The sequence below is a fragment of the Antechinus flavipes genome, chromosome 3 (assembly GCF_016432865.1).
Source record: "Antechinus flavipes isolate AdamAnt ecotype Samford, QLD, Australia chromosome 3, AdamAnt_v2, whole genome shotgun sequence".
Lineage (NCBI taxonomy): Eukaryota > Metazoa > Chordata > Mammalia > Dasyuromorphia > Dasyuridae > Antechinus > Antechinus flavipes.
Window position 1 is genome coordinate 342768562 of NC_067400.1, and position 72089 is coordinate 342840650.

Consider the following 72089-nt stretch of genomic DNA (forward strand, 5'->3'; position numbering starts at 1 on the left):
GCCCTTAAATTCAGTTACAAGACCCCCATATGGGGTCATGAACCATATTTTAAGAAGCTGTGATCTAGACCAGTTTGAGAATAACCAATAGACTTCAAACCTGTAATTGAGTTAGGGGATGCTTACCTCAAATATGCAAAGACATCCTCCTATGAAATAGAAGGATGAGAAGAATTTGTTAGAATGATGATGAGGATAGCTGAAGCAGGAAATGTGGAGAACTTAGAATTTAGTTAGACATTAAAATCATCCAATGCATTCTGGGCCATCACCAGTCATCTTTACTTTTGTCTTGCCAGGGGACTTTTATGACTCTGAAAGAAAAACAAGGCTGATGATTTTGATCACCTCTCCCTCACCTAATCCAATTTATCTTTCTAGGATATCATTTTGGTCCTCTTTGAAAATGAAGAATGAACAACAACAACAGCTATGTAACTCTAAGCAAACGAGTTGGCTTTCCTATGCCTCATTTTCCTCCCCTCTAACTTGACAGTGATTTCTCAAATCCTTTCCAACTCAAATTCTATTATCCTTAAAGGCTAAATGGTTCTTCCTTCTTGACTTCTCTGTTGTACAACATTCTTCCACTCAATATACTTTTTCTAACTAGTTAGTATACCTTGTGATTTTTTTTTCCTTTTGTGGGCTTTTATACAATTATATAGAGGAGTCTTTTTAAAAATTGAAAAGACTAAAGGTTAAGAAAAAGTAAAATATTCATTTTGCACATCCTAGCTGTCATTTGGCATGGAAAAAGAGAAACAAAATTATTGAAATATTTGTATGAATGTGTTAAATCATTGTGAATTACCTTCCAAGTTATTTGCATTTTCTATGAAATGAAAACTACTTATGAAAAGAATTTCAGAAGCTAATCAGAGGATTATGTGGTCACATCCTCTCCACAAAGGATGGTTCTGTATCCCTACAATCATAAAGATGAATAGTTCATCTATATTGCTTTTGAATGTGTACCTACAGAATTCCAGGAGCCAAAATATGCATTGTTTTCTAAAAGAGGGAAAATTGTATTAACCAATTGTGCATATGTGTCTCAGGGTAATGATTTACTCATATGTTACATTTCAGAAGCCCAATCCAAAAAAAAGTATAAAAATCCATTTAAAGATAGAATTATTCTTTAAAATAGCACTACAATCCCATATGGATAAAAAAACATTAATAAAGAAATGGTAGCATATAAATCCCAATCATAGGATTTTAGAGCTTGAAGGAATTTTAAAACTAGAAGGTACCTTAGAGAACAGGTAACACATTTGTCTGATTTTATAAATGACAAGAATAAGTCTGAGAAAGGAAATCACTTTTCGATAGTCATTCTGTCAGCATGTAATAGAGCCAAGATTAAAACACTACTTTTGATTTTTTCTTCTATTATTAGTTTCTTTTTTTTTAAACTATTTTTTCTGGGAAGAGAATAAGTTGTCCTTCACTTTTTTGTTATTTTAATTATTTCAATTAATACATATGTTTTCTTTCTTTCTGCAAACTCGGCCCTCTCCCCCACCCCCAATTTAAAATCTGTTTCAGTTTCTTCAATTGTAAAATGAAAATAATAGCATCTACCTGCCATGGTTGTTGTGAATTATAAATGAATTAATATTCATAAAGCAATTTGGGAATTATAAAGTTTTATATAAATGCTATTATTGTAAATATTATTATTACTATTGCTATTATATTAAATTTCTTTGTTATGCCTTACAACAAAAATGTATTCTATTTAAATCATATAGGATACTTTGTTTAACCATTCCCCAACTGACTCTACCATATCCCCCACTTAATTTCCAATTCTTTGTCACTACAAAAGGTGTTTCACTAAATATCTTGCACAGGAAATTCCTTGTTCCTTTTTTCTTTGAGTTCTTTAGGGTGTAGGCCTCTACTTATTTCTAATGTCCTGGCTGCAGTAAACAAGAACTTTCTCTCACCCTATATCCTGGTGTAGGAAAGCACCTCTAGAACACATTTTCTTTCTTCTTTAGAGTCTGTTAGATATAGCTAGCACACAGGTGGCAGTAGAGGACTAAGCTGAGAACACAGATGACTAAGCCAGTTCAATGTTAGTTTGTATTGGCCCTGTGTTCACTTGAAGCTCCTCCAGTCAGCAAGACTAGACATAGAGGACAAGGTAGCTGCTAGGATTCCAGAAAGAGAGCTGACTTTTTTATTGATCACTAGATTTCCAATCAGTTCACAAATTGATTCACTCAGAAGCATGTCTATTGCTATGAAAATCATGCAAACATTGGAAGGAAGTTTTTAAAAGACATATTTAACAGATTTGAATAATTTAGGAAGCCAAATTGAATAGGAAATTATTTGTACAAAATTTATTCTTACTGAGATGTACTTTTAGTATTGATCAATCAGTTTAATCAATTATTAATTAATTAATCAATTAATATAAATCAATGATTAAACAATTATTTTCTAAGCACCATTTATATTTATATACACTTCTTAAACATCTATTTCAGGCCAGACATGATTTTGGGATCTGGAGGTGAAAGATAAAGAAATGCCAATTATCTGCCCTAGAAAACTTACAGTCCACTTGGGAGAATAAAACATACATACAGCTAAGTGTAATAAATGATGGAGTTTGAGGATACAAAGAAGAAGTCCAGACAAATGTTTCATGAAATTATGAAGAGTAAAACATCACTAGCCTAAGAGAAAGGGGAAGTGAACCTTAAACCTTGGAGAAAGAGAAGGCAGAGATGAAAAGGGAAAGTATTACAAGTATGAAAACAGCCTGAGAAAATTCATGAAAGTGGCAGACAGTAGATTATGGCTACCAAACAGTTCATAACCCAATTTGTATAAAGCAGAGTTAATGAAAGAATAATCTGAAATGTAATAGGGATTGTATAATATAAGTTCCTTAAGAATAGGGGCTATTGTCTGTGTGTGTGTGTGTGTGTGTGTGTGTGTGTGTAGATTGGATCTAACCCTGTACTATAAATTGTAGGAAGTACAAGAGAAGAATACTTCCCATATTCCTTATCCACAGGAAACACAATCTAATTGAAAGCCATAAAATATACAGAGAAAACATTTTAAGTACAAGTAGGAACTAATCTTTTTGAAAATAGGGTGAATTAGAATTTTGAGAAAAAATAGTTTGGAATCATAAGAGACTTTGTGAAGGAACTAAAACTCAATTTGAAAGTGACTTTGTCCTTGAAAGTCCTGTGGGATGTAGTAAGTAGAGAGGAATAAAAATGAGGGTATCCAAACCAAAAAAATATATTTTAAACAAAAGAAAATAATTTTGGGTATAAGAAGAACAAAACTTTGTCAAGTTCCTACTTTCCTTAGAATCTGTGCCATACAAATTTTATCTTAATTATTCAGAGAATTATACTGTTTCTTTATTAATTCATATCATATTGTTCCCTTCTCATTAGAAATGCCATATAGTAGAAATACCATTAAACTGAAATAATGAAACCAAAGTTGCTTTCTTTTCTAGTTCCATTATTTTTTTTGAGACAACTGCTGAGAATCTCCATTAATTCATCTCAAAAATAAAAACTAGTATTTATATGGCACTTTAAAATTTATAAGGCACTTTGCATAAAAGATATGTAAATAGGTATACTACTACTTATATAACCTATCTACTCCATAAGATTTTGTTGGAAGATCAAATTAGATAATGTATGAAATTTATTTTGTGGTCATAAAGTTCTATATACACATGAAAAGCTAGTACTATCTTACATCCTCTACTTTCTCTAATAATACTTCCCTGACAGCTATAAATCAAGGAGAGTCTTCCTTCCACTACTGATTTCTCCCTCCTTCATATTTCTTTAGCATTTATTACCAATATCCCTTCAACACAGTTGGAGAACACATAATCTTTATACCCTTACTTGACTTTTCATGTGCAATTTTCTTGTATTCCAACTTCCTAACAGTTCCCTAAAAGCAATGTCCTAAATTACTTTTTATCTCCTACAATGATTAGCTCTTTATAGGTACTCACTAAATACATGCCTATTGACTAAAAACTCCAGACAACTAAAAGGTATCACATACATTGCCCACTGTTAGTAGTTTTTTTTTTTTTCCTTTTAAGAATATATTGTTTGAGGGCAGAGCAAAGATGGCAGAGACAACATATGTTTCTCTCTGATCTTCTCTACAACCTTCACACTAATTTTGAAATCCAGCCTCTGAATTAGCTGTGCTTGGGCAGAACCCACAAATATTAGGAGTGTAACAAATTATTGGCAGAAGATAATTTCAAAGACTGCCAGAAAAGGTCTGTTTCAATTGGAAACGAGAGGTTAGGCAGCTAGGACAAGCAGCTGAGTACAAATGCCAGTACAGACAGTGCAGAGTCCAAGGGTGGTGCAGTCTCCATGTGACAGAGACTCTATGGGAAGGTCTGTTTCAATCAGATATGGGAGAAGGCAACCTAGCACAAACAGCTAACCACAAACACCAGTGCAGACAGCTCAGAGCCCTGGTGTGGTGTGGACTTCTCAGGGTATTGCAGACTCTGAATGGCAGAGAATCTAGGGAGAGGAATCTACAGATTCCTCTGTAGTGTTGGCCACTTTGCCCTGGTTGCAAGCCAGTAGATCAGCAGAGAAGTTATGTAACATTCAGCACAAACACAAAAAAACAGTGGTGAACCCCAAAATGCCAGAATCTCATAGGACCTGGTCATGCCCATCCAGCATCTAGAGTGAATTAGCACTGACCCAGTGCAGCTGCAGCTGCTTGGAAAAACCTCACCCACCCTAAAGGCAGATCTTAACTTTTTTTTTTTTTAAAATGAGTAAAAAAGTAAAGAGGACTGTAATGATAGACAGCTTTTATGGTGAAGAGAAGAAAAGATTTCAAACCCTGAGGAAACTAAAGGCAGATTGTCTCGAGATGAAGCCCCAAAAGGCAATATAACCTGGTCCCCATCACACAAGACTCTCCTAGAAGAATTAAAAAGGAAATTAAAAGAGATCTAGAAGAAAAATGGGAAAAGGAAATGAACATTTTTTCAAAAGGATTTGGAAAAGGCAACAGAGAAATTATCTGAAGAAAATTCAATACAAAATAGACTTAGTGAAATGGAAAAAAGCATATAACTCATTAAAAGATAGATTTGATAAAATGGGGGAGTCTGTTTATATCCTTTAACCATTTATCAATTGGAGAATATCAGCCTCTATTTTGGAAATTAGAAAATGTGCTTTCAAAGAACATCCCCTTAATTTATCTCAAATGTAAGGAAGTTTTTTTTACTACTTCTATCAAACAGCTGAAATTTCTTATCAGGTTTTTTCCCCCACTTAAGTATAGCCTAATACTTTGTCCACGTCCTGTTGGTTACATTTCTAAAATCACCTTTACAGCCTCTTTACCAAAAACCTTCTTTATGACCACAATAATGTAATAAGAACATAGCAATGTAAATGAGGACATTTACATGAAGGCAAACAGAAAAGTTATAATTTTAAATGTTAGACTTCAAAGGGATAAGGCAGTCCCTCTTTGCTTAGAGTAGTAAGGATATAACCTAATGATATGAAAAGTTGAAAACATATATAAACAGTATATAGTTTGGCTTGCTTAAGTGATTTTTATTAAAATGGAGGCTTATTGAATAGACTAATAGTGGGGTAGAAGATGGAAGGGGTAGATAGCTGGTAATGACTGTTTGAAAAGTTAAATGCATTAATAAAATTTATCTTAAGACATATGGAGTGCAATTGATAGAGTTCTTGCCCAAGAGTCAGGAAGACTCCTCTTCCTGAGTTCAAATCCAATTTCAGATACTTACAAGCTATGTGACACTGGGCATGTCACTTCACCACATTTTCCTTAGTTTCCTCATCTAAAAAATAAGCTGGGAGAAGAATGGCAAACCACTCTAGTATTCTTGCCAAGAAAACCCCAAAGAGGTCACAAAAAGTGGAACACAATTTTAAAATAATGAAATGATAATAGCTTAAAGAAAAGCAAAAAATCTTTTCCTAATATTGGAAGTTTCTCCCGCAATGTAAGATCTATCACAGGAAGTTAAACAATGGGAATTCTTCAGGAGCAAATATAAATAAAGAAATTTACAGATAAGGGCAATATTCCATTTTGAGATAGTGCAAAGAAAAGGGATTATACAGAGCAGCATCGTCAGAGAAAACTACTTATCTGATATATTGAAAGTTTAGAATAGGACAACTCTTGCACATGGGGCAGGTTGACTAGATAAAAGAGAACTAATAGTGCTTTCTAACACTTTTGCCAAAACCAATAAACCAATGGTGATGCATTTAGTTGTAAACTGCAATGTTCTTTCTCACAACTCAGGCAAAATCACCCATCTGCTTCTGCTTTGTATGTTGGCTTCATTTCAGATCTCCTACAGAAGTGCTAAATTGCTGGGAGTTTCCTGTCATGGTTGGCTTTAAATATTAACCTCCGGGCCATTGGATTTCTTAAATTAAGTGTAATAAAATAAAAACACAAAGTCAAAACAGGACTGGACACAGTGAAGGAGATGCAAAGCCTTACCCTAATTATCCTGTGTATCATCAACTCTGAAAAACATATTTTATTTGATGCCTTACTTTCATTTTCTTATCTTTGTACCTACTTCTACTGACCAGGGGAGAAAATGCTAAAAAGTCTCCTGGCCCTGCTCTCTGACCTTAAGTCCAGCTATATAATTAGTTGACCATTAACTTTCTATTATATAGAAGAGTATATGTGATATCAATTAAGCTTCCTGGCATTACCTCTTAATGTGAACATCTCTTTCAATGACAAAGTGAAGAGAATTCCAGCAAATCCATTTTTATGTTTCTGTGTAGATTTTGAAAGTACCATAAAGTGAAAGCAAGGATGGGGGTGGGGTGGGAATTGCTTGTTACCACATGTCTGCCTCTGCTTTCTGAGCATACCAAGCTCTGTCACTTAGTGTTAATTTTTAAAAGCAAAAAATTGAGAACAGAATGATTTTTACTAAAATGAAAGAACAATCAGAGATGGGGGCCATGGAATCCAGGAAAACAACATGAATCTACTTTAGCTCAGGTGCCAGAAGTTTTAGTCTTTCTTCTTATACATTATGTTTATAATGACCCAACCAGCGTAGAGATTCTTACCAACCAGAGTACAGATTTTTTAAAATTTTTGTTGTGTGTGTTTTGTGTGTTCATTATTGACACTCTAGTGAAATTATATATCCCTTATCTTCGACAAAGAGAAGATCTAATTCAGTTCTAATTGATCAATGATGGACAGAATCAACTACACCCAGAGAAGGAACACTGGGAAATGAATGTGGACTACTTGCATTTTTGTTTTTCTTCCCAGGTTATTTTTACCTTCTGAATCCAACTCTTCTTGTGCAACAAGAGAACTGTACAGTTCTGCTCACATATATTGTATCTAGGATATACTATAACATATTTAACATGTATAAAACTGCCTGCCATCTAGTGGAGGGGGTAGAGGGAGGGAAGGGACAAGTCAGAACAGAATTGAGTTCAAGGGATAATGTTGTAAAAAATTACCTATACATATGTTCTGTCAAAAAGTTATTAAAAAAAAGAAATTATATATATATATATATATATATATATATATATATATATATATCCCTTCTTAAAATAATGTTTATAAATGTATAAACTAAAATGCACAGTGTATTGAAATATAGTTACTAAAATAGTAAAATAAACAAAGAAAAAATTCACAAACTTCAGGTTAAGAAACCCTAATTAAAGAACTTTTATGAGAGGATGAATGGTTAATGGAAGACATAGATCCCATCCCATATAAAAAAAAAAAAAAAAAGAGAGAGAGATACCTTGAGGCACTGAAAAGATGACTAAATAAAGACACAATATTTGCACCTCCCAATCACTCATTTTCAAGTTTATCTGGGATAATCCTGAAGATTGGTATGTAAGACCCTGGCAGAGTGTGCCCAGACAGTTTGGCACAGCACAATATATAGTTAGCACATGCACAGTGTACTATAGTTATGTAAGGATATTAGGGCATATAAGACTGAGAGAATTTGGAATAAATGACTCCATGTTTGACCATCCATGTGAGTCTAGTCTCTTCACTCCTCTTCTAAGATCAAAAACTCAAGTTGATATCAAGGTCCTACAGTGAACTAGTCCAGACATTACACTTCCTGACTCTAGGCCCACCATCCTCTTCATTGCAACACTTGGCTGCCTTCAATAAATTCTAGTGACTCTATTCCTCTCAGGATCAAATACAAAATACCTTGTTTGGCATTCAATGCCCTTCATAATCTAGCTCTGTTCCACCTTCCCAGACTTCTTACAGCTTGTTCCTCCACAAATATTCTTTGATCTAATAACACTGGCCTCCTGACTCAATACAATTCATAATTTTCTCTGGGTATTCTCCCTTCCTGTCTCTCATGCTTGAAATTCTCTACTCTCACTACTTTCCCACTTCTTGCCTCTTTGTTTATATTCCAACTAAAATCCACATTCCACAGGAAGCTTTCCCCACTCTCTCCTATTTCCAGTGTCTTTCTTCTTATTTATTATTTCTATTAATCTTGTATATAGCTTGCTTTATATACAATTGTTTGCATATTGTCTCTTGTATTAAATTGTAAATTTCCTAAGAGCAGAAATTATTTTTTGCAACTTATTATATCTCCAACTCTTAGCACAGTGCCTAGTACATGACAATCCCAAAGGATTCATAATGAAAATTGCTATCCAACCAACCCCAAAGAAAAAAAATTTATATTGTCTGAATTCAGACTGAAGTATACTATTTCCTTCCTTCATTCCTTCCCTCCTTCCTTTCTTCCCTCTCTTCTTCCTTCTCTTCCTTTTTCCTCCTTCCTTCCATCCTTCCTTTCTTTTTTTCTTTCTTCCTGCCCTCCTTCCCTCCCTCCATTCTTTCTTTCTTCTTTCCTTCTTTCCTATCTTCCCTCCCTTCCTTTCTTCTTTTCTTCCTTCCTTCTTTCCCTCCCTCTCTCCCAAACTTTTTCCTTCCTTCCTTCCTTTCTTCCCTCCCTTCTTTGTTTTCTTCCTTAGTTCCTCCCTCCTTTCCTCCTTTATCTCCTCCCTCCCTCTCCCTTTCCTTCCTTCCTTCTTTCCTCCCTTCCTTCTTTCCTATCTTCCTTTCTTTTTTCCTATGTCCTTTCTTCTCCCTTCCCTCTTTCTTTCCATTGTTCCTTCTTTCTTCCATTCTTTCTTTTATTTTTTGTTCATGTCTTCTGCTACAAAATGACTAATATGGAAATGTATTATATTATTGCATATATATAATCCATATCATATTGCATTTCAAGGAGAGGAAAAGGGAGGAATAGAGGTATAGAATTTGAAACTCAAAACTTATTTTTTAAAAATGTTAAGAATTGTCATATGTAATTAGGGGAAAATAAAGCATTAAAACTATATAGTCTTGTTAAAACTATTTGAATAAATTATTTAACACTTGAAAAATAAATAAAATGGTGGAAATAACTTAAAAATAAATGGTTATTGATTGATTCACATAGAAAGATAAAGACAGATACAGATATAGACAGAGAGACAAAACAATGACAATAAAGATGGCTACTTATATTGTGAGGTGGCAAATCTTGTAATTGTATCTTACAATGACAATAAAGATGGCTACTTATATTGTGAGGTGGCAAGTCTTGTAATTGTATCTTGCTACTCTGTTAAAATCACAATATATATTTTAGGAAGGAAAAATAGTGTAAAAAATGAGAAAGGTAAGGAAGGAAGGAAGGAAGACAAATACAAGGCAGGGGGAACTAATGAGAATTTTCTTTTAAATTTTCCAAAAAAAACTTAGTCATCACTCCCTTCTTGGATCTTGTCTTCCTTTCTCTTGCTTTTGAATTCTTCCACATAAATTAACAAAGGCATTATAATGAAGGAAGCCAAGGGGGTGGTACTAACATTTTAATTATTCCAGGAGTATTTCAAATAAAAAAATTAATTAGTAGTATTTTGTCTTCCCATCATCTACCACTATCAGATTTTGAAACTAGTACAAATCAGTCCATGGAGTCTCAGGCAATGATTGAGCTAATTACAATTTTTAATTATTATTTCAAGTTGTGATTGAAATTGGAGTCACTTTGTGGGAATATATTTTCCAATTAGCTATTTTTGTAATCCTGTCATTGCTTGTAGCTGTTGCCCAAATACTCTGCACTAGTGCAGTAGGCCTATTAATATGGATACACATAGTAAGTACTTTCAGCTATCAAAGTTTCCTCTGGTTTGAACTGTTAAGCACTATTGTTTGGTATGTTGGCATTCCCTTGATTATAACTTGAATAACTTAATAATATCAAAAATTCCTACTCTCCTTTGGTATTTATCATCTGTAGCACTCATATTAACAATCAAAGTAGGTATTTTTACCTACTTCATGTATTTAAGTATTTTTCCCAAGCAGGATTATAAAGTTTTTATAAAGAGAACTAATGACTACAACAATATCAACATATCTCAAATTAATTACATAACCTTCTCTTCAAAGTTATTTTCCATTTCAAACCATCTTCATTTCCTTTGGTCACAACACCATTCTCCCAATCACTGAGGCTGAAAATTTTAAAATCCTCTTTGAATCTTTCCTTCCTTTCATCTTTTTAATTTATTCTCTCACAAAAATTATTTGCTTCCTTCTTCAAATTTTCTCATCCCACACTCAATTAAGTCAAGACAAAGTCCTCATGAACGAGATTAATTTGCTGCTATACTACTTGATTTCTCTACCTCCATCCTTTCTCTTTTCCAATCCAGCCTACATAACTGCCAAAATAATATCCCTAAATACCACTTCCAACCTCCTAAAGAACCCCTAATCATTTCCTTTTTCTTATAACATAAAGTCCAAACTTATCTAGTTAGATTTCAAAATCCTCCATAATTAAACTGCACATTTCCAGCCAAAGTTATTTCTTGTGACTCCAAAACATATATCTCCCTATTCTAGTCAAATCACTTCAAATCACAGAGAGAGATCTCTCCTCTTTCTAATTCCTATTGCTATTGCTAATAATAATAGTCACCATTGTTATAATTCACATTTATCTAATCCTTTACACCTTCCAAAGTTGTAACCTGTTGGTAATGAAATTGGTATAATGTCTTTTTGAGGAAATTGATACTTACAGCAACAAAATTACTGGTTTACATTCACATGGCTAGTAAATGCCACAATCGGTTTTGACTTAGTTCTCCTACTTCCAAATGAAGATCTATTTTCTTGATACCACATCTTCCATTTAGTTTTTTATCACAACTAAACTACAAACTCCTTAAACTCCTAGATCTAGTATTAAAATTCTCCTGTGCTAAAAACTCTTTCCTCAAGTGATACTGCATGTAAGGATGTTTTGAGCCTTAAATTTGATAATGAATGTGAAGTGCTTTACATGCTATAACCACTATGCATACACAAGCTATTTTTCAAATATTGTTATTAGCTTCTAGTTATCTGTCATCCAGTCTGTTGAATACTTAATTTTCTGAGTTTTCTAACATCCTCCTACTGAGCTCAATCAAAGTTTAGAGAACAATACAGGAATGTTCTTGTAAATGTCTATCTGCAACATTGGTGAAGAGTCATTGAGGATGTGGGGGCATATGATGTATATACACATTTAATTTTAATTTTAATCTGCATCATTAACACCTTCTTCACTTTAGATAAGCTGGGGGGGGGGAGAGAAGTTGTGATTTGTAGTGAGTCAATTTCAAAAGTATAAGTGCTCACCCAATATCGCCTGGTCTAAATTTTTCTCAGCCCATCCCTTCCTTCCACTTCCACCCACTTCCAAATATTATATATATTACACATATTATCTGTGTTTCATAAACAAGATTGGGGTGGTTAAGTGATTAGCTGAAGGTTTTACAAGTTAATTTCAATATCATGATTTAAACCCAAATATTCTAAGGTCAGAGCTAATTTTTTTTTTCAGTTTGCTATTTCTTCTCTATGTAATACTATCAACAAATGCTTATCTATTAATCTACATGTTCTTTTCTTCCACAGTGCAGGAGACAAGTTAGAAGCAGGACTCAAAAATTGAAGATAATACAGATCATCAATAAGTATTTCTTTGGTTTCATTTTCCTTTATTAGTAGGAGAAGTAAAATAATGGAATCTATCTTTTACTGCATTTGCTGGGTTTCCCTAATGGGATCACCTGAATTATCAAAAATTGGAACTTGAGTGGCCAAAGATCTGTGTTAGTAACACTATTGGTCAGGGCATGTGATTTCTGGTATGAATGGCGGTTTCTCTGTGTGAAATTAATTAGACTACTTGGGCATTACACCTGAACACTGGCCTCTCTAACATTGTATTGACTTTCAAAGACCTATGAATAACATAAATACAGGTTATATCTACATGATGACAAATACTGCCTACATTGGCATTAAATCACTGTATAATTAGGTGCTTTTTAGAATTATTTTGCTCAATCATTTCACTCATGCCTTAGTATGAGACAAGTTCTATCCAGCTGTAATTTTCTAGACTCTACCTTTTCACTAAATTATAGGATCAAATAAAGTTTCAGGTTGGAAGTATCCAGATTTGCAGTCCACACTATTCATATCACTGCATAGTAATAGCTGACATAAATATAGCTGTTTAAAATTTGTAAATTTTTGTTGTAAATTTGTAAAAGTTACCTTCTTTACAATTACAACAACCTTTCATGAAACATGGGAGGATAGGTAGTATAGTTTTTTTGTTTGTTTTGTTTTCCCTTTATTTTTAAGATAAGACTCAGAGAGATTTTTTAAAAGGATACTTATGGTTACAAGGCTAGCAATTATGGAAAGGAAATTTGAATATAGATTTTTCCTGGTATTCTAGGTCCACAGCTTTTTGCACTGGACCAGCTATACTATATTTTAGTTAAACTAGTTCTCCCTTTCTATTTGGAAACATAGATCTAGACTGAAGATCCTAAAGATATCCTTCTTGGAATTCATTAAGTGAATCAACCAGTATTTATTAGGCATCTACTATTAGTACTCTTCTAGAGACTGAGAATAATAATAATAATAATAATAAGCTAAATAAACAAACAAAATCTCCATGCTTATTATCAAGGATCTCAGTTTCATGAGGGAGACAATATACAAGCTGTAAAATAATCCAAAGGAGGAAGGAATTAAGATTAAAGAGGAGGACTTCTGGGGGTGGAGCCAAGATGGCAGAGAAGGTACACACAACTTTCTAAGCTTCTCTCATTCCCCTCATAACCAACTATTTAATTCAGCCTCAAAAATAGCTCTTCACTGCTTAAATTCATGAAGATTAGAAGCACTACAATTTACCAGTTGAAGTCAATCTGGAAGATCACCAGCAAAGGTTTGTCCTGAGGGGCCAGGAATAGACTAGCACAGGCAGTGAGAGACTAGCATCCTGAGCCCACCAGGGGTAGGGGTGATCTCTGTGGCTAGAGAAATTATAGAGACGACTCTGCTATAGGCTAACTGCTCTGCCTTGACTACAAAGCAGTAAACTGGCACAGAAATTAAAGCCTAAAACAGAGGGTACTCTAAAAAACACCAGAACCTGACAAGATCTGGCTGTAACCACTCAAACCTTAATGCAGCCCTGCAGCCACATCCTGCAGTTCGGGGCTTTTGTGGGGGAAGTTACAAATCTGCATGGCAGGGGGCACAGCCTGGACAGCCTCTAATCAGCACAGTGCGGGGCTCAGCCTGGGGCGATAGAACTTCCTCAGCAGACTGTGTTCCCTGGGCAGACACTTCCAGTCCCTGCAAATCCATTCACTGCTCAACTGTTAATACCCACAGCCCCAGGGCAGGCATTGGCTTGGGGTAGTGAAATTCTCAATGCTCAGTATCTAGCCCCAGGGCAGTTGTTATCTCACACAGCTGTGGTTCTTTGCAGGGCACTTTCCCAGCTTGGCCCTGCAGGCCTGAGTTACTCCCGGGTGGGGAACTCTCTCCCAGAGCACCCCAGTACCTCACTGCTCTTTGTAGCTGGCTGGCAGGACAGCTACCCGTCCATACACATTTCACTGCTCTGCAGAGGAAGCTGGTAATCTCCTGGCTCTGAAGGCAGACCCTACAGGCTTTAACAAAATGAGTAAAAAAAAATCAAAAGGATGATTGATAGTTTCTATACAGAAAAAGAACAGCTTTTCAACCCTGAAGAAACTAATAGCAGACAGTCACCAGACTATTGTTGGTCCCCAATACAAAAGGCTCTCCTAGAAGAGACTATTAAAAACCTTAAAAGAGAACTAGAAGAAAAATGGGGAAAGGAAAGAGAAGCTATGCAAGAGAGTACAGAAAAGGCATATAACTCACTAAAAGAAAAATTTGATAAAGGGGAAAAAGAAAACAACTTCCTGAAATGTGAATTGGAAAAGGTAAAAAAATTCCCAAGAAGGGCAGGGATACAGAATTTGTGAATTGGAAAAAGAAAATAACTCCCCCCCCAAAAAAAAAAAAAAATTAGTGAAATGGAAAAAAAAATTCCATAGAGCAAAACAACTCAATTGGACATATTCAAAATGAAGTAAAAAAAGCTAATGAAGAAAATAACTCACTAAAAATCAGAACTGAACAAATAGAAATGATTGATTCATTGAGACATCAAGAATCAGTCAAACAAAACCAAAAAAATGAAAGATTGGAAAAAAATATCAAATATTTACTTGGAAAAACAACAGACCTGGAAAGTAGATCTAGAGAGATAACCTGAGGATCATTGGGCTACCCGAAAATTATGATGAAAAAAAGACCCTAGATACTATTTTACAGGAAATCATCAAAGAGAACTGCCCAGAAGTAATAGAACCAGAAGGTAAAATAGGTGTTGGAAGAATTCATTGAACACCTGAAAAAGACCCTAAAATAAAGACTCTGAAAGAATATTGTGGCCAAACTTTAGAATTTTCAGACTAAAGAAAAATTTTTACGAGCAGCCAGGAAAAAAACAGTTCAACAGGTACCACAATAAGGGTCATGCAAGATCTGACTGCCTCAACCTTAAAGGATTGAAGGGCCTGGAATCAGATATTCCAAAAGGCAAAAGAGATTGGAATGCAGCCAAGAATAAACCCAGCTAAGCTGAGTATTTTTTTCCATGGAAGAAGATGGACATTTAATGAAACAGAGGAATTCCATTTGTTCCTAAGGAAAAAACCAGCCCTAAACAAAAATTTTAATCTCCAACAACAGGACTCAAGAGAAGTAGAAAAAGGCAAAAGGAACTTTTGAGAACTGTATTTCTGTTGTAGATATACATAAAAACCATATGTATAATTTGATTTTACTGATATAACATAAAAAAAGCAAGTAAAAATGGAACGGGGATAGTGTCAGAAAAAGGGAAAAGGGGAGATAAAAAGAGGGAAACTACATGCGACGATGAGGCAAAGGAAACTTATCATATCTGAGGGAACTTAGAGAGGGAGAGGTACATTTTGTGAATCCTACTCTCCTCAGAGTTGGCTCAAAGAGGAAATAATTGACATATTTGTTTTACAGAGAATCTTCTCTCACCTCATTAAAAAGTGGGAGAGGAAAAGGGAAAAGGAACAAGAGTAATAAGGGAAAGGTACAAAAAAGGGGAAGGGATTCAAAGAGAGGAGAGAGGGATACTAAAGAGGGAGAGCTGCATGGCCCAAGTGGGACCAAGGAGTTTAATACTAGGGAAGAAGGGAAGGAGGGCAAGAAAAAGAAAAATATAATCTGGGGATATTAGGATAGTAGGAAATACAGAATTAGTAATTTTAACCATAAATGTGAATGGGATGAACTCTCCCATAAAGAGCTGGCAGATAGCAGACTGGATCAAAAGTCAGAACCCTACAATATGTTGTTTACAGGAAACACATTTAAAACAGGGAGATACATACAGAGTAAAGGTAAAAGGCTGGAGCAGAATCTATTATGCTTCAGGTGAAGTCAAAAAAGCAGGGGTAGCCATCCTTAACTCAGATCAAGGAAAAGCAAAAATTGATCTAATTAAAAGAGATAAGGAAGGAAACTATATCTTGCTAAAGGGTACTATAGACAGTGAAGAAATATCAGTATTAAATATATATGCACCAAGTGGTATAGCTTCTAACTTCCTAAAGGAGAAATTAAGAGAGTTGCAAGAAGCAATAGATAGCAAAACTATAATAGTGGGAGATCTCAATCTTGCACTCTCAAGTTTAGATAAATCAAATCACAAAACAAATAAGAAAGAAATTAAAGAGGTAAATACAATATTAGACAAATTAGGTATGATAGATCTCTGGAGAAAACTGAATGGTGACAGAAAGGAGTATACTTTCATCTCAGCAGTTCATGGAACCTACACAAAAATTGACCATATATTAGGACATAAAAACCTCAAAATTAAATGCAGGAAGGCAGAAATAGTAAATGCTTTCTTTTCAGATCACAATGGAATAAAAACTACATTCAAGAAAAAGTTAGGTGTAAATAGACCAAAAAGTAATTGGAAACTAAATAATCTCATCTTAAAGAATGATTGGGTGAAACAGCAAATTATAGACACAATTAATAATTTCACACAAGATAATGACAATGGTGAGACATCATACCAAAATTTATGGGATGCAGCCAAAGAGGTAATAAGGGGAAATTGTATATCCTTAGAGGCTTACTTGAATAAAATAGAGAAAGAGAAGATCAATGAATTGGGCCTACAACTTAATAAGCTAGAAAAAGACCAAATTAAAAACCCCCAATCAATTACTAAAGTTGAAATTCTAAAATTAAAAGGAGAAATTAATAATATAGAAAGTAAAAAAAAAAAAACTATTGAACTAATAAATAAAACTAAGAGTTGGTTTTATGAAAAAAACAATAAAATTTATAAATCTTTGGTAAATCTGATTAGAAAAAGGAGAGAGGAAAATCAAATTAGTAGTCTTAAAAATGAAAATTGAGAACTTTCCACCAATGAAGAGGAAATTAAAGAAATAATAAGGGGTTACTTTGCCCAACTTTATGCCAAAAAATTTGATAACCTAAGTGAAATGGATGACTACCTCCAAAAATATAGGCTTCCCAGATAATCAGAGGAGGAAGTAAATTGCTTAAATAGTCCCATTTCAGAAAAAGAAATAGAGCAAGCTATTAATCAATTCTCTAAAAAAACATCCCTGAGACAGATGGATTTACATGTGAATTCTACCAAACATTCAAAGAACAATTAGCCCTAATGCTTTATAAACTATTTGGAAAAAAAGAGAATGAAGGAGTCCTACCAAATTCCTTTTATGACACAGATATGTTACTGATACCTAAATCAGGTAGGTTGAAAACAGAGAAAGAAAAGTATAGACTAATCTCCCTAAAGAATATTGATGCTAAAATCTTAAATAAGATATTAGCAAAAAGACTACAGAAAATCATCCCCAGGATAATACACCACAATCAAGTAGGATTTATACCAGGAATGCAGGGCTGGTTCAATATTAGGAAAACTATTGGTATAATTGGCCATACTAATAATCAAATTAACAAAAACCATATGATTATCTCAATAGATGCAGAAAAAGCATTTGATAAAATCCAACATCCATTCCTATTAAAAACACTTGAGAGTGTAGGAATAAATGGACTTTTCCCTAAAATAATCAGTAGCATCTATTTAAAACCAGCAGTAAGCATCATATGTAATGGGGACAAACTGCAACCATTCCCAATACGATCAGGAGTGAAACAAGGTTGCCCACTATCACCATTACTATTTAATATTGTATTAGAAATGCTAGCTTTGGCAATAAGAGTTGAGAAAGAGATTAAAGGAATATGAATAGGCAATGAGGAAATCAAATTATCACTCTTTGCTGATGATATGATGGTATACTTAGAGAACCCCAGAGATTCTACTAAAAAATTATTAGAAACAATCCACAACTTTAGCAAAGTTGCAGGATACAAAATAAACCCACCTAAGTCATCAGCATTCTTATATATCGCTAACAAAACCCAATAGTTAGAGTTACAAAGAGAAATTCCATTTAAAGTAACCACTGATTGTATAAAATATTTAGGAATCTATCTGCCAAGGGAAAATCAGCAACTTTATGAGGAAAAAATACAAAACACTTTCCACACAAATTAAGTCTGATCTAACCAACTGGAAAAATATTAAATGCTCTTGGATTGGGCGAACAAATATAATAAAAATGAAAATACTACCTAAACTAAACTATTTATTTAGCACTATGCCAATCAGACTCCCAAAAAACTATTTTGATGACTTAGAAAAAATAACAACAAAGTTCATATGGAAAAACAAAAGGTCAAGAATTTCAAGGGAATTAATGAAAAAAAAAAATCAAATGAAGGTGGCCTAGCTGTACCAGATATAAAATTATATTATAAAGCAGCAGTTACTAAAATCATCTGGTATTGGCTAAGAAAGAGACTAGTTGATCAATGAAATAGGTTAGGTTCAAAGGAAAAAACAGCCAATAACTTTAATAATCTAGTGTTTGACAAACCCAGAGGCCCCAGTTTTTGGGATAAGAATGCATTATTTGACAATAATTGCTGGGAAAACTGGAAATTAGTATGGCAGAAACTAGGCATTGACCCACACTTAACACCATAAACCAAGATAAGGTCAAAATGGGTTCATGATCTAAGCATAAAAAATGAGATTATAAATAAATTGGAAGATCATAGGATAGTTTACCTCTCATACCTGTGGAGGAGGAAGAAATTTATGACCAAAGAAGAACTAGAGATCACTATTGACTACAAAATAGAAAATTTTGATTAGATCAAATTGAAAAGTTTTTGTACAAACAAAACTAATGCAGACAAGATTAGAAGGGAAACAATAAACTGGGAAACATTTTTACCATCAAAGGTTCTAATAAAGGCCTCATTTCCAAAATATGTAGAGAATTGACTCTAATTTATAAGAAATCAAGCTATTCTACAATTGATAAATGGTCAAAGGATATGAACAGACAATTCTCAGACAAAGAAATTAAAACTATATATAGTCATATGAAAATATGCTCCAAATCATTATTAATCAGAGAAATGCAAATTAAGACAACTCTGAGAAACCACTACACACCTGTCAGATTGGTTAGAATGACAGGGAAAGATAATGTGAAATGTTGGAGGGGATGTGGGAAAACAGGGACACTGATACATTGTTGGTGGAATTGTGAACACATCCAGCCATTCTGGAGAGCAATTTGGAACTATGCTCAAAAAGTTATCAAACTGTGCATACCCTTTGATCCAGCAGTGTTTCTACGGGGTTATACACCAATGAGATACTAAAGAAGAGAAAGGGACCTGCCAAAATGTATGTGGCAGCCCTGTTTGTAGAGGCTAGAAACTGGAAAATGAATGGATGCCCATCAATTGAAGAATGGTTGAGTAAATTGTCGTATATGAATGTTATGGAATATTATTGTTCATTAAGAAATGACCAGCAGGATGAATACAGAGAGGACTGGCAAGACTTACATGAACTGATGCTAAGTGAAATGAGCAGACCCAGGAGATCGTTATATACCTCAACAATTATACTGTTTGAGGATGTATTCTGAGGGAAGTGGATCTCTTCGATAAAGAGAGCTAATTCAGTTTCATTTGATCAAGGATGGACAGAAGCAGCTACATCCAAAGAAAGAACACTGGGAAATGAATATAAACTGCTTGCATTTTTGTTCTTCTTCCCGAGTTATTTATACCTTCTGAATCCAATTCTCCCTGTGCAACAAGAGAACTCTTCGGTTTTGCACACATATATTGTATCTAGGAAATACTGTAACCTATTTAACATGTATAAGACTGCTTGCCATCTGGGGGAGGGAGTGGAGTGAGGGAAGGGAAAAATTGAAACAGAAGAGAGTGCAAGGGATAATGTGTAAAAAATTACCCTGGCATGGGTTCTGTCAATAAAAAGTTATTTAAAAAAAAAAAAAGATTAAAGAGGATTAGAAAAGGTATATAACAGAAAGTGGGACTTTATCTGAGACTTATAGGAAACCAGGAGGCAGAGATGAGGCAGAAGAGTTCTATACAGAGGAAAATAGTCAGTAAAAATGCCAGAAGTCAGGAGATGGAATGTGTTATCTAGCAAACACCTTTCCTGTCTTCCCTAACTTGAGTCTCTCCCAGCTGTGAAACCAGATATTTTCCCATTGAAAATGAAAATATGCAGATTTATAGGAATTTCAGGCAACACAATTGTTAAGGTTCATGATTCTCAGATTTTACATATAATATGTATGTATGTATGTATGTATCCATATCCATACACACACACACACACACATACACACACACACACACACACACACACTTCTCCCAGTACTTATTTCTATAGAAAATTTATTCTGTTTGTGGTGACATTTATGCTGATTAGATGGAAGCCTTTCACTGGAAGCACCTTTTATTACTGCTGTATGTCTTCTTTCTGCCTGCTGTTCTTCCCCTCATAGAAATAAATATTTTACTCACTTGGCCATCTGAGCAAATATTTTCTTCCTGACATAGTATTTATTTATTTTTTTCAAATGCTATTAGAAGTGTGAATTCCATGTATGTTGATATATTGAGTGAGCATTATGCTATCTTTCAAGGGTGAAGCAGTTTTCTATTTAAAGATGAGGGAAAGGGAATCCTTATAGCCTTTTTCTGATTAACTTAATTTGGTAGGGTAAGTAGTAACAAACATAGCTTAGCCAATAGGAATGCTATGATTAAATATATATATATATATAGGCATACCTGAAGGAGAAGATAACATTATTGAATTAAATTGCAGAACTTCTTGAAACCATGTCTTCTTTTACTTGAATTTGGATATATATCCTTATAATGTAGGAATGAATGCATGTAGCTGATAATTAGGGCCTTCTATGGGGTGAAATTGTGATGTCAGAGAAGCTAATCTTTGATGCCCCTTTCTGTGTCTAAATCTTTCCTACATTCCAGGTTACCATCTTCACTCAATGAAATGCTAAATACCCTTTCCAAGGATCATAAATTTAAACCTAGAAAAGACTACAAAGATCATGGAGGCCAATCCCTTCACTTTACAAATGAGAAAAGAGACTCAGAGACTTTAAGTGATTTTCCTAAGTCGCACTACTCTTAATAGAAGTTGTTGTGGTCAAGGTGGTGGTGGTAGTAGTGGTATTAGTGTTTTTAATACTAGCTAGCATTTAGAGCATTAAGATTTGCAAAGTGCTTTATAAAATTTATCTTTTTTATTTACACAACAACTTTAGAATGTAGATGGTATTATTATTTCCTTTTGATAAATGAGGAAACAGAAACAGACAAAAGTAAAAGATTTGCTCAAAGTCACAATTACTCATAAACACCTGAGGCTGTATTTTAATTCAAATTTTCCTTACCTGGAATCTCGTATTTCATTAAAGAATGTAAGAAACATCTTGAACTTAGGCCTTCCTGATTCTTAATTATATCCATAATAATTATCCATAATAATTTAATGTCTTTCCTCACTATTCACTACTTCTTCCTATCCACTGAAAACAAATCTCTCCTTATTCCAATTGAGGGATTGATGATAGACAATTATTAATTAATTAAACAGCACATTCATGAATGTTGTTATTATTTCCTCCAGATTGCCTCTTTGCTTGTGGAATTCTTAGATTCTGTATTGAAAAGTATCACAGAGACATCAGAATAAGTAGACTAAAAGTGGAAACATACTACATTCCTTTGGGGATATAAAAGATGAGCACAGACAGAAACTGATTGGAACTCATTCATTTGGAATGACATCAGTTATTTCTTTCATTGCTTCACTTTATCCCTACAGTGACTTTCCAGTTCCTTTGCAGGACTAGAAATATAGTTTTGGAGATGCTGTAGCTTTCTCTGAATTGTATTGGAATTTCAAATGTGATCACTGAACTGACCTGGGAAGACTGCAGCCTGGAACTTGCTGAGCTGGGTGGGACTTGGTTAAAGTTTAATCTCCTTCTGGTAGAGTATGAGAAACTAAGACATCTGAAGATTGGCACTAGGTGATCTTAAATTTTTCACAGAACACCTATTAGTGTGTTCTATTCTCTCCATTCCTTGTTCCTCTCTTCCAGGCAAATCTAATCCAAACTTTACTCTTCTGGCTTTTTTTTTTTAATCCAAATACTCTCCTAGAATTTTTTCTCTCAAGTTCCCACAGCTTCATAATATTCACTTATGTTTCATAGAATGATAAAATCATAAAGCTTGTATCTGGAAAGGAAAGATAATTTGGGTCTGCATTTTTCCCTTTCCATTTAGTTTTATTTACTCTCAAGTTTTATTTACCTTTCTTCCCTCCCCCCCCAACCAATAAGGATGTTCAGAAAACAAGCTTTTTTGTTCAATTTCAAATATAAATTAGAAATTTCAATCGAACAAATCTATTAATGTTTCCTTATGTTCTTTATTTTTAGATATAGTTGCAATAGATTTATATTTATCTCATCAGTTCTGGATCTCTTTCATCTACTGCTGTTACGCAGAGTTTTTCTAATAGGCATATTTTTATTACAGTTGTATTTCTTTGATCACTTGAAGTTCCTCCCACCTTAGAAATAAAATATCTCATTGGCAAGTCCATTGGATAAAATATTTCCCACCAGAAATATATTTACTCCAGAAACATTTGAAAAGTAAATTTGTGTTATATTATAAGCAATAAGCAAACCAAAGTAATAAATTCATGTCAACTAACCTCCAAGATTTTTGTGTTAGAGTAAAATGCCCAATTCAAACCCATTCTTATTAGTGAATGAATGTACAGTTTTCATTACTCTTGAGCCATTTCCTCAGAGAAAGCAAACATACATCATGATGATGATATTTTTTTTCTTTTTAAGTTTCTTTGAGTTATAGATTTTTTTTTAGGTTAACAATACTTTACTAGAATTTATTTAACCCCTCTTTTTCAATCAATAGGAATAGCATAGAAAAAGGGAAATAATATTTAGTTCCAACCATAAAACTGAACATAACAAGGAAAAAGCATTCATTGCAGAGAGAAGCCACAGGGTCTAGAGATATTATCACAACTTGATAAAAAGATCAAATTTGATTTTCCCACATTAGTCTACAGTTTTTAGACATATAATCAATCATAGTGTTGTTATTGAGCAACTACCAAGTTCATTGCATTAGATGACAATTAATAACTAATGAAAGGTAGTGGGAAACACTCTGAATAGAGAGTCATATTAAATGAGTTTGGGTACAAACAGTCACTTGCAAGGTGAGTGATGTGAAAAAGTTATTTATTTTCTCAGGTTCTCAGTTGTTTTTTTTTAATTCTGTGAAATGGGAATAATTCCACATCAATATCACATGAATTAAAGGATACATTTTTAGATTCTTATTAACTCAACTTGGTAAATGTATCAGGCAATATGACAAAAGCAATGGCTATTTAGAGTAATGACAACTTCCCTAACTTATCTTCCCTCACATTTCACTGCCTCCCCACTCCTAACACCCCTTCTCCCCCCAAAAAAAGTACACAAAGCAACAATTTAGTTTTTGTTGTGATTTGATTGAGATTCAAGATAAGAAAAATCTGTCTGGTCCATCAGGTAACCAGTCAACAACATTTATTAAAGCACCCACTTTGAATGTAAGCTCCTTGAAGTCAAAAACTATTTAATTTCTGTCTATATACCCTTGCTCGTGAGGGTACTTAGGCAGAAACCAAATAGTTTTTGACTTCAAGGAGCTTCTATTCAAGGGAGAAGGATAAATAGTATGTATCTATATAAGTAATTTCAAAACATAAAATCAATACAGAGTATTGAAAGGGGACACTAAAAGCTACTGAGGAAACATTCTGGTAGAATGTGACACTTGAACTGGCCTTTAAAAAAATCTTGGGATTCTTCCGGTTAAGATGGCGGAGAGGAGGCTCACAGCTGCATAAGCTCCACGCTTTCTCTCACTATCCATTTCATTACAAGCCTCTGAATCAATGCTTGACTGAAAAAAACCCACAAATAGTTACCAAGAGAAGCCATCCTTGAGATCCGCCAAGAAAGGTCTGTCTTTACTGGAGGGCTGGGGCGGTTTTAGATCGGGCGCAGGCGGCGGGCAGCGGCAGTGAGGGCACAGGAGCAGACTGGAGAGGGGGTGGAGAGTGATCGTAGCCGTCTCTGCGGGGAGAGCTTCGCTACAGGTTTGGATACTTTCCTCCGGCAGCAAGTCAACAGCCCAGCAGAGAAGCTAAAAACACCGGGGCTGAAGAATACAACCCCAAACAGCTGGAGTCTCTCAGGTCCTGGCCGCCCCCCCCTTCCCCCCCCCTCAGTGACTCAGCACGCTTTGGGATCTCAGAGCGCAGGCGCAGCACAGTCCTGCTAGTGCCTCACTGCTGCCCCCTGCAGTCTGTAGAGGAAGCTCGATAACACACCAAGCCCCCCCCCCCCCCAAAGAAAGACTCCAGTTTTTTCTGTTTTTCTTTGGTAGTTTGTCTCTGATTAATAGACAGAATGAGCAAGAAGCTGAAGAGGACTTTAACCCTTGACAGCTTCTACACAGATAGAGAGCAGACTCTAAATCCTGAGGAGACTAAAAACAGGCAGTCCCCAGGTGAATCCCCAAAGGAGGAGATTGTCTGCTCCTCAGCACAGATGAACCTCATAGAAGTGATTAAAAAGGCTCTCACAAGGGAGCTAGAAGAAAAATGGGAAAAGGAGAGGGAGGCTTGGCAAAAGAGCCTGGAGAAGTCAGTTAAAGAGAGAGTGGATAAAGAAGTAAAATCCTTGAAAAATAGGATTAGTGAACTGGAAACAGAAAACAGCTCTCTAAAAAACAAAATTGGCGAAATGGAAAAAAATTCCACAGAACAAAATAACTCAATTGGACAATTAGAGAAAGATTTTAAAAAAGTGAGTGAAGAGAATACTTCACTGAAAATCAGAATTGAACAAGTGGAATTGAATGACTCGAGGAGACAAGAAGAATCAGTCAAGCAAATCCAAAAAAATCAAACAATGGAGAAAAATGTGAAATACCTTCTGGGGAAGACAACAGACCTGGAAAACAGATCCAGGAGAGACAATCTGAGAATCATTGGACTCCCAGAAAAACATGATGAAAAAAAGAGCCTGGACACGGTCTTCCAGGAAATTATCAAAGAGAACTGCCCAGAAGTCATAGGAACAGAGGAAAAAATAAACATTGAAAGGATTCATCGATCACCCACTGAAAGGGATCCTAAAATCAAAACACCAAGGAATATAGTGGCCAAATGCCAGAACCCTCAGATGAAAGAAAAAATATTGCAAGCGGCTAGAAAAACCCAATTCAAGTATCAAGGAGCCACAATAAGGATCACCCAGGATCTGGCAGCATCCACATTAAAAGATCGAAGGGCCTGGAATATGATATTCCGAAAGGCTAAGGAACTTGGTATGCAACCAAAAATAACTTACCCAGCGAGAATGAGCATCTTTTTCCAGGGAAGAAGATGGACATTCAACGAAGTAAGCGAATTTCATCTATTTCTGATGAAAAAACCAGAACTTAACAAAAAGTTTGATCTACAAATATAGAACTCAAGAGAAATCTAAAAAGGTAAAGATTAATCGTGGGAACTATATTTTGACTATATAGATGTATAAAGAATACATGTATACCTTGTTCTAGAAATTGATGTGGAAAGGACATTGTACCAGAAAAAGGGTAAAGTGGGGGTAGTACATCTCATGAAGAGGCATAGGAAACCTATTATATCTGAGAGAAAGAATGGAGGGGGATGAATATAGTGGGTATCTTACTGCCTTCAGAATTGGCTTTAAGTGAAAAATCTTAAGACATATTCAATCTATGGTGAAACTTCTCCCATCTCATTGAAAAGTGAGAAGGGAAAAGTGGAAAGGGAAGGAATAAGCTAAGCGGAAGGGAATACGGGAACTGGGAGGGCAAGGGTAAGATAGGGGAGGAACTCTAAGGCGGGGGGAGGGACACTAAAAAGGGAGGGCTGTGAGAAGCAAGGGGTGCTCACAAGCTTAATACTTGGAAGGGGGGAAAGGGGAAAGAAGGGAGGAAAGCATAAACCGGGGTTAACAAGATGGCAAGTAATACAGAATTGGTCATTCTAACCATAAACGTGAACGGGGTAAACTCCCCCATAAAGAGGAAGCGGTTAGCAGAATGGATTAAAAGCCAGAATCCTACAATATGTTGTTTACAGGAAACACACCTGAAGTGGGGAGATACATGCAGGTTAAAGGTAAAAGGTTGGAGCAAAATCTACTATGCTTCAGGTGAAGTCAAAAAAGCAGGGGTAGCCATCCTGATCTCAGATCAAGCTAAAGCAAAAATTGACCTAATTAAAAGAGATAAGGAAGGACACTATATCTTGCTAAAGGGTAGCATGGATAATGAAGCACTATCTATATTAAACATATATGCACCAAGTGGGGTAGCATCTAAATTCTTAAAAGAGAAACTAAGAGAGCTGCAAGAAGAAATAGACAGTAAAACTATAATAGTGGGAGATCTTAACCTTGCACTCTCAGAATTAGATAAATCAAACCACAAAATAAATAAGAAAGAAGTCAAAGAGGTAAATAGAATACTAGAAAAGTTAGATATGATAGATCTCTGGAGAAAATGTAATGGAGACAGAAAGGAATACACTTTCTTTTCAGCAGTTCATGGAACCTATACAAAAATTGACCATATATTAGGACATAAAAACCTCAAACTCAAATGTAGTAAGGCAGAAATAGTAAATGCATCCTTTTCAGACCACGATGCAATGAAAATTACATTCAACAAAAAAGCAGGGGAAGTAGACCAAAAAATAATTGGAAACTAAATAATCTCATACTAAAGAATGATTGGGTGAAACAGCAAATCATAGACATAATTAATAACTTCACCCAAGAAAACGATAATAATGAGACATCATACCAAAATGTATGGGATGCAGCCAAAGCGGTAATAAGGGGAAATTTCATATCTCTAGAGGCCTATTTGTATAAAATAGAGAAAGAGAAGGTCAATGAATTGGGTTTGCAATTAAAAATGCTAGAAAAGGAACAAATTAAAAACCCCCAGTCAAACACTAAACTTGAAATTCTAAAAGTAAAAGGTGAGATCAATAAAATTGAAAGTAAAAAACTATTGAATTGATTAATAAAACTAAGAGTTGGTTCTATGAAAAAACCAACAAAATAGACAAACCCTTAGTAGATCTGATTAAAAAAAGGAAAGAGGAAAATCAAATTGTTAGTCTTAAAAATGAAAAGGGAGAACTCACCACTCATGAAGAGGAAATTAGAGCAATAATTAGGAGTTACTTTGCCCAACTTTATGCCAATAAATTCGACAACTTAAATGAAATAGAAAAATACCTCCAAAAATACAGCTTGCCCAAACTAACAGAGGAAGAAGTAAATATCCTAAACAGTCCCATCTCAGAAAAAGAAATAGAACAAACTATCAATCAACTCCCTAAGAAAAAATCCCCAGGACCAGATGGATTTACATGTGAATTCTACCAAACATTTAAAGAACAATTAACTCCAATGTTATATAAACTATTTGAAAAAATAGGGATTGAAGGAGTCCTACCAAACTCCTTTTATGACACAGATATGGTACTGATACCTAAACCAGGTAGGCTGAAAACAGAGAAAGAAAATTATAGACCAATCTCCCTAATGAATATTGATGCTAAAATCTTAAATAAAATATTAGCAAAAAGATTACAGAAAATTGTCACCAGGATAATACACTATGACCAAGTAGGATTTATACCAGGAATGCAGGGCTGGTTCAATATTAGGAAAACTATTAGCATAATTGACTATATCAATAACCAAACAAACAAAAACCACATGATCATCTCAATAGATGCAGAAAAAGCATTTGATAAAATCCAACATCCATTCCTAATAAAAACACTTGAGAGCATAGGAATAAATGGACTTTTCCTTAAAATAGTCAGGAGCATCTATTTAAAACCATCAGTAAGCATCATATGCAATGGGGAAAAACTGGAACCTTTCCCAGTAAGATCTGGAGTGAAGCAAGGTTGCCCACTATCACCATTATTATTTAATATCATATTAGAAACACTAGCCTCGGCAATAAGAGTCGAGAAAGATATAAAAGGAATTAGAGTAGGCAATGAGGAAACCAAACTATCACTCTTTGCAGATGATATGATGGTATACCTAGAGAACCCCAGAGATTCTACCAAAAAGCTATTGGAAATAATTCATAATTTTAGCAAAGTAGCTGGCTACAAAATAAATCCCCATAAATCCTCAGCATTTTTATACATCACCAACAAAACCCAACAGCAAGAGATACAAAGAGAAATTCCATTCAGAATAACTGTTGATACCATAAAATATCTGGGAATCTATCTACCAAAGGAAAGTCAGGAATTATATGAGCAAAATTATAAAAAAGTCTCCACACAAATAAAGTCAGACTTAAATAATTGGAAAAATATTAAGTGCTCTTGGATCGGCCGAGCGAACATAATAAAGATGACAATACTCCCTAAACTAATCTATTTATTTAGTGCTATACCAATCAGACTTCCAAGAAAATATTTTATTGATCTAGAAAAAATAACAACAAAATTCATATGGAACAATAAAAAGTCGAGAATCTCAAGGGAATTAATGAAAAAAAAAATCAAATGAAGGTGGCCTAGCTGTACCTGATCTAAAATTATATTATAAAGCAGCAGTCACCAAAACCATTTGGTATTGGCTAAGAAATAGATTAGTGGATCAGTGGAAAAGGCTAGGCTCACAAGACAGAATAGTCAATTATAGCAATCTAGTGTTTGACAAACCCAAAGCCCCTAACTTCTGGGAAAAGAATTCATTATTTGATAAAAACTGCTGGGATAATTGGAAATTAGTATGGCAGAAATTAGGCATGGACCCACACTTAACACCATATACCAAGACAAGATCAAAATGGGTCTATGACCTAGGCATAAAGAACGAGACTATAAATAAATTAGAGGAACATAGAATAGTTTATCTCTCAGACTTGTGGAGGAGAAAGAAATTTGTGACCAAAGATGAACTAGAGACCATTACTGATCACAGAATAGAAAATTTCGATTACATCAAATTAAAAAGCCTTTGTACAAATAAAACTAATGCAAACAAGATTAGAAGGGAAGCAACAAACTGGGAAAACATTTTCACAGTTAAAGGTTCTGATAAAGGCCTCATTTCCAAAATATATAGAGAACTGACTCAAATTTATAAGAAATCAAGCCATTCTCCAATTGATAAATGGTCAAAGGATATGAACAGACAATTTTCAGAGGATGAGATTGAAACTATTACCACTCATATGAAAGAGTGTTCCAAATCATTATTGATCAGAGAAATGCAAATTAAGACAACTCTGAGATACCACTACACACCTGTCTGATTGGCTAAGATGACAGGAAAAAATAATGATGAATGTTGGAGGGGATGCGGGAAAACTGGGACACTAATGCATTGTTGGTGGAGTTGTGAACGAATCCAACCATTCTGGAGAGCAATCTGGAATTATGCCCAAAAAATTATCAAATTGTGCATACCCTTTGATCCAGCAGTGTTTCTATTGGGCTTATATCCCAAAGAAATACTAAAGAAGGGAAAGGGACCTGTATGTGCCAAAATGTTTATAGCAGCCCTGTTTGTAGTGGCTAGAAACTGGAAAATGAATGGATGCCCATCAATTGGAGAATGGCTGGGTAAATTGTGGTATATGAATGTTATGGAATATTATTGTTCTGTAAGAAATGACCAGCAGGATGAATACAGAGAGGACTGGCGAGACTTACATGAACTGATGCTAAGTGAAATGAGCAGAACCAGGAGATCATTATACACTTCGACAACGATATTGTATGAGGACATATTTTGATGGAAGTGGATTTCTTTGACAAAGAGACCTGAGTTTCAATTGATAAATGACGGACAAAAGCAGCTACACCCAAAGAAAGAACACTGGGAAACGACTGTAAACTATCTGCATTTTTGTTTTTCTTCCCGGATTATTTATACCTTCTGAATCCAATTCTCCCTACGCAACAAGAGAACTGTTCGGTTCTGCAAACATATATTGTATCTAGGATATACTGCAACATATCCAACATATAAAGGACTGCTTGCCATCTAGGGGAGGGGGGGGAGGGAGGGAGGGGGAAAAAATCGGAACAGAAACGAGTGTCAATATAATGTAATTATTAAATAAAAATTTAAAAAAAAAAATCTTGGGAAACCTAAAGTCATAGATAAAAGGGAACAGAACATATTCTAGGAATAGGAAGTTGCAATGCAGATGGCAGATGGCTCAAGAAGAGCATTTTGCTGAATTGTTGAGGGATCAAAAGAAAGTAATATATAATATAACTCAAGAATTGAACCAGAACAATAAATAGTCTCAAAGGTAAATGAGATTTGATAAGTCTGGAGATTTCAAAGATCATGGACATATTTTCACAATATGTTGGGAATAAGGGAAGGAAATACATATTTATATTGTATGTACCAAGCACTCTATAGCAATCCAGAAATTCTCTTTAGACAATTAAAGAAGTAACATATATATGAACACATTCTATGTATGTTAACTAGTTCTTCCCAAATTCAGTTGTCACCCTTCCTAACTTAATTTGGAACATATTACTCTACAAAGTTAAGTGGTTTCACTATCTCCTAAAGTAACATATCTGTTAGTGCCTTTTTCTTTGATTTTCTCTGTGATTTCCCCATTGCCTAATAATTTTATCATTTCCAAGAACCTTCTTAATTCCTACTTCTTTCATAAACCTTTTCTAAACTGCTATTCACAGTGATACTTAAAATCACTGTACAAAATAATTATTTATTTAATACTTAATCATGCCATTAAATAACATCTTAATTAATTATCTCGGTTATTATTTCAGTCAGGTTGTTATTTAACTGTACATTTGTCTCTGAATTTTATTCTATTATTTTTTAAAAGACTGATTATTTTTTGCTCTTTTACAAAACCTAACATAGGACTTTTCACAGAATAGATGAATACAATATCAATCCAAATAAGACTGTCCTCAAATATATACCAAATCCCTAAGATTAATTCTTTTTTTTTTGAAAAAAAAAGTATGTATAAAAATTAATAGTGTTTGGCTGCATTTAAGTTTTATAAGTCACATTGGTAGTGGTGGGAAGTGTGGTCTTTATTTTGACCACTGTCTTAGATGCTGAATGAAGAAACATGATTTTATCAGGTTCTAATATTCTTTAGTCTGATATATATTTATTTCACAAATGGAGAGGAATGGTCAACTATTAATGGTACAGAACTATAATTGGAATAAAGGAATTAGGACTTTGCCCCAAGGAAAAGACCTTAATGAAACATACTTCTTCCCTGTGGCTGTCTTTTGGTCTATTACCTTTTTATAGCATGTCCTTCTATCCAACCACTTGCTCTTCTATGGCTTTGCTTTTCTTCAATGGCCTGCTTTTTTTCACCACAGAATTCCCCCCTATTGCTTCCCACCCTGACTTCTTTTAAAAGGACATGGTAGGATTGAAAGTAGTGTCATCTCTGTCTTGGGGGTGGGACCAAACCATTTCCTTTCTGAGAGCAATTGACCAGGCTGAACTTTTCTCTAAGATCTCCAACTCCACCTTGTCTTGACTGAGCACCAAAAGTTTTATTTATGGCCCAGAATGATAGTACTGATCATCTTTTTAAAAAATCATTACCATAATTGATGTTTATTGTTTCATATTCCCCAAATAAGTCTTGTTATATTAGTCCCTTGTTCCAGAAAAAGAAGAGGAAAAGGAAAAGGAAGAGAAGAAATAGGAATTTTAAAATAGGTAGAATGACTGACAAATAACCATGATTATGCACGTTTACTAAAAGAAATTTTCCTGTTTCCTGTGTTCAGGCTGGTGCAATGAAATTGTGATTAAAGTTTCAAAAGGTGTCTGGGGATCATCTAGCATCAAATATGGAATTCATCACTTTACCCTGCCTCATTATAAAACCCTGCAATCTGCTAATAATTATTGTTACCCAAAAGAAAATCAGTTGCTTGATATGAGCTCTTTGTTTGGCATTCAGATCTTAACTCATATTCTTCTGCTTCCCTTAATCTGCTAAATGTAGAAAATCAATAGGAGTTAGGCTAAAAAAATAATAACTGCTTTGTGATTTACAGCAACTCATGATGACTAATCAATCAGTTAAGGTATAGAGGATCTATAATCAATGTTAGTGGAGAGAATACCAATGCACATAAAATTAAAGATGTTCTGTAAACCTTAAATTATAAATTTATTATATCTCAGATAATTATGGTTTTAATGCCTTAAAGAAACTTGTCAATTCATTTAGATAAATGTTTAATTACTAAGCATCTCTATGAATGAAGCAGATACCACTCTAATGGGTTTGGCAATGTTGCAAATTACTGGTAGAATTGAGACTCAATTACATTTCAGTTCTTATTAGATCTTTGGAAGGTACTTTTTAAGCTTACTGATGGGACATAATATAATTTGACATTTCTCATCCTGAAAGTTTCTTTGATCCTTAGAGACTATGGTGAAGTTAGAGTAGAATTATTTTTTTTTAGTTAATCTGTAGAAAATTCCCTGTGTTATTGTTGCATGTTCCTTGACTCCATTGGTTTACCAATCATGTGGCAGCTGCCTCAGCAGGCACTTAGTCTGAAAATCACATGTAGACTTGAGTCCTCAACATCTTTGGAGGGCTTATCCCCTCCTGGATACTACAATGTATGCTACCCTAAGAAAAGTTGGGCATGAGGGTGTCTCTGTACAACTCTGTGTCATAATGAGTAACAATCTCTACTTTCTAGAAGATTACATTCTACTGGGAAGCTACAAAGTATAAATAGATAAATAAATAAACGGGGCATTAGGAATGTCTTTTATGTTTGAAATGGTATATAAAGAAAAGTTTAAAGGAAAATTAAAATTTCTAAAAAGCAGAGGTGAGAACAAAGGGCCATAGTGTTCAATTACATCATATTAAACTCTAGCTGGGATAGAAATCTCTCCCACTGTAATTTGCTGTCAAAACTGTCTGCATGTGGATACCTTATTTTCGCCTAAGGTAAAGTAATGTTTTAGAATGAGAAACATTTCCAATTGTGATTGTATGAGTAAATCAATTGACTTCTATCTTAGTATTTGCCAGGGTAGTACCTGGAGCATTTCTTTTTCCTTTACTGGATCAGTGCACTGGAATTTTTCACAGTTACTTAAAATACATTAAAGGCATATCCAGATCTAAAAGTGGAAATAGGAACAACTAATCTTTAGGAAGACAATGTTAAATTGAGAATCCTGGGGCATCCGTTATTGGACTACAATAGAAACAGTCACTTCTATAGTAGCCACAGATTATATTAATAATACTGGTCTGATTACTGTATGGTTTACTAAATAAAAAATATAGATCTGTTTAGGCAATCCAGATGTTCTATTAAATATTCAATATTTTGGAATGTATTCTTAAAGAATAGCATATGGGAAGGATAAGACATTTCAGCTACTGCAGGTTTAGCAATCTATTGAAAAAAAAAAAAATAAAAGCTTTGGTGCTACCAAAAGTTTCTTCTGCATTTCTTCTGAAATAAAAAGGTGATTAATTGAAATCAAAACCAAAGTGATGAGTAAAAGGAGATCACTAGAGCAACCTCAGAGATTCTGAGATTTTTGCTTGGGAATTCATGACCATCACTGTCAAGGACTTAATAATTCATTTAAAATCTAATTTTTAGGGCCTGTCCTAGGGAGTTTGCAACTATAGGTAAGATTTTAAGATTTGAGTTGATTCTATTTTGAAGGATAAATAATGTTAGAAATAAAATTTAACTTTTTTTTCCTGATATGCCACCTTAGATGGCTTTCAATCCATATTATCAGAAAAAGTACTCACTTTGATTAGTTGTGACTTTAGAAATATCAAAGTTCACCATGATCAATATGAACCATGAATTAGAGATCAAAATACCTCAGTAAGGCAAACATTTTCTATGTTTAAGCTTTATACACAAAATGACATATAGAAGCAGTGCATCATAGTTGAGTGAAAACTGGCCTCAATGTCAAGAATAGTACAACTCTGACATATGTTAAGTATGCAAGTTTGGACAAAACACTCAGCCCATCAATACTCCCGGCAGCTCTCTAAAATGGAGTTGCATAATTACCAAGCTATATCAATAGAGGATTTATCACCTGGAATACTTTGAAGGAAATCAAGAAAATCACGGATACACAAAGATACATACATTCTCTCTCTCTCTCTTTCTCTCTCTCTCTCTCTCTTTCTGTGTGTGTGTGTGTGTGTGTGTGTGTGTCTGTTTCTGTCTCTGACACTTCTATCTCTCTGAGTCTCTCTATATAATCTATATCTATCTATCTATCTATCTATCTATCTATCTCTATCTCTATCAGCATGGAATAGGTAAAAGGGCAATGGACATGAGAGATAATACAATTTCTAGTTTTTCTTCTGACTCTGACTTTCTTATATAAGTCACTTATCCATTAGCCTCAGTTCCTTCATCTGCAAAATAGAAACAGTAAAACTTTAGCTATTTTCCTTTAATTCAATATCATTCAACAAGGAGATATTAAATGCCTACTATATGTACTTCTATTCAAGTTCTTTTGTAGTGGATTAGTATGATAGAGTTAAATCCCTGAATGAAATAAATGGCAAAGGCTATATCTATAGAGGGTAAATAACTAAACTGAAATCTCGTGCTTTTACCATGATTCTAGTGATGAAACTGTGCCTGTTTTTAACTCAGGTAGGTCTTTAATGTCATCCTATACAACCACTTACAAGTATCACTCTAGTGAGTTCAAAAGAGCTTATTATAATTCAGGTTTGCCACAAGGAGATTGATTTTTCTGCCACAAAAACTCTCGTAGACCACCAAGTCATAGAAGTGCTGTATTCAATATTAGTAGAGGCATTGTCCACACAGAATATATTATATATATTTGGAATGTTTTGTCCATCAACATCAGTATTTTAAGTAAACAAAGTTAATAAAACAGTTCTGACCTCATGGAGCTTGCAATTCATTAGGGATATTAACACAAAAGTCAATTCGCTGTAATAAAAATAATAGTGGCAAAGTAAATAGAAGAGATGCAATTAAAATGCTATAATAGATCTTCATAGGGAAAGGTCATCATTAACTGAAGTGTTATCAAAAAAAAGCCTTTGGGAGGTAGAGCCAAAATGGTGGAAACAACACATATTTCTTTTTGACCTTCTTTACAACCTTCACAATAATTACAAAATCCAGCCTCTGAATTAGCTCTGGATGGGCAGAACCCACAAATATTGGGAGTGCAACAAATTATCAGCAGAAGATAATTTCAAAGATTGCCAAAAAATGGTCTGTTTCAATTGGAAATGGGAGGGAAGCGGCCAGGGCAACAAGTACAAACTCAAGCGCAGATAGCTCAGTGTCTGGGGCAGAGAATTTGTGGGAGGAAACAGACTAGAAAAGATCAGTTTCAAACAGAAAAGGGAGAGAGGCAGCAAAGCACAAATAGTTGACCACAAATACCAGAACAGACAGAGCAGGGCCCCAGAGCAGAACAGTCTCAGTGAGACAGTTTGACCTCAATGGGGCAGAGAGCTTGACAGAGGAAGCAGACCAGAGAAGGTTTGTTTCAAGGAAGTGGAAGAGGGACAGCCAGGCCCAGGCAGCTGACCACAAGTGCCAGCAATCACCAACACAGCAGTGCAATCTCAGGGTACTTGGGCAGGCTCCAACTACAAACACCAGGACAGACAGTACAGAGCCCCAGGGACTCCCCATGGCAGAGCCAGCATCAGGAGTGAATCAGCACTGACACATGGCAGCTGCCATTGCTTGGAAAACCTCTCCCATCTTAAAGGCCGACCTTAACTTTAAAAAAAAAAAAGAGTAAAAAAGAAAGGAGAACCCTAACAATTGACAGCTTTTATGGTGAAAGAGAACAGATTTCAAACCCTGAGGAGACTAAAGGCAGATTGTCTCCAGATGAAGTTCCAAAGGGTGAAATAACCTAGTCCCCATCACACAAAGCTCTCCTAGAATAACTTAGAAAGGATCTTAAAAGAGAGCTAGAGGAAGGAAATGAAAGCCTTGCAAGAGAATCTGGAAAAGGCAACACAAAATAGACATAGTGAAATGTAAAAAAAAAAAAAAATATATATATATATATATATATATATATATATATATATATATATACATATATATATATATATATATATATATATATATATATATATATATATATGTCCTTAAAAGATAGATTTGATAAACTGGAAAAAGAAAGCAACTCCCAGAAAAACAGAATTTGTGAAACAGAAAAAGAAAATAACTTCTTAAAAAACAAAATTTGTGAAATGGAAAAAAGTCCATAGAACAAAACAACTCATTCAAAAATTCAATTAGACAAATACAAAAAGAAGTAAAAAAAAAAAAAAAAGTAAATGAAGAAAATAACACACTAAAATTGAAAACTGAACAAATGGAAATGAATGATTCAATAAGTCAACAAGAATCAGTCAAGCAAAACTAAAAAAATGAAAAAAAAAAAAAAACAGAAAAAAAAATGTAAAATACCTAATAGAGAAAACAACAACCTGGAAAATAGATCTAGGAGAGACAATCTAAGTATTATTGGAATCCCTGAAATGCATGATGAAAAAAGAGCCTCGACACTATTTTTCAGGAAATCATCAAAGAGAACTGCCCATATGTCATAAAAACAAAAGGTAAAATAGACATTGAAAGAATTCATCAGTCACCTACAGAAAGGGATCCCAAAATTAAAAATCCAAGAAATATTGTGGCTAAATTCCACAACGATCAGACAAAGAAAAAAAAAAAAAACTACAAGCAGCATGAAAAAAAATTCATATACTGAGGAATCACAATAAGGAATCCACAATAAGGATCACTCAGAATCTAGCAGCTTCCACATTAAAGGATTGAAGGGCCTGGAATCTGACATTCTGAGAGGCAAAGGAACTTGGTATGCAGTCAAGAATAACTTACCCAGCCAAACTGAACATTTTCTTCCAGGGAAGACGATGGATACTCAATGAAATAGGTGAATTCCATATATTTCTGATGAAAAAACCAGAGCTAAACAAAAAGTTTGACCTCCAAATATAGGACTTAAGAGAAGCATAAAAAGGGAAAAAAAGAACTCTTGAGAATTGTATTTCTGTTATGGGTATATGTGAAAAGTACATGTATAATTCATTTTACTATTATAATATAAAAAAGGAACTAGAGTTAGAAAGGAAATTGTATCAGAAAAAGGGAAAAGTGGAAGTAAAAAGAGAGAAACTACATCTCACGAAAAGTCAAAGGAAACTTATTATGTCTGAGGGAAAGAAGGGAGGGGGATGATCATAGTGTGACTCATATTCTCATCAGAATTGGCTCAAAGAGAAAATATTAGACATAATTGGTTTACAGAGAAACTTCTCCCACCTCTTTCAAAAGTTGGAGGGGGAAAGGGAAAAGAGAAGGGGAATAAAAACATTGAAAGGGAAAGATTTAAGAAAATGGGAGGGATTCTAAGGGGGAAAGAGGGATACTAAAAAGGGAGGGGTGCATGAGGCAAGTGATGCTCATAAGTTTAATACTGGGGAGGAGGATAAGGGGGAAAGGAAAGAGAAAAGCATAATCTAGTGTTAATAAGACAGCAGGAAATACAGAATTAGTAATTTTAACCATAAATGTGAATGGGGTAAATGCCTTGATAAAGTGGAGGCAGATAGTAGACTGGATTAAAAGCCAGAATCCTACAATATGTTGTTTATAAGAAACACATTTAAAGCAGGGATATATATATATATAATATATATATATATATATATATATATATATATATATATATGTTGGAATCCTTACAAACTGCTAACTCATTAGAGTTGATCTAATCTTACAAGAAGATGTTTTGGGCAGAACCTGAAACAAGGTACTAAGTAGAACTAATTAGTACAATGCTTGTGTTTGCACCTTTACTCATTGGAGTTCACAAGTATGCCAGCTTCACAAAGTAAACTTTGTAACTTTGTGAGTTCACACCTCCCTTGAAGCTCTTTGGGCCAGAGAGCACTATGGGAGAAAACCCACAATCCCTCTCTTGAAGGAGCATAAATAGAGCTTCAATGGGCCAGACAAAGAAGTTTTTCAGAGTGAAGAAGCTACAAGTCGAGATTTCAGTGGAATTACGCCAGAAGCCCTCTCTCCGAGGCAAGGCAAGAGAGAATATATTCCACTTGGCTGGCTAGTGGCAGAAGAGAGTTCAGCTGCATTGGAGAGGAGCACTCTGGTGCAGATAGCGGAATTATGCCAGAAGTCCTCTCTCCGAGGCAAGGCAGAATATTTTCCACTTGGCTGGCTGGTGGCAGAAGAAGAGTTTTCAGAGGAAGAAGCTACAAGTTGAGAGTTCAGTGGACAACCAGATTCATCTTCATCTCACACCACTGTGGTAGGTGGCTGGGCTCCTGCACGCCCCCCACTGAGACCAAGCTGGTCTGAAAGACTCACCAGAAAGCTAGCAGAGCCCCAAGTGAAGGAAACAAGAGATTCATTCCATCTCTGTGCTGGTTGGAGGCAGAAGAAAGCAGAGGCAGAGGCTGAAGGACAGAACCTTTGGATTTGGTGACATTCGGAGGGAGCTCTTGGAACCAAGCAGAGAGATAGGCCTCTAAACTAACCGGGCTATATTGGAGATAATAAAAGATCTGAACTTTTATCACCTGGCTGTGTTTTGAGAAGAAAAAGCTCACCACATATGTGTGTGTGTGTGTGTGTATATATATATATATATATATATATATAAACTTTTACTGTTACTCTGTATATATATACAAAAACCATATGATCATCTCAATAGATGCAGAAAAAGCATTTGATAAAATCCAATAGCCATTCCTAATAAAAACACTTGAGAGCATAGGAATAAAAGGACTTTTCCTTAAAATAGTCAGGAGCATATATTTAAAACCTTCAGTAAGCATCATATGCAATGGGGAAAAACTGGAACCTTTCCCAGTAAGATCTGGAGTGAAGCAAGGTTGCCCACTATCACCATTATTATTCAATATTGTATTAGAAACACTAGCCTCTGCAATAAGAGTCGAGAAAGAGATTAAAGGAATTAGAGTAGGCAATGAGGAAATCAAACTATCACTCTTTGCAGATGATATGATGGTATACCTAGAGAACCCCAGAGATTCTACTAAAAAGCTATTAGAAATAATTCATAATTTTAGCAAAGTAGCAGGATACAAAATAAATCCCCATAAATCCTCAGCATTTTTATACACCACCAACAAAATCCAAGAGCAAGAGATACAAAGAGAAATTCCATTCAAAATAACTGTTGATAGCATAAAATATTTGGGAATCTACCTACCAAAGGAAAGTCAGGAATTATTTGAGCAAAATTACAAACAAGTTTCCACACAAATAAAGTCAGACTTAAATAATTGGAAAAATATTAAGTGCTCTTGGATAGGCCGAGCAAATATAATAAAGATGACAATACTCCCTAAACTAATCTATTTATTTAGTGCTATACCAATCAGACTTCCAAGAAAATATTTTAATGGTATAGAAAAAATAACAACAAAATTAATATGGAACAATAAAAAGTCGAGAATCTCAAGGGAATTAATGAAAAAAAAAATCAAATGAAGGTGGTTTAGCTGTACCTGATCTAAAATTATATTATAAAGCAGCAGTCACCAAAACCATTTGGTATTGGCTAAGAAATAGATTAGTGGATCAGTGGAAAAGGTTAGGTTCACAAGACAGAATAGTCAACTATAGCAATCTAGTGTTTGACAAACCCAAAGATTCTAACTTTTGGGATAAGATTTCATTATTTGATAAAAACTGCTGGGATAACTGGAAATTAGTATGGCAGAAATTAGGCAAGGACCCACACTTAACACCATATACCAAGATAAGATTAAAATGGGTCCATGATCTAGGCATAAAGAACGAGATTATAAATAAAGTAGAGGAACATAGGATAGTTTATCTCTCAGACTTGTGGAGGAGAAAGAAATTTGTGACCAAAGATGAACTAGAGACCATTACTGATCACAAAATAGAAAATTTTGATTATATCAAATTAAAAAGCCTTTGTACAAACAGAACAAATGCAAACAAGATTAGTAGGGAAGCAACAAACTGGGAAAACATCTTTACAATTAAAGGTTCTGATAAAGGCCTCATTTCCAAAATATATAGAGAACTGACTCAAATTTATAAAAAATCAAGCCATTCTCCAATTGATAAATGGTCAAAGGATATGAACAGACAATTTTCAGATGATGAAATTGAAACTATTACCACTCATATGAAAGAGTGTTCCAAATCACTATTGATCAGAGAAATGCAAATTAAGACAACTCTGAGATATCACTACACACCTGTCAGATTGGCTAAGATGACAGGAAAAAATAATGATGAATGTTGGAGGGGATGCGGGAAAATGGGGACACTGATGCATTGTTGGTGGAGTTGTGAACGAATCCAACCATTCTGGAGAGCAATCTGGAATTATGCCCAAAAAGTTATCAAACTGTGCATACCCTTTGATCCAGCAGTGTCTCTACTGGGCTTATACCCCAAAGAGATACTGAAGAAGGGAAAGGGACCTGTATGTGCCAAAATGTTTGTAGCAGCCCTGTTTGTAGTGGCTAGAAATTGGAAAATGAATGGATGCCCATCAATTGGAGAATGGCTGGGTAAATTGTGGTATATGAATGTTATGGAATATTATTGTTCTGTAAGGAATGACCAGCAGGATGATAACAGAGAGGCTTGGAGAGACCTACATGGACTGATGCTAAGTGAGATGAGCAGAACCAGGAGATCATTATACACTTCGACAACAATATTGTATGAGGATGTATTCTGATGGAAGTGGATTTCTATGACAAAGAGACCTAACTGAGTTTCAATGGATAAATGATGGACAGAAATAGCTACACCCAAAGAAGGAACACTGGGAAACGAATGTGAACTATTTGCATTTTTGATTTTCTTTTTGGGTTATTTTTACCTTCTGAATCCAATTCTCCCTGTGCAACAGGAGAACTGTTCGGTTCTGCAAATATGTATTGTATCTAGGATATACTGCAACATATTTAACATATATAGGACTGCTTGCCATCTTGGGGGGGGGGGTGAGGTGGAGGGAGGGAGGGGAAAAAACGAAACATAAGCGAGTACAAGGGATAATGTTGTAAAAAATTACCCTGGAATGGATTCTGTCAATACAAAGTTATTATTAAATGAAATAAAATTTAAATAAAAAAAAAGAGTCAATGTTGAAAAATTATCCATGCATATGCTTTGTCAATAAAAAGCTATAATTTAAAACAAATATATGTATGTATATATACATATATATACATACATACATATACACACATAAAAGAAAAGTCTTTTGAAGAAGTTATACTTTCAACTATGCATTAAAGGTTGGGTGGGAAAAATTTCCATCCAGTTCAAAATAGAAATATAATGAATTTCAGGTACAATGGATAAGTGAGGATAAACTATGGGTTGTCCATTTTGATTAGAGAATAATATATAAACACTTATAAAGAGGCTAAGCAACATAGTAGTATATGACTTGCAATCAGAAAATCCTAAGTTCAAATCTTTTTTTCAAGAATTTATTAGCTGAGTGATCTTGGACAATTACCCAGAGCATTTATCCTCTCTTAGCTTCAGCTTTTTCCTTCTATAAAATGGGAATGAAATTAATACTATCAATCTATCAGGGGAAGATGAAGTAACATATTTGTTAAGTGCTTTTCAGACCTGAAAACATCATATAAATCCTAGCTATTATATATTGTATGTCAATTATTATAAAGTAAAGCTAGGTACTTTATGTGTTCTTGTGAAGATCATATGAGATAATTTATGCAAATCATCATTCAAATGAAGAAGCCAAGCTGGCTTGGGACTCAGGAAGACATAGATTCAAATAGGAGCCATGCTACTTATTGCTTATATTATCTTAGCTAAATTGTTTTCTTTCTCTAGTTATCATTTAATAAAATGAGGGAATTGTATTTGATGATGCTGAAGTCCCTTCCAGCTCTGAGGGACATGAAAAATATGCAAAAGATTATGTAAATGAAAGCTATTCTTGTTATAAGAGATCTGTGAATTTTTTTGCATACCTACTTGAATTAATTTGCTTTTTGGTTATTCTTACTTTACTCTGAACTTCTGAAATCGCTTCATATTAGAACAGGATAAAGAAGCTATTAATGTGAGAAAAAGTTTTTCAAAACTGTAATGGATCTTAATCTAGTAGTAATCTAGTAGAAATCCCTGGTTTTATATTTTAGGAAACTGAGTCCTAGACATGATAAATTATGATTTTTTCACATAATTGGTGATAATAGACGAAATGATTAGTCAATCATTTGACAAGCATTTATTAAGTGTATGTATGTGTGTGTATATGAATACACACACACACACGCACATATATCTATCTATCTATTTATAGATAGATAGATAGATATATGTGCGTGTGTGTATGTATGTATGGGTATGTATACACACATATACATACACATATATATGTGTGTATACATATACTCCCATGCTCTATAATCAAAAGGTTTTTGGAGTCATCAATATTTTTAAGTGTATAAAAGCATCCTGAAACCCAAAAAGTGTGAGCACTGATGCTCAACATATAAAATCACAGATCCATACAAAATAAAATAAAGAGAAAAATAAAAAAGGTATATGATTTGGATCATATAGAAACATAAAAATATCTGTGATCCATTGTTTAAAAAGGGAAATAACTCAAGCACAAGCTATGGTGATATTTCTTTACAACTTTTCCAATTTCTATTAACATAACATATTCCCTACTATTCACTCCTTAGGTTCTTAACATGTGTCTCTGGCTCAATTCAATGAGAAGTTTGGTGATAAAAAGTAAGAGACAAATGTGACCCTACCATGATATAATTCTTCATCTCTTACACATTCTAATGTAATAAAGAATACCTTTGGTTCCTGAGCAAGATGAACTGATAATTCAGTAGACCTCAAAAAGTAGAAATCTGTGGTTCTGGTCCTATTAACTCATAATTTTTCAAATAAGATCATGTGATTCTACTTAAGTTTGAGAAGGACCCTCTCTTCTTTTCTGAAATATTATGGCTACCTTGTCACTATTCCTCATCAGGACTGGGGATATAGCTCAACAAATTTGTGCTAGAAGCTCAGGATGTCTTTACCATACCCCCATCCCCTGCCCCTTTGCCTTATTGCTGTTCTGTTGTGATGTTAGAAATACAAGTATCACAGAGTAAAATATCTAGAACTAGAGGTGACCTTCTGTGATTGAATGGTCCAGAAGTCTTGCATCAAAGCTAGTTGGTGGAATGTAAAATTTTAGTCATAACTAAAAACTAATTTCTCCCTTTAAAGATAATTGAATCTTCATGCCCTCCAGCTCAGGAAGCAATGAAGAAACTCTTTTTCAGGGTTCAAGAACATCAATGATTCCAAGACAATGCCAATAGACTTGGAATAGAAAATGCCATCTGCATCCAGAAAAATAATTATGGAGATTGAACATAAATCAACACAAGCTATGTTCACTTGTTTTTTTCTGTTTTTTTTCCTCTCCCATGGATTTTCCCTTTTGTTATGATTTTTTCTCTTTCAGCAAGATTCATAAAATAATGTGTATTAAAAATAAATAAGTGGGAAACAATGACAACAAAAAAAGCATCAATGATAAATCATACATGCTTAAAAGTCAGCCCCAATATTATTACAAAGTTAACCAAAATTAGAAAGAGAATATTTGAGCATATTCTATGGAATATTTCAGGTATGCCCATTCAGACTCCATCATGCTATTTATAATGTTGCTGGGTATTGCAGTGGACAGAGCACTGGATCTGGAGTCAGATAGAACTGACTTCAAAGCCATTCTCAGATACTTATCCAATGTGTGTGACTTTGAGGAAGTCATTTCATCTCTGTCTAATTCACTTTCTTTATCTGTAAAATGAAAATAATGGTAGTACCTATCTTTTGCCTTTGTGATGAGGGCAAAATGAGTTTCATAAAGTCATTGGCAAACATTGAAGCACTTTATATATATTAATTAGCTATTCTTTCTGCCTGAGTTTTAGTCATATGGACATTGCAATAACTTTTTGTAAGAACAATATCATAACTTCTCAAATGCCAGGGTGAGATTTATTTTTGTGGTTGCTATTATTGTTGTTGGCATGTTTGTTTGTTTTCCTTACTAGGCTCAGGAGAATTAAGACTCAGGCTGCAAACATCACTTCCCAGTTGCTTGAATACAAAATATCCAGTAGGAGTTCTAGGAAAGCTTAGCTGGAGGATCTTGATGGACACAAGGGACAAGGGATTTTCTTTCTATTGAATCAACTTTAGAGCCCCTCAGTGGATGTCCTTTACTATCCTCCTCTTACTCTGGCTAAACAAATATTTTTTTTTCCTTAATTGTTGAATGATCTATAATTGTCTCATTTTGTTTCCTTATCTAATCTAAGGAATCAGTCATGAGTCATATTCAATTTAGAGAATGTGGATACATTTATAAACTTCATTTTTCTATTTGTAAAATGAATGAGGAGTACATTTAACTGCTTAATCTCCTCTGTTACATCCATCTATAAAACTCTCGGATATCTCTTATTATTATATGTTTTTAAAGTTCATATTTCCCACAATATTTTCCTTCATCAATCCTCCAAAATTTTCAGGCTATTGCTACATTTCCTATACAGGTTGCTCTGAACTATCCCAGGCTTCTTATCTCCCTTGCTAAAAGAGATTATTGAAGACACTCTTAAAGACAACATACAACTGATACTTTTCCTTTGATATAGTCAGGTAAACAGGGGAGCTTTTGAAAAGTGTGAAGCATTTTATATCAGGAGTAAATACTTTAGCATTTATCTATTTATGGGACTCTTTAGAGCCATTTCCCTTAAAATGGAGAATTTGTTATTACTAGGACTCTGTGAATATATCCTAACATTTACAGCCTGAAATTATTTAGAACATTACTTACTTAAAATCTGATTTAATGAACATTTATTAAGCTTTCAGCTAGGTATGTACAAGATAAAGTGTGTGTAGGGGAAATAGACAAATTAATAATAATAAAAATAAACTCCTACCCTCAAAGAGATTCTGGCATGTATTCTAGCAAGTATATTCTTACAAGTACAAATCAAGAAATGCAAAATAATTTAAGTGAAAAATTATGCTAATAAATAGAGAATTCAAGAAAAGCCTCACATAATAGATATGACCAGAAAGCTGCCATTCAGGAAGCTAGAGATTCTACCAGGTCAAGTGAGGAAGGAATGCAAGTTAGGCAAGATGCAGCAACCACTTGTACAAAAAATATATATATAAATAAATAAATACATGATATAGAATGTCAAGTTGGGAAAATAATTAAGCCTAATTTGATATTGATACTGGTGAAATGAAAGGCAATGATATAATGTGTGACCATAAAAGTACTTGGGGGAAAAATTATTGTAGAAAGTCTTAAACATCCAGGCTAAGGAACTTTATTTTATCCCCAAAATAATGAGAACCAGATAAAAAAATTTTTTTGAGAAGTGGAATGGAGGTGGAGCCAAGATGGTGAGAGAAGCTCCTTTCTGAGTTTCTGTTGGTTTCCTCAGATCAACACAGATCAAGCCTGTGAATTGAGTTTGGAGTGACAAAAAACACAGATATTTGTAGTATAACAAATTTCCAGCAGAAGATATTTGGAAGAATTTCAGAAAAGGTCTGTTTCAATGGGAAAAAGGAAGTGGGGGAAGGCAGCCAAGACAGGTGCAGCACAGGGATCTAGAGTTGTGTAATGTCCACACAGAGGGAATCTACCAAGAGTCTCTTTATCAAAATACAGTAATATTAGCTATTTTGTCCTTGTTCAGAAGCCAGTGGATAAACAGACTAACTTTGAGATATTCAATGAAACTGAAAAAGAGTGAGCCTTTGAAACCCAGAATAATGTAGGACAAGGTTTCTCCCACCCAGTATGGGAAAGAAGTCAGCAGTACCAGGCTTGGAGAGTAGGAAGCTGCTGTCTCCAGTATAGGAAGCGTAGGACAATCTCCCCTTTGCCCTAAGAGCAGGCCTCAAACTTTAAAAATGAGCAGAAAAGCAAAAAGAACTCTGATCATAGGTAACTTTTATGGAGACAGAGAAGAAGAGATGTTCTTCCTGGAGGATACTAAAGGTACATAATCTCCAGATGAAGCTTCAAAGGGTGATATGAGTTGGTCTCCATCTCACAAAGCTCTCTTGGAAAAATTCAAGAAGGATCTAAAAACAGAGTTAAAAGAAAAATGGGGAAAGGAAATGAGAACTTTTCAGGATAGTTTGGAAAAGGAAACACAGAAATTATATAAAGAAAACTGTTTTAAAAATAGATTTAGCAAAATGGAAAAAGGATATAACTCCTTACAAAATAAATTTGATGAAATAGGGGGAAAAAAACTTATTGAAAAATAGAATTTGTAAAATGGGGAAAAAAAAATCAAATGAACAAACCAACTCATTTAAAAGGTCAATTGGCCAAATACAAAAGGAGATAAAAAAGCTAACTGAAGAAAATAATTCACTAAAAATTAGAATTGAAAAAATGGACCTGAATGATTCAATGAGACATTAAGAATCAGTCAATCAAACCAAAGAAATGGAAAAAAAAAAAAAAAAAAGAAAGAAAATGTAAAATAGCTTATTGAAAAACAGGTGACCTGGAAATTATTTCCAGGAGACACTATCTAAGATTTATTGTACTACCTGAGAATCACGATAAAAAAACAGCCCTAGACATCATCTTTCAGGAAATCATCAATGAAAATTGCCCTGATTTCAGAATCAAAGAGTAAAATAGCCTTTGAAAGAATTCACTGATCACTTTCTGAAAGAGATCCAAAATGAAAATTCCAAGAATATCATAAATTTTGAGCCATAATCAGGATTTTCCAGGACCTAGCTGCTCCCACTTGAAAAGATTGAAGGGCCTGAAATATGATATTCTAAAGAATAAATTAACTTAGATTGCAGCCAATAATCAGCTCAAGCAAAAGTAAGCATCATCATTCAGGGAAAAAGATGGACATTCAATGAAAGAGTTGAATTTAATTTATTTCTGATGAAAAGACTAGAACTGAAAAGAAAGTTTTATCTTTAAATACAGAACTCAAGGGAAGCATAATAAGATAAAAAAAGGGAAGAACAAATAATTGTTTCTTTTAAAAGTTAAAAAGTTTACATACCTATATTGGAATATTATAGTTTAAATCTTGAGAAGCATGTCTCTAGAGTATACTTAGAGGAAGTAGGTGTAATTAGATTTTATTGTCATGATATATAAAAGAAACTAGATGTGGGATTGTACTAGAAGAAGAGGAAAACAAGGTAAAATGGAGTAAATTACATGTCTTGAAGAGGCAAAAAAAAAAGACCTATTACAATTGAGGGACAGAAGGGAGGGGAATGAGCATTGTGTGAAGCTTACTCTCATTGGATTTGCCTCAAAGAGAGAATATCAGATATATTTAGCTTTACAGAGAAACTTGTCTCACCCCATGTAAAGTAGAAGCAGAATTGGGAAGGGAAAAAGAAGCCTAATAGAAATGAAAAAAAAAAAAAAAGTAGAAGAGGAAAGGGATGAGAAAGAAGGAAGGGCTATAAAAGGGGATGGCTGTTTGAGTGAAGTACTGGTCAGAAGTAAAACACTGGGGAGGAGGAAAAGTGATAAGGAAAGAGAAAAGTATAATTTGAAGAAAGTAAGATGGCAGTAAATACAGAGTTAATCATTTGAATGTGAATGTGAAAGGATGAATTCTCCCATAAAACAGAAATGGATAGCAGATAGGATTAAGAGCCAGAATCCTACAATATGTTGTTTACAAGAAATACATTTAAAGCAGAGTAATATATGTAGAGTAAAGGTAAAAAGCTGGAGCATAATATTTTAGGCTTTAGGTGAAGTAAAAAAAAAAAAAAAAAGCAGGGGTAGTAATCCTGATCTCAGATCAAGCAATAGAAAAAATTGATCTAATTTAAAAAGAAAAGGAAACAAACTATACTTTGCTAAAAGGTTCCATAAATAATGAAGTAATATCAATACTAAACATATATGCAATTAATATAGCATCTAAATTCTTAGAGGAGAAATTAAGAGAACTGTAAGAAGAATTAGAGAGCAAACTATATAAGCGGAGGATCTCAGTCTTGCTCTCTCAGAACTAGATAAAGCAAAATAAATAAAAAAGAAGTTAAGAAGTTAAATAGAATTTTAGAAAAGTTAGGTATGATACATATGAATTGTATGAAACATTTGAAAAATAATTAATTCCAATTTTATGCAAAATATTTGGAAAAATAGGGAAAGAAAGTCCTACACAATTCCTTTTATGATACAGATATGTTGGTGATACTTAAATCAGGTAAGATCAAAACAGAGAAAGAAAATGATAGACCAATTTCTTTAATGAATATTAATGCAAAAATATTAAACAAAATATTAGCAAAGAGATTACATCAGATAGTGCCCAAGATAATACACCAACTAAGTAGGATTTATACCAAGAATTCAGGACTGGTTCAGTATTAGGAAAACTATTAGCACAACTGATTATGTCAATAACCAAACTAAATCATATGATTTATCTTAAATCTTATGATTATCATATGATTCTCTTAATACATGCAGAAAAAGTATTTTTAAAAATGTAACACTCATTCCTATTAAAAACACTAGAGTATAGAAATAAATGGACTTTTCCTTAAAATAATTAGTAGCATCTATTTAAAATTATCAGCAAGCATCATATGTAATGAGGATAAATTAGAACCATTCCCAATAAGATTAGAGTTGAAGTAAGATTTCCCACTGTCATTATTACTATTGAATAGTGTATTTAAAATGCTAGCTTTAGCAAGAAGAGAAGAAAAAGAAACCAAAGGAATTAGAGTAAGTAGTGAGGAAACCAAATTATCACTCTTTGCAGATGGTATGATGTTATATTTAGAAAGTCCCATAGAATCAACTAAAAAACCACTAGAAATAATTCACAACTTAGCAATGCTGCAGGATATAAAATAAATCCACATAAATCATCAACATTTTTATGTATTACCAACAAAGTCCAACAGTAAGAGATACAAAGAGAAATTCCATTTAAAATAATTGTAGATAATATAAATTATCAGGGACTCTTCCTGCCAAGACAACGTCAGGAAGGATATGAACACAATTACAAGAAACTTTCCACACAAGTAAAGTCAGGTCTAATCATTTGGAAATATATCAAGTGTTCATGGGTGGAATGAGCTAATATAATAAAAATGACAATACTACCTAAATTAATCTACTTATTCAATGCAATACCACTCAGATTCCCAAGAAATTATTTTACACAGCTAGAAAAGAAAATAATGAAGTTCATCTGGAAGAACAAAAGATCAAAAATTTCAAGGGAATTAATGGAAAAAATGCAAATGAATGTGACCAGCTATACCTGACCTAAAACTATATTATAAAGCAGTGATCATCAAAAACATTTGAATAGGCCAAGAAATGGAGTAGTTGATCAGTAAAATATAATCAATGGCTATAGTAATCTAGTGTTTGATAAACCCAATACCCCAGCTTCTGGGATAAGAATTCACTATTTTACAAAACCCTCTGGGAAAATTGAAAATTATAAGGCAGAAACTAGGCACTGACAAACACTGAACACAGTATAGCAAAGTAAGGTTGAAATGGGCTCATGATTTAGACATAAAGAATGATAATATACACAAATTAGAACAAAGGATTGTCTAAATCTTAGAACTATGGAGAAGAAAGGAATCTGTGGCCAAAGAAAAACTGGAGTATATGATGGAATGAAAAGTGGATAATTTTGATTATATTAATTTAATTTGGTTTTTGTACAAACAAAACTAATGCAGACATGATTAGAAGAGAAATAATAAACTGGGGGAAAAAATCTTACATCCAGGGGTTCTGATAAATGCCTCATTTCTAAAATACATACATAAATGACCCAAATTTATAAGGATTCAAGTCATTCTCAAATTGATAAATTGTCAAAGGATATGAACAGACAATTTTCAAATGAAGAAATTAAAACCATTACTATTCATATTAAAAAATGCTCTAAATCACTATTGATCAGAGAAATGAAAATTAAGACTTCTCTGAGGTACCACTATATACCTTTAAGATGGGCTAAAGTGACAGGAAACAATATTGATGAATTTTAGTGGGATATGGGAAAACTGGGACAGTACATTGTTGGTGGAGTAGTGAACAAATCGAACCATTCTGGAGAGCAAGATTGGACTTCACTCAAAAAACTATCAAACTATACATACTCTTTGATCCAGCGGTGTCTTAATTGGGCCTGCATCCCTAAGAGATCATAATAAAAGGAAAAGGACCTATATGTGCAAAAATATTTGTAGCAGCCCTTTTTGTAGTGATAGGAAACTGGAAATTGAGTGGAAATCCATCAATTGGAGAATGACTGAATAAGTTATGGTATATGAATGTTATAGAATATTATTGTTCTATAAGAAACAGTCAGCAGGATGATTTCAGAGAGGCCTGGAGAGACATGAACTGATGCTGAGTGAAGTGAGTAGAACCAGGAGAAAATTGTACTCTGTAACCACAAAATTATGTAATGGTCAATTCTCATGGACATGGCTCTTTTCAACAGAAAAATGATTGACTCTACTTCCAATACTTCTTTTCTTAATTAAAAGTAGCAGACTATTATATCTTTTGGAGGTCATCTAATGGAATTCATTTCTATTAATTTGAAAATTGTTTTTATGGAAACTTCTGAAGCTTTCCTTACCTTCCCTGTGATGGAGGGGATTTGATTTAGTAGACAGAAGGTCTTGCTTCTTGTCCTGGCTTTGCAGCATTGTACAAGTGACCTCATTGCTCTAAACCAAAGTATCCTCACCTTTCAAGATGACTTTATTAGAGTAGATAAAGTGTTATGTTTATTTCATCCCTAAATTCTACAATCCATTGGTTTTGGAAAATGAAGGAGGCATTGTGCCTCCCTTTATCTATATAGTCTTTCAAGAATTATTAGACTTCAAGATTCCTGAAGAGAAGTTTCAAATTCTTTATAAGCTTATAATTATATAAGCTTATATAATTATATTATTATATCTTATACGCTTATATCTTTATAAGCTTCCCACCTTTTTTCATTTATATGATATTTTAATGTTATTTTGTTTTTAATTAGGTCATAAAAAACAGTAGTCAAATCCACAGTATGTTTCACCATCTCCCTGCAAAAAAAAAAAAAAAAAAAAAAAAAAAAAAGGCCTCATATATCTTCATCTAATTATTAGTCTAGTTAATATCAGTCAATTTCTAACACAGATGGTGGGATAAGAGAAACTTATTCCATCTGGTAAGGCCAGATGGACAAATTAAATTAAGGTTATACAGATGGAAATTATGAGATATATATATTCTTTTCTTTCCTTTTTAAAAAATAATTTAAGATGCAAAACACATATAACCAGAAAAGATGATTCAAATTCTGGCTCTGCCACCTAATTCCCTCTATGACCTTTAGGAGTTCATTTCTGCTTTTTAGCCTTCAGTTTCCTGATTTGTAAAATGAGAGTTGTGGTTATATTAAGGGACCTCTAAAATCCCTTTCAAGCCTTAATTTATAGCTCTATCATTTTAGTGACTGACATAGAAGCAACATGGTGTAGGCACATATATTCTGGCCTTGAAGTCAAGAGAAATGGATTTAAATCTCACCTGAGAAAGCATGTGACCTGAAATAATTGACCTGCATTTTTAATTTTGGTGTTTAAAAGAATGAGAGTAGTAATAATATTCATCTCAGAGTCATTAGGAAAATCAAATAAAAACATTGTATGAGAGTATTGAACTTGAAGTCACAAGATCTTTGTTCAAATCCCCATTATTCTACTTACTCCCTGTATTACTTTGTGCAAGCCACTTGTTTAAAATCATCTCTATAAGGATAAAAACTTCTGATAAACCTATATCAAGAAATGGAGAAGCAAAACCTGACTGCCTCTGGATTTCTTAATATTTTTCAGATTTAAAGACTACATCAAGAGAGAAAAAACAATAACCCATCCTTCCTCCCCTCCAAAAAAAAAAAAAAAAAAAAAAAAGATGTTCAGTGGGGAATAAACTTAATAGACTTTTACTTTTTAAATTTTATGTAATCAATTTATCTTTGATTTTTGTTGAAGTGTATGTGTGTATTGCATGTGTGTGCATGTGTGTGTGCGTGTGTGTTGTGACTTAACTAAATGGTATTTTTGACTGACTAGGTCATCAGTTTGAATAAAAGGGAAAGAAAGTAGAGAAAAATCCAGAAATTTCCATAGTAACTTGTAATAAATGAAGTCCTGTCTTCACAAATCAAATCTCTAAGGGTTACCCACAAAGATATAACAAGCCAGTTACTTTCACCCTTATAAACACAAGCTGTAGTAAGTGGGCCTAGTAAAACAAACTGACACTTTTTATACAGAATGTATCAAACTATCCATGTGTAAAACTCTAAGAAGAATCAGGTCTATCCAAACAGAATTATTGTAAATCTTTGTATTTTTCAATTCAATTTTAAAAAATACATATTAAGTACTTAAGAAATGCAGATTTCCCTTCTATGGGCAGAGGAATGCTTGATTCTTTGGGTACATAGCAGTGGGAAATGGGGAAGCACTTTATTAACTACAAAGGATGTGAAGACAAACAGTATAAAAAATATAGAGATAAATTATGAAAGTGAAGAGGGATACAGAAACAGATGGTGATATAGGAACACGTGATGGGGTAATGAAAGCAAGCACACTGTGCTTGTGAGGAACAGAGAATATCATTCAAATTATTATGAATTAAAATTGGAAACACCAAGAAGCATGAACTCAATAGTTATGAAAGGGTTCTCAAGGATTTTGGGGAGAGGGCAAAGAAGAGACAAACAATATGTGGTGCCTAGCTAATTTACCTCAAAGTTATTGATAGAACTTCAAAGTGAACATATCCATCTCGAAGTTATCATCTTTTTATATTCTACTGCTCTTGACCTGTGGAGATCTTAAATTTGTCTGGAATGTATATATATATATATATATATATATATATATATATCACAGGGCTAGAATTTTGACAGCAGCACCAAAATGGCTTTTGCTGTTGCATCACACATTACCTAAATGTGAATTTGGGTTAATGTATGAAACAATTTATAAATTATGCTTCTTTGATCTTTGAAATGGTTTGTACATGACTTCTAGGTTCCCCTTTGTAATTTCATTTCCTGCTATCATTCTTTTATAATAGTTAATTACTTTTTTATTTTTAAAATATATTTTAATCTATGGAATAAAACAAACATTTCCATAAGATAGTGTAATAAAAATGCTTATACATGAAACTAAATCTCTTATGAACAACTTGCTATTCCTTTTAAATATATTATTAGGTTATCCTATAAATTTCTTTTTAAAAACTGGGTAGTAAGAAAGGGGAAGGGATTCAAAGGGAGGAGGGAGGAATCCTAAAGAGGGAGAGCTGCGTGACGCAAGTGGGACCAATAAGTTTAATACTAGGAAGGAGGGAAGGAGGGCAAGAAAACGAAAAGCATAATCTGGGGATATTAGGATGGCAGGAAATACAGAATTGGTAATTTTAACCATAAATGTGAATGGGATGAACTCTCCCATAAAGAGGAGGCAGATAGCAGACTGGATCAAAAGTCAGAAACTTTTGTTTACAGGAATGTTTACATATGTTGTTTACAGGAAACACATTTAAAACAAGGAGATACATGCAGAGTAAAGGTAAAAGGCTGGAGCAGAATCTATTATGCTTCAGGTGAAGCAAAAAAAAGCAGATATAGCCATTCTTATCTCAGATCAAGCAAAAGCAAAAATTGATCTAATTAAAAGAGATAAGGAAGGAAACTATATCTTGCTAAAGGGTAGTACAGACAATGAAGCAATATCAATATTAAACATATATGCACCAAGTGGTATAGGATCTAACTTCCTAAAGGAAAAGTTAGAAGAGTTGCAAGAAGAAATAGACAGCAAAACTATAATAGCAGGAGATCTCAATCTTGCACTTTCAGATTTAGATAAATCAAATCACAAAACAAATAAGAAAGTAATTAAAGAGGTAAATAGAATATTAGAAAAATTAGGTATGCTAGATCTCTGGAGAAAACTGAATGGTGACAGAAAGGAGTATACTTTCATCTCAGCAGTTCATGGAACCTATACAAAAATTGACCATATATTAGGACATAAAGACCTCAAAATTAAATGCAGGAAGGCAGAAATAGTAAATGCTTTCTTTTCAGATCACAATGCAATAAAAACTACATTCAAGAAAAAGTTAGGTGTAAATAGACCAAAAAGTAATTGGAAACTAAATAATCTCATCTTAAAGAATGATTGGGTGAAACAGCAAATTATAGACACAATTAATAATTTCACTCAAGATAATGACAATGGTGAGACATCATACCAAAATTTATGGGATGCAGCCAAAGAGGTAATAAGGGGAAATTGTATATCCTTAGAGGCTTACTTGAATAAAATAGAGAAAGAGAAGATCAATGAATTGGGCTTGCAACTTAAAAAGCTAGAAAAAGACCAAATTAAACCCCCCAATCAATTACTAAAGTTGAAATTCTAAAATTAAAAGGAAAAATTAATAATATTGAAAATAAAAAACTGTTGAACTAATAAATAAAACTAAGAGTTGGTTTTATGAAAAAACCAATAAAATTGATAAAACTGTGGTAAATCTGATTAGAAAAAGGAGAGAGGGAAATCAAATTAGTAGTCTTAAAAATGAAAATTGAGAACTTTCCAGCAATGAAGAGGAAATTAAAGAAATAATAAGGGGTTAATTTGCCCAACTTTATGCCAATAAATTTGATAACCCTAAGTGAAATGGATGACTACCTCCAAAAATATAGGCTTCCCAGATAACAGAGGAGGAAGTAAATTGCTTAAATAGTCCCATTTCAGAAAAAAGAAATAGAACAAGCTGTTAATCAACTCCCTAAAAAAAAAAATCCCCAGGACCATATGGATTTACATGTGAATTCTACCAAACATTCAAAGAACAATTAGCCCCACTGTCTTATAAACTATTTGAAAAAATAGGGAATGAAGAAGTCCTACCAAATTCCTTTTATGACACAGACATGGTACTGATACCTAAACTAGATAGGTTGAAAACAGAAAAAGAAAATTATAGACCACTCACTCTAATGAATATGGATACTAAAATCTTAAATAAGATATTAGCAAAAAGACTCCAGAAAATAATCCCCAGGATAATACACTATGATCAATTAGGATTTATACCAGGAATGCAGGTCTGGTTCAATATTAGGAAAACTATCAGTATAATTGGCCATATTAATAATCAAATTAACAAAAACCATATGATCATCTCAATAGATGCAGAAAAAGCATTTGATAAAATCCAACATCCATTCCTATTAAAAACACTTGAGAGCAAAGGAATAAATGGACTTTTCCTTAAAATAATCAGTAGCATCTATTTAAAACCATCAGTAAGCATCATTTGTAATGGGGACAAACTGCAACCATTCCCAATAAGATCAGGAATGAAACAAGGTTGCCCGCTATTACTGATACTATTTAATATTGTATTGGAAATGCTAGCTTTGGCAATAAGAGTTGAGAAAGAGATTAAAGGAGTAAGAATAGGCAATGAGGAAACCAAATTATCATTTTGCTGATGTTATGATGGTATACTTAGAGAACCCCAGAGATTCTACTAAAAAGTTATTGGAAACAATCCACACCTTTAGCAAAGTTGCAGGATACAAAATAAACCCACATAAGTCATCAGCATTCTTATATATCACTAACAAAACCCAAGAGAGTTACAAAGAGAAATTCCATTTAAAGTACTGATTGCATAAAATATTTAGAAATCTATCTGCCAAGGAAAAATAAGAAACTTTATGAGCAAAACTACAAAACACTTTCCACACAAATTAACTCCAATCTAACCAACTGGAAAAATATTAAATGCTCTTGGATTAGGTGAGCAAATATAATAAAGATGACAATACTACCTAAACTAATCTATTTATTTAGCGCTATACCAATCAGACTCCCAAAAAACTATTTTGATGACCTAGAAAAAATAACAACAAAGTTCATATGGAAAAACAAAAGGTCAAGAATTTCAAGGTAATTAATGAAAAAAAATCAAATGAAGGTGGCCTAGCTATACCAGATCTAAAATTATGTTATAAAGCAGCAGTTATTAAAATCATCTGGTATTGGCTAAAAAATAGACTAGTTAATCAATGGAATAGATTAGGTTCAAAGGACAAAACAGCCAATAACTTTAATAATCTAGTATTTGACAAACCCAAAGACCCCAGTTTTGGGGATAAGAATGCATTATTTGACAAAAATTGCTGGGAAAATTGGAAATTAGTATGGCAGAAACTAGGCATTAACCCACACTTAACACCGTAAACCAAGATAAGGTGAAAATGGGTTCATGACCTAGGCATAAAGAATGAGATTCTAAATAAATTGGAAGAGTATAGGATAGTTTACCTCTCAGACCTGTGGAAGAGGGAGGAATTTATGACCAAAGAAGAACTAGAGATCACTATTGACCACAAAATAGAAAATTTTGATTATATCAAATTGAAAAGTTTTTGTACAAACAAAACAAATGCAGACAAGATTAGAAGGGAAACAATAAACTGGGAAAATATTTTTACAATCAAAGGTTCTGATAAAAGCCTCATTTCCAAAATACATAGAGAATTGACTCTAATTTATAAGAAATATAATAAGAATTCTCCAATTGATAAATGGTCAAGGGATATGAATAGACAATTCTCAGACAAAGAAATTGAAACTATTTATAGACATATGAAAATATGCTCCAAATCATTATTAATCAGAGAAATGCAAATTAAGACAACTCTGAGAAACCACTACACACCTGTCAGATTGGTTAGAGTGACAGGGAAAGATAATGTGGAATGTTGGAGGGGATGTGGGAAAACAGGGACACTGATACATTGTTGGTGGAATTGTGAACATATCCAGCCATTCTGGAGAGCAATTTGGAACTATGCTCAAAAAGTTATCAAACTGTGCATACCCTTTGATCCAGCAGTGTTTCTACTGGGCTTATACCCCAAAGAGATACTAAAGAATGGAAAGGGACCTGTATGTGCCAAAATGTTTGTGGCAGCCCTGTTTGTAGTGGCTAGAAGCTGGAAAATGAATGGATGCCCATCAATTGGAGAATGGTTGAGTAAACTGTGGTATATGAATGTTATGGAATATTTTTGTTTTGTAAGACATGACCAGCAGGATGAATACAGAGAGGCTTGGCGAGACTTACATGAACTGATGCTAAGTGAAATGAGCAGAACCAGGAGATCATTATATACCTCAGCAATGATACTGTATGAGGATGTATTCCTTTGGAAGTGGATTTCTTTGACAAAGAGATCTAACTCAGTTTCAATTGACCAAGGATGGACAGAAGCAACCACACCCAAAGAAAGAACACTGGGAAATGAATGTAAACTGCTTGCATTTTTGTTTTTCTTCCCAGATTATTTTTACCTTCTGAATCCAATTCTTCCTGTGCAACAAGAGACCTGTTCAGTTTTGCACATGTATCTTGTATCTAGGATACACTGTGACATATTTAACTTGTATAGGACTGCTTGACATCTGGGGGAGGGGGGTAAAGGGAGGAAGGGGAAAAGTTGGAACAGAAATGAGTGCAAGGGATAATGTTGTAAAAAAATTACCCAGGCATGGGCTCTGACAATAAAAAGTTATAATTAAAAAATAAATAAATAAATAAACTGGGAAAACATTTTTACAGTCAAAAAAAATAAAAAACCTGGGTACTTATAAGTACTATTCTGACTTGATAAGAGATGGTGATACAGTTTTAACACATAGATCATAGTAGAGATTAAATGTTGAGATAATACATAATTCTTCCTCTTATCAGTTTACAATCTACTAAGTGGATTATTCTTCTTATTCTGTGTGTGTTTGTGTGTGTGTGTGTGTGTGTGTGTGTGTGTGTGTGTGTGTGTGCCTCCATTTCTCTCTCTCCATCTCTCTCTTTCTCTTTCTCTTCCTCATCAGGAGAGAAAGTGAGTAATAACAAGGTTTCAAGTAAGAATTCATGGAGGATGTGGCATTCAAATTGAACTTTAAGGAATGTTTAGGATAGTAAAGAACCAGTAAAGAATTGGACAAAGACGAACACTGGGAAATGAATATAAACTGCTTACATTTTTGTTTTTCTTCCCGGGTTATTTATACCTTCTGAATTCAATTCTCCTGTGCAACAAGAAAACTGTTCGATTCTGCACACATATATTGTATCTAGGATATACTGCAACCCATTCAACATGTAAAGGACTCTTGCCATCTGGGGGAAAGGGTGGAGGGAGGGAGGGGAAAAATCAGAACAGAAGTGAATGCAAGGGATAATGCTGTAAAAAATTACCCTGGCATGCATTCTATCAATAAAAAGTTACTAAAAAAAAAAAATTGGACAAAGACATTCTAGTCACAAATAAAATCATAAACAAAGGCATGAAAGCCAGTAAAGAGGTGTGTGAATATATGAAATTTTTAGGTGATATAGTAGTACAATTTGTTTAGAACATAAATTACATATAGGATAATAACATGCAATGATATTGAAAAATGGAGAATAGCACCAAATTGTGAAGGACCTTGAATGCCAAAAGATTTTGATATTATTTTCTGAATCCCACAGAATTCTTGAAAATATTATTGCAATAGTTTAGGAAGGGGCTAATGAAAGCCTGGTCCAGAGTTTTGGCAGTAGAGATATGGGAGTTGAAGAAATTGAGAAATAGCATAGGGGCAGAATCAGTGGTAATTTATTGTTATGAGAAATAAAGGAGAGGGAAGAACATAATCAGAAGATTTTGAAGATGAGTAGTGCTGGAAGAAATAAATACTGCTATCAGCAAGATAACTGTATAAATATATATACAAATATTGGATTTAACATATACTTTAGCATATTTAACATGTATTGGACTACCTGCCATCTAGGGGAGGGAGTTAGGGGAAGAAGGAGAAAAGCTGGAACAAAAGGTTTTGCAAAGATCAATGTTGAAAAATTACCCATGCATATATTTTGTAAATAAAAAGCTATAATAATAAAAACAAAATTTACTTTCTATTATATGTGCTATTGTTCTAGGTACTCTATATATATTGTATCACTTGATCCTCACAATACCTGTGAGGTTAAAATGTAATTTCAAAATGTTTAATAAAATAAATAAAACAATGTTAAAAAAAAATTACTTCTATCAATGAAGTTAGAAGGAAGATCAGGCATTAGGAAAAGATAAATTCATTTTGGGACATGTTTATTTTGATAATGACAGCACAACCACAAACTGGAAACATCTTTTTGTTAAGGAGAAGTATCTGAGGCTCAGAAATTAGGACTGGAGATATTCCCACATACATGATGTAATATATAGAAATAAATACATCTCATAGTCAAATAACAGCTATTAATCTCCTATTCTATATCAAATACATAGCTAAATGTGCTAGAAATTAAAAGATAAGCCCCAAAATAAAAAAAAAAAACATTAAGAATTACTGTTCTCAAGGAGTTCATAGTCTAATAAGGGAGACAACACACAGAAAGCTACATGCAAATAAGCTTAATGATGATAATTCTGATGATTTTTTCTCCTTCATTTTGAAGAGGACTACATACATCAGGAGAATTGTCTTGATTTGTGGACGAATTATATTTAAGTGAGACAGAGTTTTAGAAAGCTATAAACTTCACTCTTTCTTCTAGACAAATTTGAGTCTAGTGGAAAGACAAAAGTCAAGATGATTGGTAATGGTCCAGGATGCAGTGGATGACTTTGATGTCTTTAATGTTTGACCAAGTCTTAAGCTTTCCCCAGAGGAGTTGCTTTAGCCCCCCTCCGTTGCTGTTGGAGCAAATTGTTCTACTCTGCCCATTCCCCAGGGAGAAGTCTTCCAACCTTGAGGTAGAGACTTCCCTGACTCATGAACAACAGGTTTGAGATCCATCAGTTACTCTTAACCTAGTTTTGTCTGTCTGCTAAGACAATTTAGTGGGATGGGGCCATTACATATGCTACAACTTTTTAGAAAAACAGGTAAAAATTGAGTGCCAAGTAGATACAAAGGTAGATGAGCTCTTAAGAGGGCTAATCAACCCATCACACCAGTGGTGTTTGTCCTTCTTGAACGCCCTAAACATCCCAATAATAATAATAATAATAGGTCACATTTCTGCCTGTATGTGCTAGGCACTATGCTAAGTGTTTTATAAATAATATCTCATTTGATCCTCAACACAACCCTATGAAAGAGGCAGTATTATAAGCCTATTTTGCCATTGAGGAAACCTAGGCAAGCTGAGATTGTGACATGCACATGTTCATGTAGCTAGTAAGTTTCTGAAGTCAGACTTGAACTCAGGTTTTCCTGAGTCCAAGCCTGACACTATTCATTACACTACCAAGTTGCCTAAGGGATAAATTGAGAATAGTCTCAGAATGAAGATACTAATACACAAACAGAACAGAACAAAAACACAAAACAATAAAAAACAAAAAAAAGATCAAAAAACAAAACACTAGAAAGGCTTTTGTGGGTTGCTGTTAGAGTTCTTACAGAAGATGGGACTTTGGCTGAAACTTGAAGAATACCCAGGTACAAAGTCAATGGAAATCAATGAAAATGCTCAGAGTTGGGAATGGAGTATAATGTTATTGTTGTTGTTAGTAGTGGTGGTGATAGTGACAGTTGTATCTTCCTGAAGAGGACAAATTACATTTTTGAAGTGTCATATATGAGGAACAGCAAGGAAGTCAATCTTCCTAGATTTCTGTTGTTTTGTATTGGTGCCTGCTAAATGGTATATAATTCTGCCTATGGTTCTTGGTGTTCAAATTATTTATTTCAGGGATAGGTCCTAGTAAAAGGAGAATTCTTCATTTGTGCTTTTCATCTTAATTAGTAAGGCAAAAAGAACAAAGAGAATATTTTAAAATGTTATTATGTCAGTCAAGGTAGTAATACATTAATGGACTGATCACTGATGATTAGCAGTGGTTTCAAGGACAGCTTTTATAGGCAAAGAAATTTGCAGGGGAACATACATGACAAAGAGCTAGATCTCTCTAGCTAGATTTAAGGAATCTTAATCTAGATCACTGGGTGTATTATGGGGAGTAAAGACTGAAGATATAGGAAGGGATCAGATTGAAAAGGTCTTTAAAATTTAAAGGGAAGATTTTATATTTAATGTTGGAAATAATTAAAAGCCAATAAAGTTTTCTGAATGAACAACTTGACATGGTCAGTTCAGAACATTAGGAAAAATAGACAATTGACAACTTGGAATGAATTGTGACTTGGGTCAGGCCCACCAACTAGCAAGCTATGGCAATACTCCAATCTTGAGATGATGAGAATCTGTTTCCTGCTCTTTTTTTCAGCCAGATGGATGACCAGACAATTGTTGGGTTATAAACTCTTGTAGCTACAAAACAGTTGGGAAGCTTTTTCTAAAAATATTCTGAGAAGTAATGAACTACTTGTCCTCCAAGGAAAGATAAAGTAGATCAATAAGTTTTATTAAATAAGAGATCATCCAATAACAATAATAATAATATCAATAATGATAATAAGTAGTAGTAGTAGCAGCAGTAATGGTAGCAGTAGGAGTAGTAATAGTAGGTGGTAGGAGTAGTAATAGTAGTATTATCCGTTAACATTTACATAATGCTTACTGTGCATTAGATTCTGTGCTAAGCACTTTATATTATTTTGTTTGCTCTTTATAACAACCATGTGAGGTAGGTGCTATTATTATCTCCATTTTATAGATGAGGAAACTGAAGCAAACAGAATTTTAGTGATTTGCCCAGTCATACAGCTAGTAAAGCTCTGAAGACAGGTTTGGATTTATGTCTTTCTGACTCTAGAAGCAGTGTTCTTTTTACTGTACCTATTAGCTGCCCCCAGATACTACTGCTTGTAAAGACCAGAAGAAAAGTAAAACTTGATGTCCACTTGCTAATGGATATTGACACAGCTATTATTTTGCCTAAAATACTAATACAGGGTTCTCTTTTCTTCTAGTGGCATATTTCCAAGACATGACAGAAAACCTCCTAAGATTTGATAAAATAGATTACTTCTTCCCACTTCTGTTGATTCATATAGGTAGAGATGATCTAGTTAGTTGAACCAAAAAAAAAGTGCAAAGAATTGTGATGTATTGGCCAGGGGAGTCCACCAAAGCTAGGTAGTATTTTCATAACTCTAGTCCATTGTAGACAAATGACAAAAATAAAAGATATAAAAATAGGCGTAAGTATGGATGAAATTTGAAGTGTTGGAATATAGCTTAAAATGTACGAAGGGTAGTTTTCTGGCCAAATGACTAATAATATGTGACAAAAATGTATTTTGTTGCTGTTTTACAACCAAAGTGATTTAAACTAAAGGTGGTCATAGGGAAGGACTACCTATGTTCATCTATATATTAAACTGGTTACCATAGAAGGATAAAAGTTAAAACACATTCAAAAAAGACAAAACTCAAGTAGCAGGTAATAATAAAAGTCATTGTTTTGCACAAATGCACTTAGTTAAGGGAATTATAGGTCTCAATTCAAACGATTCCATTAGCATCATTGAAACCTATGGGTTGGGACTGTTAAAAGTTACATTGACTCAGTATCCCATTGCTTCCCAAGTCTGGTTATCAATTAGTATTGGGGGAATTTCTGATGAGAAAGAAGTTTTCTGTCACCTGCTCTTTGTCATGTATGTTCCCCTGCAAATTTCTTTGCCTATAAAAGCTGTCCTTGAAACCACTGCTGATCATCAGTGATCAGTCCATTAATGTATTACTACCTTGACTGACATAATAACATTTTAAAATATTCTCTTTGTTCTTTTTGCCTTACTAATTAAGATGAAAAGCACAAATGAAGAATTCTCCTTTTACTAGGACCTATCCCTGAAATAAATAATTTGAACACCAAGAACCATAGGCAGAATTATATACCATTTAGCAGGCACCAATACAAAACAGAAAGCTTGAAATATATATCTTAGACTTTCCTTTGACTGTGTTCTTTCTTCTCCTGTTGCATGTGGATTGCAGAAGAATCTGTACTAAAGACTTACATTTGCCCCCAAAATGACTTATCCTTGGATTTGTAGTTTATTGCTTCTTATTTACTAAGCTATCTAATCTTCAATCTCAGGTAAGAAGACAATTAAGACCTTACTCTGACCATGTGTCTTTTGTGTCCAAAGAGAAGGTGGCAAAGGACTACACCAAACCAACTTCTGTCTCTACCGGCACAAGGAAACTTCTAGCTCTTTCTTCCAGGTTCCTAACCATGATGTGGAAGAAAAAAACACTTTTTCCTTCCCTTTCAGTTTTTGCATCATTTAGTATCCTTATTTCTTATGGGAAGAGGAAGAACGTCTTCACTGACTGATCCAGGAGAATTGGAATGATCCCTGTTGCAACATCTAGATTCTTATCCTACTTATACCACTCAGTAAATTTTTATTCCTCAAAATTTATATAATCAATCTCTACAAACCAATAAAAATGACAATATCTGTTGTCTATAGACTACTACATCATTCTTTTGCCTTCCTCAAAAAGTTTAATACATGGCTTATACTTTTTTTGTCTTCAATTCTTATCTTCATATAAGATGATTTCACCTCCCTACATCGATCTTTCCCTCAAAAGTCCTATCTACTCAAAGCTTAAGCTTTATCTTTCAGAAGAAATTGAAATAGTGAAGAAGGGTCTCCTGTCTGACCATGACTCTCCTTTCTGGTGCCTCCAGTTTAATTTCCAATCTCCACTGGGAAGAGTATGTCCTCAGTTCAATCATGAATATTCTCACACTTGGTTATATCCTTCATATTCTAAAAATTCTGAATCCTTGTAAAACATCTTCTAGATCTCATTACTCATCTTTATCACTCAATTCCTTCTTCCCATCCTCCCTCAACTCCCCCACCATAAAGTTTCAATCAAACCTTATCCAGTCTTTCAACTATACTCTCTAGAATATTCATTCCATGTGACAAAATTTCCTTTATTCAAAATTTCTTCTCTCACTCCTTCCTTCTATTAGCTATTACTGAAACATGGCTCCCCTCAAATGACAAAACTTTTACAGTATTAAACTATACTTTCACTTGATAATTATTCTTTTTTTTATTTAATTTTTATTTAATAATTACTTTATATTGTCACTCGTTTCTGTTCCGATTTTTTTTTCCCTCCCTCCCTCCCTCCACCCCCTCCCCTAGATGGCAAGCAGTCCTTTATATGTTGGATATGTTGCAGTATATCCTAGATACAATATATGTTTGCAGAACTGAACAGTTCTCTTGTTGCATAGGGAGAATTGGATTCAGAAGGTATAAATAACCCGGGAAGAAAAACAAAAATGCAGATAGTTCACATTCGTTTCCCAGTGTTCTTTCTTTGGGTGTAGCTGCTTTTGTCCGTCATTTATCAATTGAAACTCAGGTCTCTTTGTCAAAGAAATCCACTTCCATCAAAATATGTCCTCATACAATATCGTTGTCAAAGTGTATAATGATCTCCTGGTTCTGATCATTTCACTTAGCATCAGTTCATGTAAGTCTCGCCAGTCCTCTTTGTATTCATCCTGCTGGTCATTTCTTACAGAACAATAATATTCCATAATATTCATATACCACAATTTACCCAGCCATTCTCCAATTGATGGGCATCCATTCATTTTCCAGTTTCTAGCCACTACAAACAGGGCTGCTACAAACATTTTGGCACATACAGGTCCCTTTCCCTTCTTTAGTATTTCTTTGGGATATAAGCCCAATAGAAACACTGCTGGATCAAAGGGTATGCACAATTTGATAATTTTTTGGGCATGATTCCAGATTGCTCTCCAGAATGGTTGGATTCGTTCTTGAATCATTGGCCAGAATAAGGGAATTGAAACACTCCATTGCCAGTTCCACGTTCTCCCTTTACCTCTATTACTGTTACCTCTCTTTCTTTGAGGTTCAGACTATTCACAGCTACCACATAATCAAAATCTTAGCAATTGTTGTCTAAGGACCATTGTCCAGATCACACCCATTCCTTTCTTAATGGTTTCAGTATATGGCTGACATTGTTCCCTTCTCTTCAATTCCTATCTTCATATTAGCAGACTTCTCTTCCTCAAAATTACCTAATTACTCAAATCCTCACCCTATACATTTATGAGGAACTCCTCAGCCACATACAAAGATGGTCATAACTTGATCTTGCCATCACCCACAAATGTTCCAATTCCATTTTCAAGAATTATGAAATTCTATTATCTGACCTATTGAATTTTTTCCAGTATCTCTGCCTTCTATTATAGAATCCTTCTGTTTATTAACACTGTGACCTCTAATCCTTTGATCCCTTTGTTCAATTCCTCAATATTAGACACATTCTCCTTTTTCTCCTCTTGGTGAACCAGTTCAACTATCTTGAATTCTCTTTTGGATCTCTATCTGCACTTTTTATATTACTGGTCATACCTTATAAATTCTCATTCTTGGATCACTCCTACCATTTACCTCCTTTTTCTCTATGATGTTCTACTGAATTCAGTTAGAGAAAATCATAAAACTGTTCTGTTTTGTCTGGGTCCATTATAAAATTTTAAAAATAATCTCAACCTGAGTCTCACTTCTTCTAGGCAATCCTTCTACACATCTTTTATCCATATATTTTCCCATTTTCTGAAGAGGATCTTCCAAATATTGACATCGCTCTTCAACTTTTCTTAGGTCCCCCTGACTCCACTCTTTCAACTGAGATCCTTGATTCATAATGTTTCGAAAACAATTGAGAGCATTCATCTGGAGCTATCTCCCCTTTCCCCTTCTTCATTTCCTATCTTCATTGTTTTCTGACACTTTCTCTCCCTTCACTCCTTTCTCATATGATGAAATTACCTTAATCCCTAACAAGATTAACACTTCTTACTCTTCAAGCAACCTCTTTCCTCAAGCAGACTGTCCCTTTTTCTTTTCAGTATCTCCTGTCAACAGCTTTATTCTTTACAGCCTACAAACATGTTTATTTCTCTTCCACCCTTAAAAAAACTCTCACTGATCTTTCTATTCATTATTTTCCTTTAGCTCTTCTTCTTTTTCTAGCTAAACTACTTTAAATGGCCATTTACAAAAGATGCCTCCACTTATTCTCCCCCATTCTCTTCTTAATCCCATATAGTCTTTTGATCATGTAATTTCCCCAAAACCATCCTATATGATCTCTTAGTTACCAAATTAAATAACATTTTTTTCAGTCCTCATTCTACTTAAACTCTCTGCAATCTTTCACACTTTTGATCATTCTTTTCTTCTTATACTCTTTTCTCCAATTTTGAGATTTTTTTTGGGACACCACTCCTTTTTCTTCTTCTATCTGACTATGCTTTCAGAAACCTTTTCTGAATTTTCACTCAAATCAGAACGTCTAGGCAAAAGTCTCTCAGTATTCTAGTTCCTCTTCTCTTTTCCCTCTGAACTACTTTAATTGATACTCATCAGCTTTTATAGATTCATTTTCTGTGCCAGATCTACCAACTATTTTGCCCTCAATTCTATGATGACTTACAATTTCACTTCATAAAACCTTATACTTGGTATTCATAGCCCTTCAAATATCATAAAATGTATCATTGCACACACATACGCACACATGTGTATATAATGTACCTATGTACTCATATATATGTGTGTATGCAAATGAATAAAATCAGCTCTTTGTAATTCTTGGCAAAAGTTTAAAATATTTACTTAAAATAACAATCCTGTGAATTTACATAATATTATATTTGATAATTATAAGCAACCATGAAAAACAAGTCACACCAAGTTAATATTATATCTTTTAAAAATATATTATATAGTTATACCTTTCACATCATGGGGGTTATGGGTCCAGTGCCCCCATAGTTTAGAAAATCCATGTAAAAATTTTTGGTTCTTTCTTTATATCAAAAAAACTCAATTGTTATGGTATCAAAAGATAAAATATCCTAATATTATATAATACTATACATAGGTTCTATGCATTTCTGAGTTTTAATAATTTTCCTGTGTCAGTTGTGGACTTTCACATATTATCTGTGGCTTGTGTAAAACTGCCACCAAAATTCCATTTAATTTCTTATACTGACCTACAATATATTGAAGCCATGATAGGAAAATTTGGGATGTGGAAGGGATAACTATATTGTTAAATAAGGGCAATGATATAGACATCATTTACCTAGGTATTTATTTAAGTATATAATGAAGTTTTTCATGATATTTTTAAGGAAAAGATATATGATCATGGAGTAGATCATAATACAGATTTAAGTATTTGAAATGGATTGACTGGATGGCATAATGAGTGATAGTTAAAAGTATAATATCATTAATCTTTAAGTAGATCTTTCTTTGAAATCCTCTGGCATCAATGCTGAGCTCTTATAAATTTTAGCCTAATAATTATAAATATGAAGATGACATAAAGAGAACTATAAGTAAAACTCTGGACAATAGAAACTGGATTCAAAATATGTTCATAGGGCAGAACCACAAAGCAATTAAGATGATTTGAAATTTAATGCTCAAAATGTATTATGTATGTGCCAGCAATTATGCTAATAATTAGAGATACAAAAAAAAAAAAAAAACACAAAAAGACAAATGAAAAATCTAATATTTGGATTAAAAAAAAACTTTGCAAGATTAAATCATCTGTATATAACACTTCATATGAAAAATAAAATAAAAGTCTTGATGGACTAAAAGTTCCATATGAATCAACACTGAGATGTAAGAAAATACACAAATCTGATATATGCATACATATATATACACATACACATACACACACATATAAAAAAATTTACCTGAAATTCAAAAGCTTTTCATATTCCAAAATATGTTTCTTTTTGTTTTTTCATTTCTATTTTTTCTTGGTTAAGCATAGTAAATGTTTGGAGATTTGAGAGGTATATCACTATACATACAGAAGTAAATATAGGTATTGTATGAATTTTTATTTTATTGACATGATCTATCTGTAAACAATGAATTACTTTCCAATTACTTGCTTTTTTTATTTCTATACAATGTGTTTTGTGGTTTTGTTTATGTCTAAGTACCACTTTAACTCATAAGACACCTTAACTTAACTTAAAGGTAACTTGTGACATTTAAAATTTATTTTAATAGATTTTCTCTTTTTAGCATTTCTTCAACTTTTTATTAATGTTATTTAGAATGGCTAGTGATTTTTGCTAAATTATTTTGTATACTATTTAGGAAAATATTAATTTTCTCATTTCATTTATTTGATGATTACTTGGAACTTTCTAAGTAAAAACATCCATGCCACCTGCAAAGTTGTTTTTTTTTCTCTTTACCAATATTTATACTCTTAACTTCTCTATATATTTTATTTGAAGTTAAAGACATGTTAAGTTGTAATGGAAAGAGGAGATTATTAGAAAGACTAACCAATTTTTTTTGTATTACAGGCAATGGGAAACTTTTAAAATTAAATATAAAGAAGGAAAACAAGAACTAATTACTCAAAGATAAGGAAGGAAAACCAAATTATCAAATTTTCAAAAAAAAAAAGAGTAAATTTGTGGAAAACATTTTTCTTATTTAAGAAGGGACATATCATATTATTAACAGTAATGACTGCTATTTTTTTAGGAAACATATTATTACTATAATCATATGAATCCTGTAAGTTTTAAATAATTATATATAAATGTATATGTGTGTGTGTGTGTGTGTGTGTGTGTGCGCGCGCGTGTGTGTATATACATATGTGTATACATACTCATACATATATAAATATCCTTTATGGGCATATTCAAGGAATTTTTTTCAAGACTATTTACAATTTTTAGATTAATATTTATTTGTGATTATAGTGTAAAATTCTATAATTTATGATGAAAACTATATTTTCTTATGTATATTTTCTTACACAATTCAATTTGTCATGAATATAACATTTTTCTTTCTTGAACAATTAAGAGAATTTGCTTGTATATTTCACTGGATGAAAATTTTTACTTTGCTGAATTTCTCTTTCTGTGATTGGATTGGTAAAATCTCAAGATGTTTTGTTTTGTTAAAGTTTTTATTTTAATTTTTTTTTTTGGTAATTATCAATTTCCTTTAAATTTTCAATTTTGCTGAAATATAAAATTTATTGTATTTTTCAGGATTTCTTTTATTATAAATTCAATTCCTCATTTTCTTTTAGTTTTACAAATTTGTTTTATTTTCTCTATTGTTGGATCAATTTAGCTAATAGTTTAATGATTTTGATTCTCTTTTCAAAATATTCTGATTTTCCTTATCATTTCTACAGTTTTTTTTCTATTGCTCCTCTGAGTTTCATATTTTCCTTTGTGCTTTCTCAAGATTGATGATACTATGATGAGTTTCTCATCTGATGTTTTTAATTATATATTCTATTAAATCAATCTTTTAAAATTTTGTCTTCAGAGACATATTTTTCTTTTCAATATGTATCATTTAATTAGTTATTTCATTTCAATTTGATTTCTCGGACATTCATTTTTCCCCTTTGAGGACTGTTTAAGTTGCATTCCCCAAATTTTAGTATGTTGTCTAATTGTTGTCTTTCCTCTTTTATGCAGTGATTAATTTATTTCTCTAATTTGTTCTCAATTCACTAATTTTTACATATAATGCAATATAATCTCCATTTATGTCTATGTATATTATTTATATTGATAATTAGTTATATTGCAATATAATTTGTAAAACATTAATTTAATTTTTCTTCCTTTGCACATTTATCTATGATTTCTTAGTGCCAATGGAATAAATACACTGATAATTCCTACTGAGATGGGAAAAAAATAACCTTCAAATATAATAGATTAATAGATTGTACTATGCCTGTCAAAAGAAAAAAACAAAAGGAAGGGGGAAAAGAGAATATCTATTTAAATATGCCCTAATATGTGACAACTGTATGCAAAGTACATTTTTTATAACTATCCCTTTTATTCACTATCATATTTCAGTACCATTAGCAGTGGATTAATAAACATTCTTCCAATCTGGGTTTTTCATCAGAAATGTTTGGGAGTCCTCATTTCCTCCCCTCATACAATTATTGTTAGTTTTTCCTAATATTCTTGACAATGAATCTATAATCTTTGTCTTCTGAGTCACATGAGACAATATTTGTAAAGTACTTAGCACAGTACCTTGTACATAGTAGAAACATATTAAATATTAGTGCCCTCTCCTCTCCTTCATTTCTATCAACAGTCAATCACTATACAGTGTTAGGTTCCTCTCTGTCTCCTTTTCTCCGTCCTAATTTTCAATATCCATCTTGCTTCAAAGATCTGTTTCTATTAACTTATTTACGTTCTTGCAAAATGTTATCAAGTTGCATTGATCCATCTAGGTATTTGGTCATCTTTCTCATGCAACATTAAAACCGTCCATTTCTATATGTCTTCCTTTCAGGGACAAAGGTATCAATTAATTTTGAATCAATTGAATAAACTTTGTACTATGAAAAGTATGAAAGCAGGGCTAGGTGCTGGAATAAGATACAGAGATCAATATGTATGGTCCTTTTCATTATGGCACATATGGCCTTATAGCCAAAAAAGAAAAATGTATATAAATGAGGAAAAATGATGTCATTGAACGAGCATTGGACTTTAATCAATTAAATATAACTAGGTAGTATAGTAAAGATAATGACTGATCTGGAGGAAGGTCAGGAAGACCAGAGTTTAAATCCTATCTCAGATTTTTCCTAACTGTGTGATCTTGAGCAAGCCTCTTAAGCTTTGAGTGACTCAATATTAATTAATTAGTTATTTAATATTAGATAATCCTATAAATTATTTAATAGTTATTGTGAGAATCGAATGAAATGCATTAACAATTTTGCAAATTTTCAAGCACTTATGTATTCTAGATGATGTTATTATAAGTTCAGTAATAATAAGCAAGGTCTTTATATGTCTCTAAAGCTCCTTTTTCTCAACTGAAAAAGTGAACATAAACATGTTTGTATTGCTTTTCATAAAGTCACTGCGAGAAAAGTGCTTTGTTGACTTTAAAATAATATGTAAATGCTATTGTATTATTACAATTGCTATTTTAAAAAGGTCTCAATGTGATAATATATTTGTTAGTACGTATTTAAAAAAAAAATACTTTCCTGAAGAAATTGCATCTAATATTACTTTTTGACACATTTCAAGCCTAATGTTGGGAATTTCAGGGTAAAGACATCCCTCTGAGCAGTCCAGGCTTTTAGCAGTCCTCAAATCACACAGCCTATTCTACTCTGTCTATTCATACAGCTGGTTCAGTTCTGAGAAGTTTTGTAGGATTTATGGCATATAAAATAAGGAGTGGAATAAAATTGGCCTTTTCACAATTATGAAGCTCTCTAGCTGCTAGGTATAAAGCTGCAACTACTGAATTATACATCAATGCTCTTTATATTAACAATGAATATTGTTATTGTTTAGCATTTCTATTACTCTCTATATTTACAAAGCGCTTTGTAATCACTTGTATTTGTTATTCCATTGTATATATCTTTCTCCAAGTACCATTATGGTTATGGACAGTGTTTCAGAGGGCTTCTTAAAGATGACTCTTAATA